This window comes from Gekko japonicus, unplaced genomic scaffold, assembly GCF_001447785.1.
Source record: "Gekko japonicus isolate JY-2015 unplaced genomic scaffold, Gekko_japonicus_V1.1 scaffold834, whole genome shotgun sequence".
NCBI classification, from domain to species: domain Eukaryota; kingdom Metazoa; phylum Chordata; class Lepidosauria; order Squamata; family Gekkonidae; genus Gekko; species Gekko japonicus.
This window is the reverse complement of record NW_015165855.1, coordinates 580,909-652,707: the sequence shown is the minus strand read 5'-3', so window position 1 is coordinate 652,707 and position 71,799 is coordinate 580,909. Positions and strand designations below refer to the sequence as shown.

The 71,799-nt window shown below is 42.7% G+C and overlaps 5 protein-coding genes and 4 pseudogenes across 5 annotated transcripts; all 9 read left to right on the top strand.

The window, feature by feature from the left end:
* Positions 1–2,619: 2,619 nt before the first annotated feature.
* Positions 2,620–5,063, top strand: LOC107110376 (protocadherin gamma-A12-like). Its single transcript, XM_015411152.1, is given in 2 exon segments — positions 2,620–3,433; positions 3,436–5,063. Coding segments are annotated over 2 exon segments (2,442 nt in total).
* Positions 5,064–12,993: 7,930 nt separating this feature from the next.
* Positions 12,994–16,048, top strand: LOC107110375 (annotated as a pseudogene).
* A 9,233-nt stretch (positions 16,049–25,281) lies between these two features.
* Positions 25,282–27,762, top strand: LOC107110374 (annotated as a pseudogene).
* Positions 27,763–30,365: 2,603 nt separating this feature from the next.
* On the top strand, positions 30,366–34,251 carry LOC107110372 (protocadherin gamma-B1-like). The gene is made up of 2 exons (XM_015411151.1): positions 30,366–32,777; positions 34,120–34,251. The coding sequence occupies exons 1-2, from the start codon at positions 30,366–30,368 to the stop codon at positions 34,249–34,251; spliced, it is 2,544 nt and encodes an 847-aa protein (XP_015266637.1).
* A 276-nt stretch (positions 34,252–34,527) lies between these two features.
* LOC107110371 (protocadherin gamma-B5-like) lies at positions 34,528–43,407 on the top strand. The gene is made up of 4 exons (XM_015411150.1): positions 34,528–36,948; positions 42,009–42,071; positions 42,348–42,447; positions 43,322–43,407. The coding sequence occupies exons 1-4, from the start codon at positions 34,528–34,530 to the stop codon at positions 43,405–43,407; spliced, it is 2,670 nt and encodes an 889-aa protein (XP_015266636.1).
* Positions 43,408–43,817: 410 nt separating this feature from the next.
* LOC107110370 lies at positions 43,818–47,687 on the top strand (annotated as a pseudogene).
* Positions 47,688–49,361: 1,674 nt separating this feature from the next.
* LOC107110369 lies at positions 49,362–54,603 on the top strand (annotated as a pseudogene).
* A 1,529-nt stretch (positions 54,604–56,132) lies between these two features.
* LOC107110368 (protocadherin gamma-B1-like) lies at positions 56,133–58,559 on the top strand. The gene has a single exon (XM_015411149.1). The coding sequence runs from the start codon at positions 56,133–56,135 to the stop codon at positions 58,557–58,559; it is 2,427 nt and encodes an 808-aa protein (XP_015266635.1).
* A 7,248-nt stretch (positions 58,560–65,807) lies between these two features.
* On the top strand, positions 65,808–68,273 carry LOC107110367 (protocadherin gamma-B4-like). Its single transcript, XM_015411148.1, has one exon. It carries the CDS (start codon positions 65,808–65,810, stop codon positions 68,271–68,273), a length of 2,466 nt encoding a protein of 821 aa, XP_015266634.1.
* The last annotated feature ends 3,526 nt before the right edge of the window (positions 68,274–71,799 follow it).

The window sequence follows — 71,799 nt, the reverse complement described above, 5'->3', positions numbered from 1 at the left end:
AGCGTGGCAAAACAGGATGCTCACGGATGAGGTACGTTTCCCAGATGTTGCTGTCTGGAAATTACATTTAAATCCACCAGGCACTCGTGCATGGTGCAGATCTAAAGAGCCGTCTGAATGCACCCACAGTAAACCAAAGCATATGATAGAATCGTGAAATCGGGAGTAGTCAAAATCATGCTGAAATCATGATTTATCATTACCACCTTCTGATCTAGTGGATCATTAAGAGGAAGGAATTCTAAATCTCTGGCAATTCTGACATAATTTACTGTTTGAAAAGTTCGCTGTTTGCTGGCCACTAATAAATCAACCTGATTTTGTTTAAATGCTGGTAGGAAAATATTTTAGTAATTGGTCAAGCATCTTACTATGCATTGAAATAAGTCAGTGGTAGGGTTCTTTGATTATGAATATTAATTTGGGTATTCTTGAACAACTGAATTTTGTGGTGTTGTGGTAGTGGGTCCCTATTGGGGAGAAAGGTGTGGTAGAAATGAAGTAAATAAATAAGTATAATGCCAAGCCTACTAGGGATAAAGTTTAATTTTTCAGTATGGCATATTGAGTTATTGTTTTCTTTTCCTATGCTTTTTTTTCCTTTGCTTGTTTTGTACATTTCTCATCCATTCATCCCTGTGGCTACATAAGCATCCTCTCCGCATACTGCTAGACATTTGGTTTTCTGCTTTGTTCACTGACTCATTTCTAATTCTTTATTAAAATTTGAAATGAAATAATTTTGGGTTTCTTCAGAACTACCTGATTTGTGTGTTTCTTGGAAGGTATAAAGAAGGACATGGTTCTTTATGTGCCCAAGAGTGTGTGATTTGATTTTAGCCTGCCAGGTGGTGAAAAAGTGAGAGGTATACTTTACTTTCTTGCTATATTTAATTTAGCATGTATGTTTTTGTTTTGTTTTCTCTGTGTAAGTTTTGTTACTTAACATTATGCATTTTGCCCTGATTTGTTCAAAACTTATGTACTACTAGTAAGTCCCTCCTGGGTACTACACTACATAACCTTGCCTGATTCACATGACAGCCTGTTTTCTGTGAGCAGATCCAGACAGGTGGGATAACATTTAAATGATGTAAGCATTTGCACCATATTCCATCTGTTTACAGGATCAGTGAAAAACGGTGCCTCTTCATTACACAGTTATTTTAGTACAACAATAATCAGAAATACTTATGACATAATTTTGACATGAATCAAGTGTTCATCCCAAAAAGACACAAGTATTTTATAATGGGAGGTATGAAACCAGAAAAATGTCTACTTCTGCTTCATTGACTATGCTAAAGCCTTTGACTGTGTGGATCACAACAAACTATGGCAGGTCCTTAAAGAGATGGGAGTACCAGACCACCTCACATGTCTCTTGAGAAACCTGTATAAGGGCCAAGAAGCGACAGTTAGAACCGGATATGGAACAACTGATTGGTTCAGCATAGGAAAAGGAGTACGACAAGGATGTATATTGTCACCTTGCTTATTTAATATATATGCAGAGTACATCATGCGAAATGCTGGCCTGGATGAATCACAGGCGGGAATTAAGATTGCTGTGGAAAAGATCAACAACCTCAGATATGCAGATGATACCACTCTAATGGCTGAAAGTGAAGAGGACCTAAAGAGCCTCTTGCTCAGAGTAAAAGAGGAGAGCGCAAAAGTGGGCTTGAAGCTCAACATCAAAAAAACTAAGATCATGGCATCCGGCCCCATCACTCCTTGGCAAATAGAAGGGGAAGTCGTGGAAGTAGTGACAGACTTCACGTTCCTGGGATCCCAGATCACCGCAGACTGTGACTGCAGCCATGAAATTAAAAGACGCCTGCTCCTTGGGAGGAAAGCGATGGCGAACCTAAACAGCATGATAAAAAGTAGAGATCACCCTGCCAACAAAAGTCCGCATGGTCAAAGCAATGGTATTCCCAGTAGTCATGTATGGCTGCGAGAGTTGGACTATAAGGAAGGCCGAGCGCCGAAGAATAGATTCTTTTGAACTATGGTGCTGGAGAAGACTCTTGAGAGTCCCTTGGACTGCAAAAAGATCAAATCAGTCAATCCTAAAAGAAATCAACCCTGACTGTTCCCTGGAAGGCCAGATAATGAAACTGAAGCTCAAATACTTTGGCCACCAAATGAGAAGGGAGCACTCCCTGGAGAAGACCCTGATGCTGGGAAAGATTGAAGGTCAAAGAAGATGGGGACGGCAAAGGATGAGATGGTTAGACAGTGTCATCGATGCAACGAATATAAAATTGAGCCAACTTCAGAGGACGGCGGAAGACAGGAGGGCCTGGCGGGAGATGATCCATGGGGTCGCGAAGAGTTGGACTCGACTGTGCGACTGAACAACAACAACAACAAATGAAACTAGAATTTTGATTAAAAGTGTCTGCAGTACTTGGTTTATCCTCTGGGTGCCGCTGTTCACCCATGTTCAGAGATGCATCCAGTCTTGCCTTGCTGTTCAAATACAAAAACAGACAGATCAGATTTTCACTGACTGATCCGGCATGAAACCAAAGAGAGACAATCTGCAGCAGAATATTTGCAGGCATTCTTGGTAACGTACGGCTGAAGATAAAATCCAAATGCCTTTGTGAAATGGGGAAGATGAGCACGGGAAAAAGATCCCAGCATTCAGCCAGAAGAGGCTTGATTTTCTTCATGATGATTACAATATTGGAGGTTTCTGGACAGATTCAGTACTCAATTCCTGAAGAAATGCAGAAAGAATCATTGGTGGGGGATATTGCAGTAGACCTGGGAATGGACATGAAGGAAACAGGCAACAAAGTCCGCATTGGTTGTGGAGGTAGGATCCAATATTTTGCTTGGAATTATGAAACTGGCCGTTTATACACTGCAGAAAGAATAGACAGAGAGGAGATCTGTGGCAGAACACAGAAGTGTCTGTTGAAGTGTGATGTGATTGTTGAAAATAAAATGAAAGTGTATGCAGTCGAAGTGGAAATTACAGATATAAATGATAATGCTCCCCACTTCCCACCCGGAGAACAAGAACTGACTATCAGTGAGACTTCTGCTCCAGGATCTCGATTCCCCCTGCCTGAAGCTCAAGATCCAGACCTAGGCATAAATTCTATACAGAACTACCAGCTCATTGGCAGTAGCCATTTTGCTTTGGCTGTTCAAATGGGAGAAAATGGTGCCAGACATGCAGAGCTGGTTTTGGAAAGCTCTCTGGACAGGGAGGAGCAGTCAGAGTATGAGCTAATCCTTATAGCATCTGATGGGGGCGATCCAATCCGATCTGGAACCGCTCAAATTCAAGTCAGTGTTCTAGATGCAAACGACAATGCTCCAATTTTCAGTCAATCTGTCTATCAAGTGAGTGTCAAAGAGAATTTCCAGACAGGATCCACAGTCTGCACAGTAACCGCCACTGATAAGGATGAAGAATTAACAAAGAGTTAAATTATTCCTTCAAAAAAATTGGAGAGACTGCTTCACAAATGTTCGTCCTAAATTCCACTACAGGTGAAATAACATTAGCAGGGATCCTTGACTATGAGGAATTGCCTCTTTATGAATTTGAGGTACAAGCAAAGGATGGAGGAGGGTTGTTTGACAGAGCCAAAGTACTGATAACAGTTACTGATGTGAATGACAACATACCCCAGATAGAAGTAACTTCACAAGTCAACTCAGTGTCTGAGGATTCACCAGCAGGGACAGTCATCGCCCTTTTAAAGATACACGATCAAGATTCTGGAACCAATGGGAAAGTCTCTTGTTCCATTGACACCAACCTGCCTTTTCAGCTGGAGAAAACTTACAATAATTACTACAGTCTGGTGACAGAGAGCGCTCTGGACAGGGAGCATATGCCGTTTTACAATATCATCATTGGCGTCACTGATCATGGGATGCCTCCACTTTCAACCAGCTGCACACTCTTACTCCAGATTTTAGACACAAATGACAATCCTCCCCTCTTTACAGAAACAACCTATGCCTGCTACCTGATGGAGAACAACCCAAGAGGATCGTCTGTTTTCTCACTCAAGGCAGATGATCCAGATTGGGAGGAGAACTCCAGAATAACTTATTCCATCATAGAAAGTCAGATGGATGACTCCTTCTCCTCCTCCTATCTCTCCATTAATTCTGAGACTGGGGTAGTCTATGCCCTGCATTCCTTCGATTATGAAGACTTGGTGGAGATACATTTCCAGGTCAAGGCTCGGGATGGAGGCTCCCCACCACTCAGCTCCAATATCTCAGTGACTCTCTTTATTTTAGATCAGAATGACAATGCCCCCCAGATCTTGTACCCTTCTGTCCCCATCGATGGCTCCACTGGAGTAGAGTTGGCCCCCCACTCTTCTGAGCCTGGCTACCTGGTCACTAAGGTGGTGGCAGTGGATGCAGACTCTGGCCAGAATGGATGGCTCTCCTATCAGCTACTCAAGGCCACAGAGCCAGGGCTCTTCTCCATAGGACTCCACACTGGGGAGATCAGGACGGCCCGTTTCCTTCTGGACAAGGATGCTCTCAAGCAAAGCCTGGTGGTTTTAGTGAAGGACAATGGGCAGCCCCCTCTGTCTGCCTCAGTCACAGTCACTGTGGTGCTGGCCGACAGCATCCCTGAAAGCCTCTCTGATATTAGCAGCATCCCAGCTCCTGCAGACCCCCAGTCGGACCTCACCTTCTACCTGGTGGTTGCTGTGGCTTTTGTCTCCTGCTTGTTTTTCACCTTCCTCCTTGTTTTACTGGCACTCAGACTTCACAAATGGAGGAATTCTCAGTTATGTGATTCTGCAAGCATGAATTTCAGTGGCGTCCCAGTTTCACAGTTTGTGGGTATTGATGGAGTCCGAGCATTTCTTCACTCTTATTGCCAAGAAATTTCACTCACCGCAGACTCTAGGAAAACCAAATGCACATTTCCCAATGCAGATAATTCCAATGCACTAACTGATCAACAGATAGAGGATCCCATCCTCATTGTGGAAGACATTGGTACTGGGAATCAGGCCTTTGTCCAGGTAAGCGAAGAATATGTGATTTATGTGTTGCATTAAGCTCTTAATTTCTTCATGTCCAGGCTGGTTTTTTTTTAATTTCTAGTATGTTTATCAGCAGATGTGCCAAAATATTTTTAAATAGATTCAGTTAACATACATTCAATGTTCTTTAATACTATATGGAAATAGCATCATTGTTATTGTAGAAAGTGCAACATCTAAGCGATCAGTGGTGAGGAAGCATAATGCAGGACCCCGAAGGTAGTTGGTACTGCGTTATGGCAGCTTCCCCAAGATGGGACTCCTTTCAGAGGCTGTGTTCAAACATATTGCCACTCCATCCCACCTTTCACTGAGTTGGGGGAAGGGGCAGGTTTTGGAGGTGTCCCCATGCATGGGGAGGTGTTTATCTGTTCCAATGCTGGGCATGTAGGAGTGTCACTACTGGGGGGCAGGGAGGGAGGGCTTAAATGGTCCACCAGGGCCACCCTCGATCTTTCATCATGCAGCAAAAGGTTATGTCAAGCATACTTGGCCCTTGGGCAGGGATTTAGAAGAAATATTCATTTGCTCATTTTTTTCTAGCTATTAGTTTTTTTTATTTATCATTTTTTGAAATTTTACAAATTATAATGCAAGTCAATATAGATGTTATGCAATAATTATTACACAGCAAAACTATTAAATAGATATAATAAAAATTGCAGAATAATATAAAACTACTTAAAACTATACTACACAAACTAACATAATCAACAATACCTAAACAATTGAAACTTTCCATTGTCAGTCACTACAATATACCACCCAATACACCAGCCATGAACTATACAGATCACCCACTGGGGAAACACAAAACAGAAATTAAGGATTTCAGCAAAGTCAGAGCCAGACAACATGCGATTCATATTTAGTCACCTCATTAGTGATTTTTTTCCATCAGGTATATATTGCATAACTTACGGTGCCACAAGCCCATCGTAGGCACCTCCACTCTTTTCCAAACTGTAGCTGTAGCTGTTTTTGCTGCTATTAAAAGCAAGGCAATCAGTTTTTACCAGACCTTTGGAATTGATTCTTCTGGCCACAAGTTTATAAACAATGTTTCCAGCGCCATAGGTACAGTTACTCCATTAATTATATACTCCTTTTTTGCCCATTTTTTAAACTGAAAACATAACCAATTAATATTGTATTTCTGTTTACTGTCTTTAACTTAAACAATTCTCCTTTACTCCATTTTATTGAAACAATAACACTGTCAGGTACTTTAGCCTGAGAAATTATGAGGACTAAAGTTACCTTGTGAACCATGATTTTGTGTGGATTTTAAACTGAATGTTGACCCAGACATAGCAAAGTCTATCGGATATCAGATAGAAGAACAGAATAAATGATAAATTAGAGTGATGACCAATAAGAACCACAGCCATCAGCCATAGGATCTGGGCACACACTGTGCTGAATAATAACCACTTCACTCCATTCTCCTTTCAAAGACTATGTCTAAGCGCATATCTCCAGATTACAAAAAAAAAAAAAGCCGCGCCTTACACCCGTGCATCCGGGCCAACGGTGTGAATGCTCCCTTGCGCCTCCTCCTGGTATGCTCCCGCATCAGTCGCTGCAGTGTGAACGGGAAAAACCGGAACAGTTTGTTCAGGCTCTTTTTTTGCCACTACTCCCTCCTGCTTCACACTGCCAGTCTGAACTCGGCCACAGTTACCCTTTACAATTATTTATTGTATTCAGATAAATGTTTTGTTCTAATGGTGGTTCATCTGATTAGCTTCTGTAAATTTTATCTGAACCCCCTCATGCACATAAGGTTGCAAAACTATTATGCTAAAAAAAACTTTAGGGTCCCCCCCCCCCCGCATTGTCATTGGATTGTGCTATTGCAGGCAAACCCAGGCCAAGCTTCCATTGTTCCTGGCTAAATGTTTCTCTTTCTCCCTCTCATGATAAGGTGGACAAGAGCTATGTCTTGGGGGTTGGACTAGATGATCCCAGAGGTCCTTTCCAACTCTATGATTCTAGGCCTTCTTCCTTCCCCAAAACTGAAACCGACTAGAAGTACATTTCATTTCCACTAGAATCCAGTCCAGTCCAAGCACCAGGTCATTGCTGGGAGTGGGAGGGATGGTGTAGGTAGGTATTATAGTCAGTTCAGGCAGAGAGGTGGAGGAAGAGGCCAGAGGACCGGGGATTTCAGCACACTGGGAATGAGACTGAAATAAGTAATAGCGATAATTTATTTTATTTTTTTATTTAAAGTTTTTCTTTTTATTTTGTCATAACATAAGTTACATAAGAATCATGTACAATAACAGTAACATCGATCCATTAATAAAGTGTGTAACATCAAAAGTCTGAAAAATTACAGTAATTTGTATCACAGTTAAAAAATATACATTCCACTCTGATCTCATAAGTACTACTCTTATTTCGCTATCCTTTTTTCCTATAGATATTTGCCTAGTGTTTTTATCACTAATTTGTACAAGATGTATAAAACAGAAAGTACAGTATAAGTTCGTTTTCAGTATCACAAAAACATTTACATCCATCTCTGAAAATGCTGCCAGGAAGAGGGCAAGAAATCTTCTGAGGCTAAGAATTCTAAACTAGGGTTCCATTTTTCCATTATAGGTTTGTCTACTGGTTTATGTGCTGTCTTATTTAATTTGTTAGTCATAGAGTCCATGAGGAATTGAGCCCACATCTTTTGATACCATAACCTTATTGTGGGGGGATTTGGATCTTTCCAACAAGTAGGAATCGCTGTGCGAGCTGCATAAATCATGGCATCCAAGGTCTGCTTGTGAATATGTTTTTCGATGTACAATGGCCAATGTTTAAGAAAGAGATTTTCAGGATTCAATGGAATTTCAATCCCTATGGTTTCACATACCAATTGTTGTATTTCATCCCAAAATTTTGCTATCTTTTCACATTCCCACCAACAGTGAGCAAATGTGCCTATCTTGTCAAAGTTTTTCCAGCATTTAAGAGAAATCGTTGGTTGTATGTGAGAGAGACGTTGAGGGGTCAGATACCATCTCGTTAAAATGTTAAAATCCTGTAATTCTAACGGAATAGAACATGGGTATGGATGTCTTGTCTCCCATACTTCCCTCCAAAAGTTCTGGTCTAGTTCATTCTTGCAGTCCTTTTGCCAAAGTTTTTGGTAGGGAAGTATTTTCGGAGCATTGGCAGTATTCAATAGATGGTATGTCGCAGATATCAGATAGCTATAATTTATGTAGAATTATTTCCTTCATTTTTTACATAAAATATTTTACAAAGCTATTTTTGTTTAGATTGTTTTAAATCTAATGAAGAGCCACTTCACTCAGTTTTCAAACTTCTGTTTTCAAGAACTACTCGACTTTTACTTATGGATTACGTAAGGACCAGCCTACCTGAGGGACCACCTTTCCCCGCATGTTCCCCAGAGAGCACTGCGATCAGGATCCCAAAACTGCCTGGACCTCCCTGGCCCAAAGGAAGTCAGGTTGATGGCAGCTAGGACCAGGGCTTTCTCGTTCGTAGCTCCGTCCTATTGGAACGAGCTTCCTGCCGAGATCGGGGTCCTGTGGGACCTTTCACAGTTCTGCAGGGCCGTGAAAACAGAGCTTTTTAGGCAGGCATTCCGTTAGGAGTGGCGTCTTACCAGCAGCGCCCTGAGTGAACTCAGACCCAGCATGACCTAGCGCGGTGGCACCGCTGAATGTGTCCTTAAACTGCACTTTATTTCTAGCGCCACCGAATTTATGTTTTAAATTGATTTGTCTGTGTTTTAAATGATTTACTGTATTTTATCATTTCTAAAATGTATATTGTTCATCAGTTTGTGGAAGCCGTCCTGAGCCGGCCTTGGCGGGGAGGGCGGGGTAAAGTTAAATTGATAAATAAATAAATACATCACCCAGTCTACATCTGATATTAGGATCTATGTCTCCTAGCAGGCCTATTTCCTAGTGTGATGTAAAGAACAGTTGCCTTTCTCCTGAGGGACTGAGGGAGAAAGGTGGTAGTGGGGGGAACATTGCAAGAAAACAGCTGCCAGGAATCATCATGTAGTTTGTAGAAGTTGAAGGAAAGAGATTGCCAGGAATGGTCTAGCAACCAGCAGGAGTCCTTGGGGTCAGAGACATATAGAATGGCAGATGGCATGACATGGCATTGCATCTGGCTAAAGAGAAAGCTCTGCGTAGTTGTGGTGCTTGTAGGGAGAATAAATATGAAGCCATCCTACCTACAGTGAGGGGTATCTCAAAGCTCAAAGGAGAGCAGGTTTTGTTGGCGAGACTATGTAACTCCTGACACTCAATATCCAACATCCTCTGTTTGATCAACTGGAATGTGCCTGCTAATGGGAGCATAGTCAGTGAATCCAAAAATATACCCATGGCCTTAATTTTTTTCTCGTGTTATCTGCAGTCACCTCTGGAAATAGAAGACAGATAATGAGGGAGCTGCGGTGGCTCAAGTGGTTAAGACGCTGAACTGCAGGCTGTGGAAGGTCAGTAGTTCAGCAGTTCGAGACCCAGGTTGCCGCATGACGGAGTGAGCTCCCGTCTCTAGTTCCAGCTCCTGCCAACCTAGCAGTTCAAAAGCAAGAAATTGCAAGTAGATAAATAGGTACCACTTCGGTGGGAAGGTAACAGCGTTCCGTGCGCCTTGGTGTTTAGCCATGCCGGCCACATGACCACGGAAACATCTTCGGACAGCGCTGGCTCTTCGGCTTTGAAACGGAGATGAGCACCGCAACCCTAGAGTCGGATTCGACTGGCTTTCGAGGAAGGGAACCTTTACCTTTAATGAGGTTCAAATACACGCTGAAGATATTTTTCATCCATCTTATCTGGTCATGGGTTGAATCCTGTCTTCATGCTAACAGTCTGGATTTCTATTGCACTTTTATTAAATTAATAAATTTATTAAACAATATATTTAATTTATTAAATAATATATTATTAATTATATAAATATAAATTATATAAATATAAAAATAAAGGTGATATTTATAGGTTTGCTCACAAATGTATAATGCTAGAGAATGGGCTACATTCCCACACAGGCCCCTATGAGCTTCCTCATATCTCTATTAATGTTCACAGTGTACTGGTGCAAAGGCTCCCTGCTTTATGTAAATCATTTCTTTAATCACATTGATGCAGTGCACTACCACTTCTGTTGCTTGCATGGTAACTTGTTATTGAGGTTTTCTAGAACCATTAAAATATTGCCAGAAGATGCTTGGGCTTTGAGGAAGAAAGAGTTCTATATCTGTGGTCTCTGTGTTCAAGCTTGTTTTTTGGAGATAGCAAAAATCAGAAGGAATCTTTGGATGATCTCTGATATAGTGAGATGGATTGGGAGGGAACGTAATCAGCATACTGATAAGGAAAACAAACTAAGGCTGCGGTCACACGGAGCATTAGCCACGCTACAGAGACGGAAGATAGGCGGATTTTCCGGGCGCGATCACAGCGCCACATCTGGGAAGCGTAGAGCTCCCGTGGCTCACCTGAGGCTTCCCGCCGAAGATGCGGGGTAAATAACTAGTACAAGATGGACAAAAGGCATGAAGGGGATTGTTGGATACTCAGAAGGCAAGTACTGCTTCTTTCACTATTGTCTTTGTGCTGCTGGGCTGCTTCAGAACAGATTTCCGGAAACCGTGGGGCAAGGGTGGGCGTCTGATCGCCCGCGCATATCCCCTCGCAAAAAGGTTCCCCCCCAAGTCTCCATGGGATGCGCACAAGCACCCAACGGAGCATGCCCACACTTCAGTTTAAAAAAAAACCACAACCCCGTTTGCCACCCCACCCCGCTTCCTTGCCTGTGGTGTGATCAGCACCTCCCCCCTAACCACGGGACCTCGAGGGACCTCAACCGGTCATCTGATTGTGCAGCCGCGCATTATTTTGCTCCGGGGCAAACAGCCATGCTTCCCCCCCGCATTTTCCAGCCCATGTGACCGGAGCCTAATAAGTGTATGTATAGATACAACAGCTTACTTGCATGTTAGTAGTAGTGTATCATACAGCAAAGCTAGAGGGTCAGAGCTTCCCCCCCCCCAAAAAAAAGTCTTCTTGTAACATCTTAAGGCTAATAAATTTATTGTGTGTTCAGGGCATGAACTTAACTAGGCCAAAAAGGCCTATTTTATCAAAGCCATAAAAGAGATAATGCACAGAATAGATATGTGTCTGAGTTTGTGCCCCTGTCCACTAGGCGATAGGGAGGGTATGTTTTTTAATTAACTTCTAAAATTAAAAAGACCCCCCCCCAAAAAAACAACAACCTTGAACTGACATGTACTAAAAGTTGGGATAGTACACTTGAGTCAACAAGTTCTTTAATAACTCTATCAGGGGAATTGGGAACATAATGGCAAGCTCCACCCCTAACATACACAAGTGTTTATTCATTGTAAGTTCTGAATACAGTCTACATGCGTACAAGTGTAGGTGTGTATATCATTCTCCATGCAACTGAGAAGCCTGTTTTTGCTGTCAGTTGAAAACATCTCATTTTTAGGAAGAGTAGCACTAGGTGTGATGGGTGCCCCCAAAGAAGAAGAAGAAGAAGAAACGATTGGATTTATACCCCGCCCTTCACTACCCAAGGGAGTCTCAGAGTGGCTTACAAACTCCTTTCCCTTCCCCTCCCCACAACAGACACCCTGTGAGGGAGGTGGGGCTGAGAGAGCTCTGACAGAAACTGCTCTTTTTCAAGAACAGCTGTGCCAGAACTATGGCTTGCCCAAGGTCATCCAGCAGATGCAAGTGGAGGAGTGGGGAATCAAACCCGGTTCTCCCAGATAAGAGTCCACACACTTAACCACTACACCAAACTGGCTCTCTTTAACAAAGCAATAGCCCCATCTCTTTTTCTCTTGTAATATGAGTAAAGCATAATCTGTGTTATCACATGTCTGAGTGTGCTCAGTCTTGCAAACAGCAGCCAATGGAATGGTGTATGCGTGTATCGGGGGTGGGACCTAAGAAGGAATGACATCACCTCACATATGTTATCTATGTTATTAGAGGAGGAAACCAGAACATAAACAGGGCTGTGCTTTTCAGTGACAGCCCTGCATATCCGAATGAAGTATAATAGCAGTGCTGTGTTATACTCTCTACATTTAGCTGGAAATCTTAAAAATTGTTAGTAAGTAATTTGGGATTGTTTCCCATTCTTTTACTCTTCAGTATGCATCATTTCACTGTGTAGTGTATAGTACTGGTATTTCCAGTATAAAATTAGAAAGTAAAAATGCAATAGAGTTTTTTAGTTTGGTGGAAAGGTTGATTTCTAAAAGAAAAGAAATAAAAATTATAGCAACTGTACAAAACTATAGGATTAAGCATCCCCCCCCAGCTCTATAAAGAAAGCCAGTGTTTATCTAAGCACCAATTCAGGTATCAGCAAAATATTGGTGGGAGATCTGAGATGGAGGTAGTCTTAACTATGTATTGCAGGCAGAAGGAAGTAGGAAAATACAAACAAAGTACGCAATATGGTAATGTAAGAAACACATACTTTTCTCATTTTACTGTTTCACTGTTCTAGCTCAATTTCTACACTTCCTCTGTTGAAAGGTTTAATGAAGGTGTGTAATCTCCATATTTTCATACTCACACTTTTAATACCTGTTTGTTTTTAACAAACCCACAAGCTCACATATCCACATAAAGTCTCCGTTTCAAACTTGCAGTTCTCTGTCTGAGCCTCATAGTGTCACTGTTGGTCAACCTAGGTGGATGTCCACAAGTACCTCCCTTAATGCTGTACAGCTACAGGGGAAAAAAAACAGACCACAAACAGTAGTCTTGCTGAAAAGGACGATATTCTTCCGGTTGTACAGATTAAGAAAAAGGAGACGCTTTTTCTTCCTTATTAAGATTCTTTTTGTTCTGGTGATAGTCCTCTTCAAAACATACAGAAGAAGAAACTGTTTTTACAGAGCAAGATGGACAAAAGGCATGAAGGGGATTGTTGGATACTCAGAAGGCAAGTACTGCTTCTTTCACTATTGTCTTTGTGCTGCTGGGCTGCTTCAGAACAGATTCGTTATTCAATCCCCGAAGAGATGCCAAAGGGATCAATTGTAGGGGATCTCGCCAAGGATTTGGGATTAGACGCCAGAGAACTAGCAAAGAGCAAACTGCATGCTGTAGCTATGTCTAAAGTACAATATTTCAGTATCAATGCAGAGAATGGAAACCTCTGTGTAAATGACAGAATAGACAGGGAGGGTATTTGTGGTAAAAACCCACTTTGTTTTGTGAATTTTGAAGCAGTAGTTGAAAATCCTTTGAATGTTTTCCATATAACTGTAGCCATTCAAGATATTAATGATAACACACCACATTTTTTAGAAAGCAAGATCAACTTAGAAATTATTGAATCCAGTTTGCCAGGGACCAGATTTCTACTTGGGAAAGCTGAAGATCCTGACATTGGGATGAATTCTGTCCAGAACTACCAGCTCAGTCCCAACCAGTATTTCACTTTGGAAGTTAAAGAGAGTCAAGATGGAAATAAATTTGCAGATTTGGTTCTGCAGAAACCACTGGATCGAGAAAGGGAACAGGCCTTCTGCTTGGTTCTTATATCTGTAGATGGGGGTGAGCCAAGAAAAACTGGTACTGCAGAAGTGTGCATCAGTATCACTGACGCCAATGACAACCCGCCCATCTTCACTCAAGAGGTCTACAGGGCCAGTGTGAGAGAAAATGCTCCCATTAACTCCCTTCTACTCAACGTTCTTGCTACTGACAGTGATGAAGGTTCCAATGCCCAGATCAAGTATCATTTCAACAATGTCCCGGTGAATGCTAACAAGAAATTCCGCCTGGATGCAACCAATGGCTCAATTATTCTTACAGGGGCATTGGATTTTGAGGAAACTGAAGAATACATCATGACAGTAGCAGCGAAAGATGGGGGCGGATTAGAGACACAGTGCAAAGTTGAAATAAGGGTTGTTGATGAGAATGATAACTCCCCAGAAGTGAATCTCGTCTCTCTGTTCAGTCCAGTTCCTGAAGATTCCTTGCCTGGAACCTTAATTGCTCTGATCAATGTACATGACAGAGATACAAGTGGAAATGGAGAAGTTACATGCACACTACAAAACGATTTGCCCTTTAACATTCTTCCATCTTCTAACAATTACTACAAGCTCCAGACAGATAGTCCTTTAGACCGAGAAAAAAATTCTGAATATAATATTACAGTCATAGCAGTTGACAAAGGGATCCCCTCTCTCTCCACACAAAAAATAATATCAGTAAAGATTTCTGATATCAATGACAATTCCCCCACTTTTGAGAAATCTTCCTATGCCATTTATGTGCTAGAAAACAACCCTTCTGGTACTTCCATTTTCACTGTCAAAGCCTTGGACCCAGACATGGACCAAAACTCACAAATCACTTATTCCATCCTCCACAGCAACATCAAGGAGCTCCCCATCTCTTCATATATCTCCATTAACTCTGAGACTGGAGCTCTCTATGCCCAGAGGTCCTTTGACTATGAACAGTTCAGAGAGATCGAGCTTCAAGTGAAGGCCCAAGATGGTGGTTCTCCCCCTCTCAGCAGCAATGTCACAGTGAGGGTGTTCATTTTGGATCGGAATGACAACACCCCACAGATACTATCCCCTTCACAAGAAGCCAGGGGCTCAGCCTTGTTTGAGATGGTACCTCGTTCTGCTGAGGCAGGATATCTGGTCACAAAGGTGGTGGCCGTGGATGCTGATTCTGGACACAACGCCTGGCTTTCCTACCATGTCATTCAAGCCACTGAACCAGGATTCTTCACTGTTGGTTCTCACACTGGAGAAATCAGGACAGCAAGGGCCTTTGTGGAAAAGGATGCTGCAAAACAGAAACTGGGCATTTTGGTGAGGGATAATGGGCAGCCATCTCTCTCAGCCACTGTGACACTGAACCTGGTGTTTGCTGAGAACTTTCAGGAGGCCCTTCCAGAAATGAAAAACCAGTCCAGCAGCCCTGACTATCAGTCTGACCTGCAGTTTTATTTGGTGCTGGCCTTGGCTTTGATGTCATTCTTGTTCCTCTTGACGGTGATTCTTGCCATTCTGATGAAGCTTAGAAAATCAGGAAATCCCAAATTCCTACAGTGCTTTGGTCCTATTACCCACTCAAATGCTGGTGCCATCTTTCCACCAAATTTTGAAGATGGGACTTTGCCATATTCCTACCAGCTATGTCTTTCCTCAGAATCCAGGAAGAATGAGTTTACTTTCCTGACACCTGGTGTTCAGATTGCAGACAACTTTCTTTGTTCCAACAGACCTGGTGCACCTTTGACAGGCAATGAACAAAACAATTTAAATTCTGAGGTGGAGAATGGTGGCAAGGTAAGCTGGAATTATTTGCATTGCAGATCCCATTATCTTTTACTACGCTTGAGATAAAAGCATGCATAGCCTGTCAGTGGTTTCTCAGTGTAGGTGAAGTCTGTTGGGGATTATATAGATTGTAGTTTATCTTGGATTTTGTATCTACTTCCAAGAAGCTTCAAAATATTTATTCCAGATACTTCCCCTGTACACCTTTTACTGTTACACGTTTTGCAGACCAAAGTTTTAATGTGAGAGAATTACTTTTAGAACTGTGGCAGTGCATTATATTGGACATTACTTTTAAACACGAAGAAAAAGCATGGAAATGGAAAATGTGTTAATGAGAAATTTTATACATGTTCCCATGTGATTGTTCAGTACTTAATTATTGCAAAGTTCCCATATTGCCTGCTTCACATGACTTCCATACATTGATAAGCCAGCTAAGATAGAACAGACAGACAAAGTGCTCTTAAGCAGAATAAGTCCACACATTCATCTTCAGGTGTTTAATAAGTATATTATTGTCATGATATGCATGCAAAACATGTATGTTCTTATGTATTTCTCATAGCTGTTGTACAAAGTTCAGCAGCCAATCAGGAAAAGTACAGGATTTTTATCTTTGACAACCAATTATTGTAGCTGATGGAAAAAATAGAACTATCATTTTTTAATTACTAGTAAAGTGCTAAATATAGCCTTGTTCACCTTGCTTGAGCAGATAACAAGCATCGGATATATCTTAGTTTGTCTGCAGAATCATCACATGATAAAGTTATAATAATTTGTCTAAGTTAGTGGCTGTCACTTATCTATAAAAAGCATCACACAGAGAATTGATCAGGCTTCTGCAATAGGATTATCATAAGAATGCAGGTGATATATCTCTCTCTTTCTCCCCCCCCCCCCGGTATACTGGGCTTACAGAGCTTTCTACAGCATTGTGAAATAATTATTTGAAATCTGATTTGCTCTTAAGCTCATACATTCAATTATGCTTGAGAAATGTTAGGAGATTTGATTTTCCTTGCATATGGGTTTTTTAAGTACTTTTAGGGTTAACTTGTACTTGCTTCTACTTTTTATCATCCTACTAATTAAAAGAGTTATTTATTTTTTCAATAAAAGATGGTTAGCTTTTTGAAAGTTTCTGTTTGGCTTCTTGGTGCTGTTGGATTATTTGGTTAGCAGAGTGGTCAGGGCCAGTGTTTCCTCTAAGATGAGTTAGCGTGAGCTAGCTCACAGTTTTTTAGCCGGAGGCTCACACATTTTTGTCTTAGCTCAAGAAGAATGACTCCAGAGCAAACTAATTTATGCAGCAGCCAAATCGCTTGCTCACAACTTTAATACCAGTTGCTCACAAAGTAGAATTTTTGCTCACAAGACTCCACAGCTTAGAGGGAACATTGGTCAGGGCTCATAAGCGCAGCAGAGCTCATCTGGATTGTGTGTGCTGCAGAAACAAAGTTACTACTGCAATAGCAATGTCTAATTAGTGTGCTAATGTAGAGAAGCTTACCTAGTGCTTCACAATATCTGTTGTTAGCAGGTAGTTCCTTGGTGTCATCATGTTGTTTTATGTAGCGTACTTCTGTGGGGGTTGGTGCAGGATGAGCATCTTCTATCCTCAGGTACTTTTTCAGTTCTTTGGTCTTTTGCTCTTGGTTGATGAGAACACTTCCATCGTCTCTCTGTATTTGAATGCCTAGGTAGTGTGTGATGTTTCCTAGTTGCTTGATTTCTATTTATCTGTCCAGGCGATTCAGTATTTCTTTGCTGTCATCTGAATTTATTTGCTATAATCAAGTCACCAATGTAAGTAAACATGTAAGTCCATTTGCCATCTTTGTACAGGCAAGGATCAGATTCACTTCTCTTGAAGTTTGCTTGAAGTAGCATCTCATTTAGTTTTGTGTTCCAAGCTCTAGCAGCTTGCTTGAGCCTATGTATGCTTTTGTGAAGTTTGGATATAAGCCTTTCTTTGCTTTGCTCTATAAATCCTGGAAGTTGTTGCATGTAAATGTCCTCTTCTAGATCTCCAGGCAAGAATGCAGTCTTCATGTCTAGGCTGGTGCAAAAGTTTCATCATAGTCCTGTCCATATTCTGTGACTATCCTATAGCTACTAGTCTGGCTTTGTAGTACTGGATCCCACCTTCTGCATCGTGTTTTAGTTTGAAAACCCATTGCATCCTATAGGTTGCCTCTTCAGAGGTAGATCTGTAAGCATCCATTTGTTGTTCTTGTGTAGGAATTTCCTTTCAGGCAGCTGAATAGCCTACCATGATCCCCTGTGGCCCTATCATCTAGCTTGGACCTTTTCTCTTTTGGGAGGTACACATAAGCCTTGCTTCCAAATACATGTAGGCACTGCATACTAGGCTTATACCCATGCTAGAGTTCTATGGATGTATTGTCTATAGCATTTGTGGGCAGCCTTTGTATGTATGTGGCTGTCATGATGCATTCTCCTCAGAACGTGCACCTTACCATATCCAATTGGCTTCTATTCTTCCTCTCTGCCTTCTCTTAAGATGTATAAGACACTGTGGTCTGGTGCTCAGTGCTCAGGGTGGCTTACAGAAGGATTAAAACACTTAAATAACAGTTAAAACTATCCTAAAACCTTCTAAAATAGCGTACCGGATTTGCTTCAAAGTGCTGGTTCTTACCTTTAAAGCCCTCTATGGCCAGGGTCCGGCATACCTGAAGGACCGCCTTTCCCCATATGTTCCCCCAAGGGCACTACGGTCGGGGGCCCAACATCTTTTGGTTACCCCAGGCCCCAGGGACATCAAACTTGCGGTGACCAGGGCCAGGGCCTTTTCGGTGGTGGCTCCTACCTGGTGGAATGAGCTCCCAGAGGAGATCCAGGCCCTGCGGGACCTTGTGCAGTTCCACAGGACCTGCAAGACGGAGCTCTTCTGCTAGGCTTTTCAATAGGAGCTGCCACTGCCATTGTACCACCACTGCACCGCTACCACAAAGTGCGGGCTGCCATCAGGGTGCATGATGGCCTTGGGCCGAAGATCGGAGGGCAGTGTTGTCCTGGAACTTTCTTCGTTGTTCTAGGTCCATCTTCTAGAACCCATCTTGGAACTATGATCTTTCAGAGCACCAGCACTGTATCGTAATTTTGTATTGTTTTATTCTGCTTTTAACTGTTTTATTATGGCTTCGTGCCCTTATTGTTAGCCGCCCTGAGCCCGTTGGGGAGGGTGGGATATAAATCTGAATAATAAATAATAATAAATAAATAATAAAACAACCAAATATCAGAGGTGCTAATGCATAATAAATCTGTTAATAGTAATGATGTTGCTTAGAGATGGCAGCAGCAATCTGATGGCCTTTCCTGTTGATCTGCTCCTTGTTCTATTTCTTATGTGGCAGGCACAGGTTGTTGCTGGTGCCTCCAAGACAGGGCTTGCAATTATTGGGGGCGGCTCTCTAGTTGAAGGCCTGGTGGAAGAGCTCCATTTTACAGGCCCTGCAGATGTAAAGTTCACTTCTTCTGGCATCTCTTCACATGACTCAGTTAGATGGATTTGTTCAGGCATTATCACAGTGTCTTATTCTAGACTTTAAAGACCTTTGCATTTTGTGTCCATTATATAAACGTCTCCATTTACAATCATCTTAGCCCATGGCAGGTTCTACTATACATTACAGCTGTTATGAACATTGAAAATCTTCTTTGATGATTGTGAAACGTCACCAGAGGATATGAATTACTGAGAGACAGTTTTTGTCCTACATCTTTGTTCAGAAGAAGATCTTCCTTCGAAACGGCAAGACATTCCGGAGATCACCGTCAATATATTTTTCTATGACTTTGGCTGCGGTCACACAGAGCATTAGCCACGCTACAGAGACGGAAGATAGGCGGATTTTCTGGGTGCGATCAAACCGCAACATCTGGGAAGCGTAGAGCTCCCATGGCGAACCCGAGGCTTCCCGCTGAAGATACGCCGTAAAAAACTAGTACCTCCGCGAATGCATTTTAAAAAAAACAAAAGTTTCGACATGCACATAGGCATGATATTGCGTCTTTGGTTATTCACGCATGCGCAGAATCAAGATTTTTTTAAAAAAAATGGCACCTGTTTGGGATGGTCTGACGTCAGACCATCCAAAACGGGCGCCATTTTTAATTGCGCACTGGAACGATCAGACAGGGGAAAGTCTGCGAGTGGCCCATCGGAACCAAAAACTCTAGATTTAAAGTAGTATCTTTTTAGTACAGCTCCAAAGCACGGCAAAATGGGATGCTCACGAAAGACGGACGTTTCCCAGATGTTGATGTCTAGACATTACATTTAAATCCATGAGGCACCTGTGCCTCGCGTGGATAAAAAGCCATCTGAATGCACCCTAAGAGTAGCAATCTACACATCAAAAGGATAGCATCAGAGCGCTAGAAACGAAAGGATGTTCAGTGTCCTGCTGTCTATCTGAAAGAGTCCTTCACTAACAACAAGTGCAAGGTTAAACACAAAACTTACTTATAAATATTGTACTTTTGCAGAAAAATGTTGCACTCTTAGTGAGTCTTGTCTGTGTGGATCCAGCAGCTGCTTAGCTAAGCAAAAATAATTTTCATACAAGTTAAGTGGTACAGGCTTAATAGGATGCAAGATAATTATCTCATTATATTATAATAAATCCATTCATTCTATTATTATGTTCCTCTGGCCAAAGGTCTTGAGAAAAGTCAAAAACAAGTACAAAATAAAAGACAAACAGTAAACATTAAAATACAGCATGACATAGAGAAACCATAAGTGCTAGAAATTTGGCAACAGAACACGTTATTTCTGGATTGGCCAACAAAAAACGATTGTGTGGGATTTGACAGGCAGCTGATATTTACTCAAGATAGGTGTAATCCAGAGTTCTCTGAGTGGCATCCGTTGACCACAGAATAAGATTAGGTATTACTCCAGATGCACAGCAGCAGTAGCAGTCCAAATATGAAGTTTTGGTGAAGCTATCCCTGAGCTCTGCAGTTGGCATGACATTCAGTCTTACCAGGGCTCTTTTTGTAGAAAAAGCCCAGCAGGAACTCATTAGCATAATAGGCCACACCCAACAGCAGAAACTCATTAGCCTATTAGGCCACACCCGTGACAGCACAGCTCATTAGCACATTAGGCTGCACCCCCATGTTACCAGAAGTGTGGTCATCCAGCCACACCCACCTTTTGTTTCTTATTCTGTTTACCTTGTTTGTTGTCAAAACCCAGGCCTTTTTTTGTAGCAGGAACTCCTTTGCATGTTAGGCCACACACCCCTAATGTAGGCAATCCTAATGAGTTTCTGCTGTTGGGTGTGGCCTATTATGCTAATGAGTTCGTGCTGGGCGTGGCCAACTCGGGAGCCAGCCAGAACTCCGTTTCTGTGCGTTCCTGCCCAAAAATAGCCCTGGTCTTACCTAATATAACAGGGCACCTGCAGCCATTTGTAAGGAGGCTTCGATAGAGAGAGTGTCAATGAGGCGGGAATCCCCACTACAAAAGTAGAGCCTACACACCTTGCAGGGACCTGATAAATCTAAGCACTTACGGACATGCGACTCTCAGATCATGATTTACCATAATGTTTATTGAATATAATCCAGTTTGAACTCAGTATATTCTTCTTGATTTGGAACAAGCCTAAAAGTTGAAGGGGTATGTGAAAATGAAGGACTTTTCAAAATGGTAATCTCTCCCTTCTCCAACTATAAGGATGGGGCGGGGCTGTGGCTCAGTGGTAGAGCATCTGCCGGGCATGCAGAAGGTCCCAGGTTCACTTCCCAGCACCTCCAGTTAAAAGGACCAGGCAGTAGGTTATAGAGAGCGGCTGCCAGTCTGAGTAGCCAGTACTGCCCATGACAGACCAAGGGTCTGATTCAGTATAAGGCAAATTCATGATAGAGAAACTGCTGTAGAAACAGACTCACAAGACCTTATAGGTACAATACATAGATTCTACCACCAATCTGAAGTGCATGTTCTCAGCCTATCTGTACATTCAGAAAAGCGCATGAATTCCCCTGGGATTGTACTACGGCAAGGGGTAACTGCACATTTAATCATTCTCCTTCCCTCCATACGAAAAACTTGTACCAAGGTGTTTTAGCTTGTGATCCTCCCCCACATCCTAGTACTGGGACATTTTTATTCTTGGGGGCATTTTAATATAAGACTTAAAGGTAAAGGTAAAGGTTCCCTTGCTCGAAAGCCAGTCGAATCTGACTCTAGGGTTGCGGTGCTCATCTCCGTTTCAAAGCCGAAGAGCCAGTGCTGTCCGAAGACATTTCCGTGGTCATGTGGCCGGCATGACTATTTTTTAAATATATATATTTACATTTATATCCCGCCCTCCCCGCCATTCAGCAGGCTCAGGGTGGCTAACAACATATATAAAAATACATTAAAATTCCATTAAAACTATCAATCAATATAAAATCATACAACTTATATTAAAAGATGGCGAATCGTCAGATCTCAACTGTCAACTGAACACTGTCTTAGTGTAACAACTCCACCCCCTACAGATGGATAACTCCAGAAGGACTTATCTTCAACTACAAAGAAAAGAAGCAAAAGATTGACCCTGTTACAAAAGCAAAGGCATTTTTGGAACAGCACCAAACAACAGCGAAGGATGGAAGAGCAGAGGACAACAGCGTAACAGAAGAAAACATTGAACATACATCGAGAAGCAGTGAAAGTTCTTCAGGCAGTTCTCTAGAAGATTCAGACTCCAATAAGGGAATGGCAGCTTTCAAATTATTGAAAACCTGATTAACCTGTTTTTATAACTGGAGCACAGGCACCATCCTTTTCTTCAAAGCCCTCTGTGCAGACACATTTGAAGCCACCAGGAGTATTAACACGGTCTTCATTTTCTCTCACACACACTTTTTCAGGCAGGGCACATTCATTCACATCACATTGCCTGTTCCTGGTATTTTCCATTTTGCAACTTGACTGCACTGTTTATCTTAACCCCCGCTCTAACTAAACACCAAGGCGCACAGAACGCTGTTACCTTCCCACCGAAGTGGTACCTATTTATCTACTTGCAATTTCTTGCTTTCGAACTGCTAGGTTGGCAGGAAATATAAGACTTACCCACCCGTGTTTTGATGTGATACAGTCACAGGAGAGCTGTGCCACATACTTTTTCTGAAGGTGTAGCCTTGCTCCATATGAAGTGTTATAATAGCAACAGATCATGATTTGAAAAGTACTACTTTCAGTATTCCGCAAAACTAAATTGACAGATTTTCAGTGGATAAGTACCTTAACAAGGGACTGAGGATTAATTATTTTGTCTGTAACAAAATTTCTGGTATATTTTAGTTCAATTCTGATCTTCCTGTCTGTATGCCTAATGATGGGAAAGTTTTTTGTAAGGTGATTGATAGAATAATATCGATTGCCCATGAAATTGGCATTTGAAGGATTTGCTAAAGTATTTAATATTATGGTCTTGTATTCCTTCAGTAAAAAAATAGGTGCATTAATTTGTAATCTATGTAAGAGCTTAGACAAGCATGGCTGTTCTGGAAAAAAACAACCCACTGCATTTATTCTCATGAACAATCCTGCAAGGTATGATAGGCTAAATGAGAGAGGGAGATGGGATCTATTGATGATGAAGATTGGGAAAAGTTATTCTGTATAAAGTGAGTTGGAATTATATTTGCACTCCTGAGATAGTTAGTATTTAGTCAGTTAAAGGTTAGTCTGAGTCTTGGGAAACTGCAGGTTGGTGTGGGTGGAATCCTGTATGTGTGCGAGGATCCAACCTAGTGACTAGTCAATAAAAGCCTGTTTGTGCCTGAAAGCATTGAAGAAAATTTAAACCATACTCTGAAGGCATAACTAGCTTAAGTTTATGTGCCTCAGCCAGGTTTCTTCTCTGACTATCTGGAGACCTGTGATGCTGAGCCATTTGTTGAAATCAACCTGTAAAAAATCCAAAAAACTTCTGTGTTATTGATATACAATTTCTGCCTCATTGATTCTGCTGGTGCACCACAAAACTTATCTAATGACAGTGAACCCATTCCTAGGCTGCGGTCACACGGAGCATTAGCCACGCTACAGAGACAGAAGAAAGGCGGATTTTCCGGGTGCGATCACAGCGCCACATCTGGGAAGCGTAGAGCTCCTGTGCCGAACCCGAGGCTTCCCGCTGAAGATGCGGGGTAAAAACTAGTACCTCCGAGGTACTAGTTTCCTGAAACCGCGGGGCAAGGGCGGGCGCCTGATCGCGTTTCCGGTGGAATCCCGTGGCATCCAGCACCCGCCCATGTCCTGTCGCGAACAGGTTTTTTCCCCCAAGTCTCCACAGGATGCGCACAAGCGCCCAACGGCGCATGCACACAAAGAGGCCCCCTCCCACTGCAGCCAGGCTTGCTGCCTCTGGAGGGTCGCTATGGCCACTGTCGCGCAGGTGGTTAGAGCGGCTGTGACGAGGGGGCCCACCTCCCCCTCCATTGCCTATGCCTCGGAGCTCTGTTGGGGTCCGGAAGCATCTGTCGCCCTCTCCGGTCAGCCCACCACCCGCCTTCAGATGTGCAGATACGATTGCTCAGTCATGCATATGCACAAACTTCAGTTTAAAAAAAATCCATCCCGTTTGCCACAGAAGCGGCGCCTAGCGATTGCTGGTGTGATTGCGCCGCACCGCTTCTTTGCCGTGCTGCAGGATCATCGTGTGATCGGCACCTGCCCCCTAACCACGGGACCTCCACGGGACCTCGAAGGGACGTCTGATCGTGCAACCGTGTGTTATTTTCCTCTGGGGCAAACAGCCACACTCCCCCCCCCCACATTTTCTGGCCCGTATGACCGGGGCCCTATACACCTACTGCCTTAAGAACATGTGGTAACTGAGAGGAAGGTTTATAGTTTAAAACAAACCTTGTTCCTCAAAAATTATAGGAGGCTATGTGAGTCCCCTCAGTTGGTAGAAAAGGCCTGTCACAGAGTTCCACCTCTGTCAACATGTTATCATCTAAAGTAGCTATCGGTTTGAGAAAATTGATAGGCAACTTTTGGGTCCAATTAGAATATATGCATAAATTAGGTTTGGGTCACCAAGGGAGGGTTTTATGCCTTCCAGAGTAGTTTACAAAGCCTCATCGGAAATTGTTTCTGAGAGAGAGAGAGATAATTTTTTTTTTTTAAGAGAGCATAGAATCTCAGAGTGTGGGAAATGGACCAATATAGTTCTTCTCCACTGCTAATATGATTTCAATGGAATAGAATTGTTTGGCTTTGATGATAATAAAACAAACACACGAGTGCATGGAGATATGGTCTTTACAAGTCAAAGTTCCCCATATTGAATCTGAAAATGCCGCCTACTTTTTTTTTAAAGATTTTATTTAAAGTTTAACATACAACTGTTCATTGTACAGTATTACATATATTTTCAGAGTCCACTCTTTTTCTCCAACCATTTATACAATCCTACCCATCTCTCTAGAAAGTCTTCATCATTTTTCCCTTGTAAATACATGTTCAGTTTGCCGCCTACTTTTTAGACTTCAGAGTGAGGGAATAAATCCTTCCATTACTAGAAAGAGAAGATACCAATTGCAGTACTCCATTTGAGACTCAGAGTGGCACTGTTGGCCAATGTACTTCTTATGATGGCGCTAAACTCCACTGAATGAATTCCCTATGCTTGCTCATTTGTGGATTACAGAACAGGAGAACAGCAGAAAGCAGAAGCTTGCCCTCACTCTTTTCTGAAAAACAGAAATAATTTCAAGAAATATGAACTAAGGAGAAACTAGTCACTCTGTACAGCATTCTGATGAGGATCTGAAACATCTCAGTTGACCAAAATAAACAAGGGAAGGACAGAAATTGGGATGGAAGGAAGACACAAAGAGAGCAATTGGTTAATAAGAAGGCAAGTACCTCTCCTCTTATTATTGTCTTTGTTCTGCAAGAGTGCCTCAGAACAAATTCAGTATTCAATCCCTGAGGAAATGGAAAAGGGTTCTGTTGTGGGAAATCTTGCCAAAGATTTGGGACTGAATACTGGAGAAATAGCAGATCGCAATCTTCATATACTTTCTCTAGGTAAAAAGCGATATTTTACTGTCAGTGCCCAAAATGGAAACCTATATGTGAATGAGAGGATAGATAGAGAGGCAATCTGTGGGAAAACTGCACTCTGCCTAATTAATTTTGAAGTCATGGTTGAAAATCCCATGAATATTTTCCATGTAAATGTAGTAATCCAGGATATTAATGATAACACACCATGTTTCTTAAATGGGGATATTAGGCTAGAACCAAGTGAATTCACTTTGTCAGGAGCCAAGTTTGTTCTTGGGTATGCTGCAGATCCAGATGTTGGAATGAATTCTCTCCAGAGTTACCAGCTCTCACCCAATCAATATTTCACACTGGAAACTAGAGAGAGAGAAGATGGAAATAAATATGCAGAATTAGTACTGAGTAAACAGTTGGATCGGGAAAGTGAAGGCAGTTTCCATTTAACTCTTCTTGCTGTGGATGGAGGCAAACCTGCCAAAACTGGGACAGCCAAAATATCGATTGATGTCATTGATGCCAATGACAACACCCCTGTTTTTGCACAAGAAATATACAAGGTCAGTTTGAAGGAAAATGCCCCCAAAGGATCTTCAGTGGTACAGGTGAAAGCCACTGACAAAGATGAAGGTTCCAATGGCCAGATCAGCTATAGGTTTAGCAGCATCGCTGAAAGTGCTCGCAAAATGTTTTTGCTAGATCCGCAAAATGGGACGATTACAGTTATTGCAACACTGGACTTTGAGGAAACAGATGCATACACTATGACAATAGAAGCAAAAGATGGAGGTGGATTAGTTGCACACTGCAATGTTGAAGTAAAGATATCAGATGAGAATGATAATGCCCCCGATATTATCCTTGTCTCCTTATCCAGCCCAATACCTGAAGATTCTACATCTGGAGTATTAATTGCTGTCTTCAATGTAAATGATAGAGATTTTGGAGAAAATGGAAAAGTCATGTGCCAATTACAAAATGATTTGCCTTTTAAAATAATATCAACATCTAGTAACTACTATAAACTTCTTACAGAGGGTACCCTAGATAGAGAAAACACACCTGAATATAATATCACAATTACAGCTGCAGACAAAGGCATTCCCTCTCTCTCTATGCAAAAAACTATCACAGTAAAGATTTCTGATGTTAACGACAACCCACCCATCTTTGAGAAATCTTCCTACACAGCTTATGTGCAAGAAAACAACCCCTCTGGAGTTTCCATTTTCAATATCAAAGCCTCAGATCTGGATCAGGACCACAACTCAGAAATCATTTACTCTATCCTTAACAGCAACATTGAGGACCTGCCTCTCTCCTCTTATGTCTCCATTAACTCTGAGACGGGGATTGTTTATGCACAGCGCTCCTTTGACTACGAACAATTCAGGGAGTTCCAACTTCAGGTGAAAGCCCAAGATGGAGGTTCTCCTCCCCTGAGCAGCAATGTCACAGTGAAAGTGTTTATTGTGGACCAGAATGACAACAGCCCTCAGATCCTCTACCCTTCCAAAGGTGTGGAAGGTTCAGGTTTGTTTGAGATGATACCCCGTTCAGCTGATGCAGATTATCTGGTGACCAAGGTGGTAGCGGTGGATGCTGACTCTGGACACAATGCCTGGCTCTCCTACCACCTGCTTCAGGCCACAGAGCCAGGGCTCTTCACAATTGGACACCATACTGGTGAAATCAGGACATCACGAACATTTTTGGAAAGAGATGTTGTGAAACAGAGGCTAATTGTCCTGGTGAAAGATAATGGACACCCATCATTATCTGCTACAGTGACACTGAACTTGGTGTTTGCAGAGAACTTCCAGGAGGCCCTTCCAGAAATGAAGACCCAGTCCATCAGTCCTGACTATCAGTCTGATCTGCAGTTCTATCTGGTGCTGGCCCTGGCTTTGATCTCCTTCTTGTTCCTCTTGACAGTGATTCTGGCCATTCTGATGAAGCTTCGGCAATCAGGGAATCCCAAGTTCCTTCAGTGCTTTGGTCCAGTTCCTTCAAAGACAGGTACCATCTTTCCACCAAACTATGAAGATGGGACCTTACCTTATTCCTACCAGGTTTGTCTGTCCTCAGAATCCAGGAAGAATGAGTTTACATTTCTGACACCCAGTGTCCAAATTGCAGACATTGTTCTTTGTGGTGACAAATCTGGTGTGCCTTCTATAGGTAATGAAGGAAACGCTTCAAATTCTGAGACGGAGCATGGTGACCAGGTAAGTTTTCTTTTCAGAAACAGTTTATGTGGTATATCCGTAATCCTTTTTAGAAAACCATAATGGAGAGTATAGTTTTTTACAACTGTCTTCCAATGGCCAAGATGAATTTTCTTTTAAATATAATTTTCATAACACGCTGCAAAATATGTTGTACTTTAGAATGAGAAATAATGGTGCAGTGAGTGAAAGTCTGTCAGTTTTCTATGGATAGTTAGTATACAATTTGTGATCTCCTGAAATTTTTTTATTTTTATTGAAAACCATTGCTATAAAGGGACAACTCATTGCTTGCCATCACATCTCAGTTTCCCAGCCAAATGTGCAAAATGTCTGCAGTGGGAAGTAATGTGCTTGTGCTGAGTTTGGGGAATATGAAACCTTCATCTGTGGCAACTGATCCATGATAGTTCATTCTCATGTACAAATCTAAAAGTAGCTGTCCTCTGAGAAGATTTTTTCCCCCTGTTATCCTGGTGTTCCGTCAATTGTAGTGGCTTTAGAAGCATTTCAGGTGACTGAGATAATAACAGATGGGAAGGAATGGATGAAAGCACGCAAATGATAATTTGAATGGGCTTTGACTGAAGTAACTCTGTTTAGGATTGCACTGCTAGTGTGTGGATTAAAGTGAATTGAATATATTCAAAAGAGTTTCTTGGACTAGATCAAACAAGTTCATATATTCATGTTTCTTCACATTTTCGATGTTGAAATTACTATAATTTTTTAACATGAGCTATGTTTGCTACAGCAAAAACAATATAGAATATTCTGGGAACTTCTGTCTCATGTACTCTCCAGCATCTACATGATGTGGTTACTATCATAAAATAAAACCATAAAAATAAAATCAAAAATATAATGAAGTAACTCCAGAAACACAATGTGAACAATAAAACCCATTCTCAGTGTTTTAAAAGAGCAAGCAGCAATTGCCAATTGGTCACTATATAAATGTTAATTTATAACAATATGCATATACTTAATTATTTTAAATGTTTTTAACACACCTGTGACAGTGAATACTTAATGCTTTAACCTGGTCTGAGAACCCTGATTGACAGGATGTTCAAATGGATTTCTACAGTTGAGAGTGGCAGTTAAGAATGGCAGTTGAGAGTGACAGAACTGTGAGAATTTAGTTAGAGTTCAGTTAAGCAGAGTGAAAGGATTGACGAAGATCCTGAAGTAGGGAAATGGGACCTTGGCTCCTTCTAGGGTTGCCAAGTGAGAATTGAGCTGCAGCGGGGGACTCCTGGCTTGCGGCTGGAGCGCGAGCACGCACCACATCCACGTCACCTGGAAGTGACATGGGCACACCGGGGCCACAACCATCCGAGGGGAAACCATAGAGTTTTCCCTCGGATGACTGTGGCCCTGCCCCCAGCATGCCCGGCATGGTCACGTCACTTCCGGGTGACGTGCACGTCGAGGTGGAGTTCCCCCCAGGGCCCGATCCACCGGTGGCGGGGAACGGACCTCTGGGGCCTGGGTTTCCCCGCCCCCCCGGGGGGACTTGGCAAGCCTAGCTCCTTCCCTGAGGGAAATAGCATCTAGTAAAAGGGAGAAATCCCTATTAAGTGTTTAAGAAGGAAAAATGGAATTTGTGTGTATGTTCCTGCCTTCACAAACAAAGTATTTTTGAGACAATAAGCTTTTGCCTGTTTATTTAAGCAGTGACTACCAAGAGATCACTCTCCACAGTTTTTAAGACCTGTCCATAGAACCAAACAGCTACTTTATTGTGACAAACTATCTGTTGTATATAGGCATTCTTATTGCCTGTTCACCTGCCAAATTTAAAACCTAAAACTTGCCTGACGTCTGACTTGACCCTTTCCCCTCAAAAGTGAAATAAGCAGTTTGCTTGTTTTGAATTACTAATAGCCTCTCTTCTGCCGTAATCTGATTTATACGAACAAAGGATTTTTGTGGTTCCTCGGTTTTCACCCAATACTTACAATAAAAGCCTAGGTTAAAAGATTGTTAAATGAAGTACATTAAAATACATGGATGCATATAGCTGCCTTGTACTGAATCAGACCATCATTCTATCAAGGTTAATGTTGTCTATTCAGACCCACCAAAGCTCTCCATGGTCTCAGATGGAGGTCTTTCTCATCACATACTACCTGGTCCTTTTAACTAGAGATGCCATGGATTGAACCTGGGACCTTCTGCATGCCACAGATGCTCTACCACTGAACCATGCCCCCTCCCAGGACTGCTTCTCAAATAGTGCTTTTTCTTCATGCATGAGGAAAATAACTCCTGTGGGAAAACATGCTTTCACATTGATTATATTCATAACTCAACAAAATATGATCACATTCATGTCAAGGTTGCTTTTCTATTTTATACTGAATGAGAAGGAAACCCTTGCAGTTCTCTGTCTCAGCCTCACAGTGTCACTGTTGACCAATACACTAGCAAGATAGGGGGTGGCCATCCACGATGCTCTCTCCAGTGTGATTATTTCATTGGCACCGTACGGATGGGGGAAAAGGAAGCACCAAGACAGAGCAATCTTGCTGCAAAAAGAAAAACGTCTGTGGAATTTAAACAGAAAGACAGTTTCTGAAATCTCCTCTGTTCTGTGGAGAATTTTATCTCAACCAAACGAGCTGAAGAAAAAGAAAGCAGCCAATTTCTCTGGTATCTAGATGGAGAGAAGGCTCGGAGACAATGGCCAGGCACTTGAATGGCAAGTACTGCTTCTCTTACTATTATCTTTCTCCTGCTGGGCTGCTTCAGATCAGTTTCATTACTCAATCCCCGAGGAGTTGCCAAAGGGTTCTATTGTGGGGAATCTTGCCAAAGATTTGGGACTGAATACCAGAGAACTAGAAGATCGCAATGTGCATGCAGTGTCTTTGACTAACATGCAATATTTCAGTGTCAGTGCAGAAAACGGAAACCTCTATATAAATGACAGAGTAGACAGGGAGGGAATTTGTGATGCAACTTCACTTTGCCTTATACATTTTGAGCTAGTGATTGAAAATCCCTTAAACATTTACCATGTAACTATAATGATACAGGACATTAATGATAATGCACCACATTTCCTCAGTGACAATATCAACTTGGAAATCATTGAATCTACTTCACCTGGTACCAGGTTTCTCCTTGAGAAAGCTGAAGATCCTGACATTGGGACCAATTCTGTCCAAAATTATCAACTTAGTCAAAATCAGTACTTCACTTTGGATGTTAAAGAAAGTCAGGATGGAAATAAATTTGCAGATTTAGTACTGCAGAAACCACTAGATCGAGAAAGTGAACACGCCCTCCACTTGATCCTAACAGCTATGGATGGGGCAGAACCTAGAAAAACTGGGACCACCCATATATGGATTAATGTCACTGATGCCAATGATAATGCACCAGTTTTCACCCAAGATGTTTATAAGGTCAGCCTGAAGGAAAATGCTCCTGTTGGGTCTTGTGTACTTCAGGTTGTGGCCTCTGATAATGATGAAGGTTCATATGCCCGAATCAGGTACAACATACAAGGGAACGACCACCAGAAATTCAGCCTGGATTCAGCCAGTGGCACAATTACACTTATAGGACCACTGGATTTTGAGGAGATTAAAGAGTATACCATGACAGTAGCGGCAAAAGATGGAGGTGGCTCAGTGACACATTGCAAAGTTGAAATACAAATTCTTGATGAAAATGACAACTCCCCAGAAGTAACTCTGGTTTCTTTGTACAGCCCAATTCCTGAAGATTCCCTGACTGAAACCTTAATTGCTCTGATCAATATACATGACAAAGATACTGGTGATAATGGAAAGGTTACTTGCCACCTATCAGAACATCAGCACTTCAAGATTCTTCCTTCATCTAATCATTATTACAAACTCTTTTTAGACCATCTACTAGACAGAGAAAGAACTCCAGAGTACAATATTACAGTCATTGCCATAGACAAAGGGAATCCCTCTCTGTCAACACACAAAACCATCTCAGTACAGATCTCTGATATCAATGACAATTCCCCTACTTTTGAGAAGTCTTCCTATGCCATCTATGTGCTAGAAAACAACCCTTCTGGTGCTTCCATTTTCACTGTCAAAGCCTCAGACCCAGACATGGACCAAAACTCACAAATCACATATTCCATCCTCCACAGCAACATCAAGGAGCTCCCCATCTCTTCATATATCTCCATAAACTCTGAGACTGGAGCTCTCTATGCCCAGAGGTCCTTTGACTATGAACAGTTCAGAGAGATCGAGCTTCAAGTGAAGGCCCAAGATGGTGGTTCTCCCCCTCTCAGCAGCAATGTCACAGTGAGGGTGCTCATTTTGGATCGGAATGACAACACCCCACAGATACTATCCCCTTCACAAGAAGCCAGGGGCTCAGCCTTGTTTGAGATGGTACCTCGTTCGGCTGAGGCAGGATATCTGGTCACAAAGGTGGTGGCCGTGGATGCTGATTCTGGACACAATGCCTGGCTTTCCTACCATGTCATTCAAGCCACTGAACCAGGATTCTTCACTGTTGGTTCTCACACTGGAGAAATCAGGACAGCAAGGGCCTTTGTGGAGAAAGATGCTGCAAAACAGAAACTGGGAATTTTGGTGAGGGATAATGGGCAGCCATCTCTCTCAGCCACTGTGACACTGAACCTGGTGTTTGCTGAGAACTTTCAGGAGGCCCTTCCAGAAATGAAAAACCAGTCCAGCAGCCCTGACTATCAGTCCGACCTGCAGTTCTATCTGGTGCTGGCCTTGGCTTTGATGTCATTCTTGTTCCTCTTGACGGTGATTCTGGCCATTCTGATGAAGCTTCGAAAATCAGGGAATCCCAAATTCCTGCAATGTTTTGGTCCTATTCCCCATTCAAGTGCTGGTGCCATCTTCCCACCAAATTTTGAAGATGGGACTTTGCCTTATTCCTATCAGGTTTGTCTGTCCTCAGAATCCAGGAAAAATCAGTTTACTTTCCTAACACCTCATGCTCAGATTGCAGACAATTTTATTTCTGGTGACAAATCTGGTGTGTCTATCCTAAACAACGGAGGAGAAAATATGAATTCTGAAATGCAGAGTTGTGAGAAGGTAAGTTCCCTGTTGTGATTTTTTTTCCTCCTGTAACATGCTCAATAACCCCTTTACCACGTCTGGAGTACTATAATACATTAATGTGCCGATGTAGTTTATTAAAACCTACTGAGATTTAAACAGATGAAATAATTTAGTAGATTATGAACATTAAATTAAACCAGTTGGACTTTAATTTCTATCCTGCCTATGAATGTATTAAGGTTTGAGAGGTTTTGCTTGTTTTAAACTGCATCATTGAAACCAGGACTGATTTCACACAAGAGCTGCGCCATGGTCGCACCTCCCTTTGCCCCACTTCTATTGGTCAATTTGCCACTCAAAGCAGCGTGGCGGCATTTTGACCCGCAACTTTGTCGATTTCCCCTGCGGTTTTGTGGTCCTGTTTTTTGATGATCACGAAACCATGGGGAAAATTGGGCGAAGCCGCGGGTCAAAATGTGGCCGTGCGGCTTCGAGTGGGAAATTGACCAATAGAAGCGGGGCAGAGGGAGGTGCGGCCGCTGCACAGCTCTTGTGTGAAATCAGTCCAGGAGAATGAAAGTACTTATTCTTTGTTGAGTTGTTTTAGCTACTATATATGATTTGAGGACTGATGCTTAAAATTACTTGTTATTAAAGAAAATATAGTATATGGAAGAAATAAACTCCAATAAGAGTTTATTTAAGCAAAATATGGTGATAACTTTTATATACTCCCATTTCCCTAGTTGTCTGTTTACACTGTTGGTTGGATGGCCCATGTGCATTCATAAAAGTACTTTCTCCCCCACCCATACTTGCCAAGAACAATAGTTCAAGCAAAACAAACAAAAAGGATTCACTGTTATAGTTTTTTAAACAACAGTGTCACAATATTTACTTCTGGGCGTGGAACAGCGGTCACTGCAGGTGTGGAGGGGGAGGTATTTGTGAATTTCCTGCATTGTGCAGGGGGTTAGACTAGGTGACCCTGGAGGTACCCTCCAACTCTATGATTCTATGGTTCTGTGAACGTGTCTGGGTTCTGGGATTTTTTTAAAGCCAAATCCTACCTGAAACATTTGGGGAGATGTGGTGGGGAGAAGTTAAGCGTGTCAGCAGATAATCCCATTCCTTTTTTTTCCTGCTCAGGGAAAGAAAGATGCCTAAATACACCTGAAGTTACATTTACTGATCTGGAAACAGTTGGTAGTTTTGGAAATCCCTTGCATCAGTTACCGCCTATATTGCTGTTAAAGTAAAGCTAAAGTAGGGAAATGGAACTGTGTGCAATCTGTTCTCTACTGGAAGCATTATTGTAAGAGTTATTGTTCATACAACTGAAAATGTAAACACACAATCATGTTTTTTTATAAAGCTAGAAAATAGTTTACATTTTGCATCTGAAAACTGTGTATATAAGCATGAAAACTGTGTATATAAGCATGAAAAAGGCAAGGCAGATTTTCCATGTCATTCAGAAATGAAGACATCCCTTGCAGTTCGCTGATTGATGCTCAGAGTGTCGCTGTTGACCAATGTACTTCGCACGGAAGAGCTGGGAATCTTCTGAAGGATGCTTCCTGCACTGAGTTTGCTTAGTTTTATACTGCAGATCAGGGGGAACGGCATGACAGAACCATCCAAATAGTTTTCCTGAAAGGGAAAAGCAATAACAACCCTGATACCAGGAACAGGTTTTATACTTCCTTACTCTGTATTTTCACTGGAGAGTTGAAATTCATCAGCTGAACACAAAGAACCAAAAGAAAAGAAAGCAAGTGGAATGGATAACAGACACCAAGATGACACCAGATTGGTAAAAAGGCAAGTACACTTCCTCTTATTAATTTCTTTGTTCTGCAAGGCTACTTCAGAGCACGTTCGGTATTCCATTCCAGAGGAAATGGAAAAGGGTTCTGTTGTGGGGAATCTTGCCAAAGATTTGGGACTGAACACTGGAGAAATAGCAGATCGCAATCTGCATGTCCTAGCTCTAGGCAAAAAGCAGTATTTTGCTATTAGTGAAGAAAATTGGAATCTGCATGTAAACAGCAGGATTGATAGAGAGGAAATATGTGGGGGGAATGCACTCTGCCATATCAGTTTTGAAGCTGTGGTTGAAGACCCTATGAATATTTTCCACATAAATGTGGAGATTCAGGACATTAATGATAATACACCACATTTATTAAATGGAGATATCAAAATAGAGGCAAGTGAATCAACCTTACCAGGTACCATATTTCTCCTTGGGAAAGCTGAAGATCCTGATATTGGAATGAACTCTGTCCAGAATTATCAGCTCAGCCAAAACCACTATTTTGTTCTAGAAGTTAGAGAGGGAGAAGATGGAAGTAAATATGCTGAACTGGTGCTGAATAAACAGTTGGATCGGGAAAGTGAAAGTAGTTTCCATTTAACCCTTTTGGCTGTAGATGGAGGGAAGCCTGCCAAAACTGGGACAGCCAAAATTTTGATAAATGTAATTGATGCCAATGACAACCCACCTGTGTTCACTCAAAAAGTATACAAGGTCAGCTTGAAAGAAAATACCCCCAAAGGATCTTCGGTGGTGCAGGTGAAAGCCACTGACAGAGATGAAGGGTCCAATGCCCAGATCACTTACAGTTTCAGCAACATTGCTAAAAGTACTCATCAGAAATTTTCTTTGGATCCACAAGTTGGGACAATTACAGTTATGGAGACTTTAAACTTTGAGGAAACCGAAAAATATTCTGTAGCAGTAGAAGCCAAAGATGGAGGTGGATTAGTGGCTCAGTGTAATGTTGAAATAAAAATAATAGATGAGAATGATAATGCTCCAGAAATTCTTCTTGCCTCTTTGTCCAACCCAGTATCAGAAGATTCGGTATCAGGAACTTTGGTAGCACTTATCAATGTAAATGACAGGGACTCTGGAGAAAATGGAAAAATTACTTGCCATTTACAAGAGAATTTGCCATTTCAAATAGTTCCGACATCTAACAACTACTATAAGTTATTTACAGATGGTTCATTGGACAGAGAAAGCACCCCAGAATATAATATCACAATCACAGCCACAGACAAAGGCACTCCCTCTCTCAGTACACACAAAACCATCTCACTAAGCATTTCAGACATCAATGACAATCCTCCAGCTTTTGAGAAAACTTACTACATAACATATGTGCCAGAGAACAATCCTTCAGGCTCCTCCATTTTCAGGGTCAAAGCCTCTGACCCAGATCTGGATCGCAATGCACGAATCCTTTACTCCATCCAAAAGAGTAACATTGAGGACCTGCCTCTCTCCTCTTATGTCTCCATTAACTCTGAGACTGGAGTCATTTATGCACAGCGTTCCTTTGACTACGAACAATTCAGGGAGTTCCAACTTCAAGTGAAGGCCCAAGATGGAGGCTCTCCTCCCCTCAGCAGCAATGTCACAGTGAAAGTGTTTATTATGGACCAGAATGACAACACCCCTCAGATCCTCTACCCTTCCAAAGGAGTGGAAGGCTCAGCCTTGTTTGAGATGATCCCTCGTTCAGCTGATGCAGATTATCTGGTGACCAAGGTGGTAGCGGTGGATGCTGACTCTGGACACAATGCCTGGCTTTCTTACCACCTGCTTCAGGCCACTGAGCCAGGGCTCTTCACAATTGGACACCATACAGGTGAGATCAGGACATCCCGAACATTTTTAGAAAGGGATGCTGTGAAGCAGAGGGCAGTCATCTTAGTGAAGGATAATGGGCACCCATCGTTATCTGCTACAGTGACGCTGAACCTGGTGTTTGCAGAGAACTTCCAAGAGGCCCTTCCTGAAATGAAGACCCAGTCCTTCAGTCCTGACTATCAGTCTGATCTGCAGTTCTATCTGGTGCTGGCCTTGGCTTTGATCTCATTCCTGTTCCTCTTGACGGTGATTCTGGCCATTCTGATGAAGCTTCGACGATCAGGAAATCCCAAATTCCTTCAGTGTTTTGGTCCCATCCCCCACTCAAACAATGGCGTCGTATTTCCACCCAACTATGAAGAGGGGACACTGCCTTATTCTTATCAACTTTGCTTATCATCTGAATCCCGGATACAGGAATATGCCTTTCCACCAAGCAGTGTTCTAACTGCAGAGAACATTTCTTCTATGAATAAACCTGAGGCACTTTTGACAGCCAATGAGGTAAATATCCTCAGTTCTGAGACAGATAAAGCTGATAAGGTGAGTTTTATTTTGAGCAGTACTTGCTCCACTTTTTATGTTGTCATTGGAATTGAAAAAAATATATATATAATGATGTTGAGTACGGTTACCAACCTCTTGGTGGGGCCTAGAGTTTACCCAGAATTACAGTTGAGCTCCAAACTACAGTAAATTAGTTTCCATGATGAAAATGGCAGCTTTGGAGAGCAGACTCTATGGCAGTGCATCTCCACTTAGCTTCTTCCCTTCTCCAAACTCCACTCACCCCAGATTCCACTCCCAAATCTCCAGGAATTTCCTGACCCAGCACTGGTAACTTTAAGGTTGAATCTGAAATCTCCATATAGGCAATTTATGTATTTTAATTTCAGCTTCCCTGAATTGATCTTAGCTGTGTCTAATCTATATCTTTGTCTCAGCTTTGCTAAATATTTATTACAATTTTAATGGCTCAGAGTAATTCTATTGTAATCAGTGAAGATTTTGGATCAAAGGTATATGTGAAGATAAGAGAGAGTTGTGGTGGTCAGAGAGAAAGATCCCACTAGGGAACTGAGACAATCAGAAAAGTTATTTTGCTTTGGCCTGCTTCTGGACAATAATAGTGAGAGGTCGAGGAGGGTACTATATAGTTTAATATAAATGGTATATAAAAGTGAGCACATCTTGACTGCTTAGAGATGCCAAACAACAACAACAAAAACCCAATGTGAATGTTAAAGCAGCACCAATATGAAGAATTAATTTGATATCTTGTCATATTATTGTTTTGTGGTTATTCTTTATATTTATATAGTACAAAACAAATATTCAATGTGGTTCACATACATTTATCTTTGGCCCCTGCCACACGGCAGGGAAAACACTGGCCAAAGTGTGGCTTTTAAAAGCCACACCAAAAAAGAGACACCGCGGCGGGATCCCATGATCCCCTGAGCCGCGGCGCCGTTGCTCCCCGGCACGATCAGATGCCGGGGAGGAAGAGACGATTGGGAGAGGGAGGCTGCCGAACTGCGCATGCTCGAGCATGCGCAGTATGGCCGGGGATGTGCCGGCGGAAGGATGCGCCGGCGATCCCACGGCCAGCAGTGATGCGGCCTTTCAGAAAGAACCACTTAGGTAGGTGGTTCTTTTTTGCTGCGGGGTTTGGCCAGGAGGGGCGGATTGGGAACGGGCTGGGAATGAGCGCAGCACAATTCCCAGATGTTGCTGTGGGATCGCGCCCGTTTGCTGCGGCCCCGATCCGTCCCTCTCCCGGCCCAAAACGTCTCGTGTGAACAGGGCCTTAGTAACCCAAATTCTGAGTTGCTGTGAAGAAGAGCGGGGTAAAAAAATTACAAGTTTACTTCTAACTTTTGTATCTAACCTTTTGGGCAGTGAACTGCTGTGCCAGGGTGGGTCCTCCTGTGATTCCCATTATAGGCTAAGGACTGAGACACGATGCTTGTCTGAGGCCACCAGTGAATTTGTGGTTGTGATTAGATTTGATCAAGGAATTTCATCGTTCAAACTTTAGCCACTACTTGAAAGAATGCCTTTTTATGCATTACCCCATAGGGATTTACAAAGTACAGAAAGGAAACAACAAGAAAAATTTAAATATGCAATCTACATATCCTATGTCCACAGAGAAAATAATAAATAAATCAGGCTATTTCAAGGAGACTTACAGTGTAAGAGCTGTACTTTTCCTAAGAAGTACATTGACTTCAATGGATATAGTCAGGGGTAACTCTGCTTTGGATGGCACCGCTAAATTACATGAAACAGATTAAGACATGAAAATCAGTCATGCAAACATCCTGACTATGGCTGAAGAACATTAAAACAGTTTCTGTCCAGCAGACCAGTGTAATCATTCCCCTTGTCTAATCAATGGCTTCATTTGCCTGCAAGTAGCTTGTGTCTGATATTCTCCATAAGTGCTATAAAACAAAGAACTTTGAAACTTCAGGATCCCCCCCCCAAAGAAGTAAGACATGATCATGTGTCAAAATCAACCTTTCTGTGATACCAGATTGATTTTCGCAACTGTTGGGCAAATAGAGAGTCAAATGCTTAATTGCTTTCCCTATCATGGTTATGACTGGTTCTTAGGCAATGTCTTCTTAGAACTATCGAGGGCATTGTGTGAAATTTATAAGGTACAAGTGCACACCTATGAAGAATATTAGATAAATTCACAGAGACAGGTCTATCAGTCACTCCTAGTGATAACTGAATGGAACCAACATGTTCAGAAGCAGCATGTTTTTGAATGCCAGTTCCCAGGGTTAAAATTTGTTATGGTCTCTTTTGTTACATAACATAAAAAACCCAAAGAATGTGCATTTTTAATTTTTTTCAATCATAAAGTAAATTTGGAGGAATTAATCTCACCAAATAGCATTGAAGCCTATTTGGGGGTAAATAATGCCTGATCTGGACAGAGATGGTAATAGGTCTTGGTTCTTTAAAATTTAGTTTGACACTTTTCTGCATAGGAAATTGTTTCTCAAAGGCCCAAATAGTTTCTATCAAGATATACATGGTGAGAAGGGTAAGACACTGGATAAAAGGAAGAAGAAGATTAGTAAAGATTTAACGCTGTTTGTTACGACATTCAGTTATAGTTTGTGTGATGGTTCCCTGGCAGGTATTGGGAGAAGGGAAAGTTTTCCTTTACCAGCAAGCATTGGAAGGCAGCAGTGGATGCGGTGGGCAGATTAGACTGGATAGTGAGTGGAGCAATTTAGGGTGCAGGATTTCAGTCGGAATCTAATGTAGGTTAATGGTTCTGCTGCATTATAGGAATGTTGATTCAAATGCTCAACTTGCATGTTTGTAAATAAAGCAAGTACTACAAAAATGCTTACATTTCCAGTGCTCTCTGATCTGGAGGAAGCCAAACATGGGCCCCGGTCACACGGGCAGGAAACTGCGGAGGAGAAGTGTGGCTGTTTGCCCCGAGGCAAACTAACATGCAGTAAAGCGATCAGACCTACTGTGGAGGTTCTGTGGAGGTACTGTGGAGCTTCCGTGGATAGGGAGAGGTGCCGATCACAACACACGCCTGCACGCAATGAAGAAGCGCGCGGCGCGGCGAACTGGTTTTCCTTTTTTGTGTACACTACGAATGCACATGCTCCGTTGGGTGCGTGTGCGCATCCACGGAGACTTGGGGAAAAAAAACCCTTTTCCACAAGGGGACATGGGCGGGCACCGGATGCCACCGGAAACGCGATCAGACGCCCGCCCTTGCCCCGCAGTTTCCGGAAACTAGTACCTCCGAGGTACTAGTTTTTTGCTGCGCAGCTTCGACGGGAAGCCTCGGTTGTGCCGCGGAAGCACTACGCTTCCCAGATGTGCCGGTGAGATCGCGCCTGGAAACTCCGCCGGTCTTCCATCTCTCTTGCGTGGCTACTGCTCCGTGTGACCGCAGCCATGGTAGCTCTTTGAAGCCAAACATTGGCTGCGGTCACACGCAACATTAGCCACGCAAGAGATACAGAAGACAAGCGGAGTTTCCGGTCGCGATCTCACCAGCACATCTGGGAAGCGTAGCGCTTCCGTGGCACAACTGAGGCTTCCTGCCGAAAAAGCGCAGCAAAAAACTAGTACCTTGGAGGTACTAGTTTCCAGAAACTGCGGGGCAAGGGCGGGCGTCTGATCGCGTTTCCGGTGGTATCCGGCGCCCGCCCATGTCCCCTTGCGGAAAAGGGTTTTTTTTTTCCCACGTCTCCGTGGATGCGCACACGCACCCAACGGAGCATGCGCATTCGTAGTGTACACAAAAAAAGAAAACCAGTTCGCCGCGCCGCGCGCTTCTTCATTGCGCGCAGGCGTGTGTTGTGATCGGCACCTCTCCCTTGCCATGGAACCTCCACAGTACCTCCACAGAACCTCCACAGTAGGTCTGATCGCTTTACTGCATGTTAGTTTGCCCCGGGGCAAACAGCCACACTTCTCCTCTGCAGTTTCCTGCCCGTGTGGCAGGGGCCATTGTGGCTCTTCCCTTGGAAGAGCTCACTCAGGAAGGTAGGGAGGAGGTTACACAAAACACCTGCTTTTAGGATGCCATTTCATTGGAAAGAAACTGAGCAGGAGTGATTGAAGCTGGAGTGGAGGCTGTAGAAGTGAAGCTTCTAGCACAAATTGAGGTTTTGAAGCATGTGGCAGTATTAACACCATGTTACAAAATATCGATGAAACTACTTTGGGTTCGATCACATGAGCAGTTTGGCCTGACATAGCCACTCCTCCCCTCTGGATCAAATGAGTGTGATCAGATGCACACATCTGGCTCCCGTGCCCCAGTTGTCTATACCTCACACTAAAATGACCCTTTGGGAATGCTGTGCAGAAACATGGCTGATCAATGATGTTCGATGAATTAATTTAGGGTGGAACATGTACAAACATGTGGGCAAAAGACTGGCCTTTTCGGCTTGGAAAGGAAGATTAGGAGCCTGTAATGACACTTTGAGGCTCCAGTCTAGATCTCCATATGAACTCCAGTACCTGCGTGTTGCAGTCTTATCTTCTGTTAAATTATATGGCAAGCTCTTCTGGCACAAAAGGATGCACATGGCTGTTTACTGAACTGATTTGAGGCAAGAGACTTTGAGGTCTGCGGGAGGTCTATGTTAGACATCAAAATATGGTGGAGGAGGTAACATGTATATAATATCTCTTTCCATGAGTCTTGCTGCTCTATACCACTCTCAAATGTTTAATAGTCTCCATTTGACTTCCCAACAACTCCACCCATTTCTCCTTGGATAATGCCCCTTGCACCTAGAAATCCATCCCAGAATCTCTCCCTCTCTTTTCCTTCAAGTCCTTCAAGACTCATGGTGCTATATAATAATTATTGATATTAATAAAAATAGAGACAATGTTAGAGGAAGGAGAGGTTAAGGAAGGCTTAACCAGATATGTACAGATTGTATACCTGACTGTTGGTTAGAAAATAGAATAAGGGCTTGGAACTATTAGATACATTAAAATGTTGTAATAAATTTCCTCAACGAATTTTCAGTTCAGGGCTGAGCTGGCTACATTACCAAAGGACATCTTTCAGTTTCTGTTTTTTTTAGACTTTTGTATTCAAGGATTCCACCCTGGAGCGCCTCAGAGATTACCAGAGAGCTAATTTGATAGTAAGTTGCTCCTAGTGTCTACAATGCAATAGAGTTCAGCACACTTAAGCCCATTGAAATCTACAGACTGAAACATGCTTAACACTGTGTTGAATTGTAGCTACTATATTTTGTTGGGAATGATTATGTAGGTAGGTTTAAATTTTGGCCAATAACTAATTCATTTCTGTTGTTGGAAAGGGGATTTTTTATCCCAATTCATGAGAAATTTGCCTTTCATTGGAATACGGAGCTTGTTTCTTTGGCTTGATGTTTCTGGAATAATTTTCTTTTCAGGTACCTTTCCACAGGTCATCCTTTTTCCACTTGGTGATCTTTGGTTGCAAGGATAATGAAGGCTTGGTGAAGGGATTGTCTCGCCTTGTGGTTTATTGTGGTAGATTGGACTAAGTAAATTTTGAAGCACATTGGACTAAATAAATATTGAAGCCTTCCATCTTAGTGATTTTTTAATTCAGTATTGTGCTGGGGTTTCTTTGGTGGTGGTGTGTTTGCCATATACTTATACATGTACCTCTCCCATTGCGGACATGTAGTCCAGCATTTCCCTAAGAACTCGTACCTTCTGAGATCTCATATCTAAAGCACATCTTTGTATAACCCTTTTCTTCTAAACTTCGAAGAAAGGAGGTTTGTGGAAGATGATAAATGGAAGATTCTACCACTTGAGAATGAGAATATTTCTCTGGTCTACATCTTTGCAGTTTACTATTGTTGTTGTTATTCAGTCGCACAGTCGAGTCCGACTCTTCGCAACCCCATGGACCACATAATGCCAGGCTCTCCTGTTGTTGGGATTCTTTGGATACATCAGCAGAGTATTAAGAGACCATGATGTGTATTAAAATATAAAAGTTTACTATAAACCTAACATGGGAAAAGGTACACAGGATAGAAAATAAGAAAGAGCTAGTATGTCTACAGCCTTGCAGCTAAAGGGTAAAACGGGAAGAGCCGAATGGCATCTCCTTCTCTAGTCAGAACAAAGAACGAGGAGGAGAAACAAGTATGCTAAAAACTTGACACCTTGGTTTCCAATCAGAGTAGCAAATTAGCTCCAAAGTTCCCGGGCATCCTGTTGTCTAAGCAGATTGGTTACAAACAAACATGTGACTTAACAAACATCATTAACCCTGTGAATACTGAAGTGTTTTTACTTGTAACACCCAACACCTGTCTTCCGTCATGCTCCGGAATTTGCTTAATTTTATGTTTCATGTACTATACTTTACTGTATATTTCACCCTCAGAAGCTGCAGTGAATAAAATGGTGAATATTCTCCTTGCCATTGCAGAAATGGACAATATGTCTCCAGTGCCTTCTCGCCCATCTTAAAGCTTGGCCACAGTGCCATCACCTTCCAGGAGCACTACTCAGATGCACAGAGTCATTTGCACAAGAATCAGCAGTCACTCTGCACAGAGTCACTTCGGGAACCACAAAAACAAATGTTCCATTAGTCATTTTTGTTTTTCATTTGCACAACAAGAGTCATCATACATCTGGTCTCATCATGTGGGAGCTCACATGATCAAATTCTCCTGCATAACTCTTCCCAAAAATCTTCCAGATAGAAAACCATATATCAGAAAGTCTTCCATACTGAGGCTCTGTTTATTCTGCTTCACTATAATTTACTTTGTTTCATTAGGAAAGCTATTTGTGCACTATATGAGTTGAGGAGGGACAGGAGAACTAGGATCAGTTAAGAAGTCTGGTACGCTGTGAGCTCCTCTGAAATCAACATGGAAGTAACAGGTGCAATACCCCATGCCAGTAGAATTAGAACAAAAAATAATAATGGGATAAAAGTGGGGTATCAGAGAATATCACAATCATTGCATTTAAAAAAAACCCTGATGTAGACAGAGGGAATGAATCGTTAAAACAACAGAAGCTTTCCAACGATTCCCCCCCTAAGATCAAATCCAGTTGTTTTTTCTTTAAGTGGACAAGAAAGCAACTCTTGCAGTTCTCTGTTTGAACCTCAGTGTGTCACTGTTGGCCAACATGGCAGCCCAAAAGTGTCTGATGCATCCTTAGCATATGATTGCTTCAAACAATGCTGTATCTATTGGAGAAACTGCAGAGAACAGGGACGCAACAATCCTGCTGAGAAGCGAAAACAAAACCAGGGATGGCCTGTGAAAATTGAGCTTCAAGGCAAGATTCTTCCATCCTGTGATTGACTGCACCCAGAAGAGAATTTGATCTGATCTGGAGAGGAAAAGGAGACTGCTCGTTTATTGAAAGCTGTATGGAGAGAAGGCAGAGAGAAAATGGCCAGGCACACCGAAGGCAAGTACTGCTTCTCTCCTTATTGTCTTTGTGCTGCTGGGCTGCTTCAGAGCCGGTTCGGTATTCAGTGCCTGAAGAGATACCGAAGGGTTCTGTTGTGGGGAATCTGGCCAAGGATTTGGGACTGAATGCTAGAGAACTAACTAAACACAATCTGCATGCTGTCTCTGTGACTAAAATGCAGTATTTCAGTATCAATGCAGAGAATGGAAACCTCTATGTGAATGACAGAATAGACAGGGAGGGAATTTGTGGCAAGAATCCACTTTGCCTTGTAAATTTTGAGGCAGTGATAGAAAACCCTCTCAATGTTTTTCACATAACTGTGGCAATTCAGGACATTAATGATCATGCACCACAGTTCCTCAGAGGCAATATCTACTTGGAGACGAGTGAACTAACATTACCAGGCACCAGATTTCTTCTTGGGAAAGCCGAAGATCCTGACATTGGAAGGAACTCTGTGCAGAATTACCAGCTGAGTCTCAATCAGTATTTTAGCTTGGAAATTAAAGACAGTCAGGATGGAAATAAATTTGCAGATTTAATACTACAGAAACCACTGGATCGGGAAAATGAACATACCATCCACTTGATCCTAACAGCCATGGATGGGGGTGAACCTATAAAAACTGGCACCACTCAAATATGGGTGAATGTCACTGATGTCAATGACAACCCACCCATCTTTAGTCAAGAGTCCTATAAAGTCAGCTTACAAGAGAAAGCACCTCTTGGGTCTTCTGTTCTCCAAGTTGCAGCTTCTGATAATGATGAAGGTACAAATGCCCAAATCAGATACCATTTTAGCAATTTAGAAGCAGATGGCCAAGAGAAATTCAGCCTGGATCCAATCAGTGGCACAATTCTTCTTGTGGGGCTTTTGGACTTTGAAGAAACAAATGAATATACTATGACAGTTGCAGCAAAAGATGGTGGAGGACTGGTAACTCATTGCAAAGTTGACATAAGCATTCTTGATGAGAATGATAATTCACCGGAAGTGAGCTTAGCCTCTCTGTTCAGCCCAATACCTGAAGATTCCCTTTCTGGAACTCTTATTGCTCTGATCAATGTAAATGACAAAGATACTGGAGATAATGGTAAGGTTACTTGCAGCATACAAAACGATTTGCCCTTTAAAATTCTATCGTCATCTAATAATTTCTATAAACTCGTTTTGGACAGACCTCTGGACAGAGAAAGAACACCAGGTTACAATATCACAATCACTGCTACTGACCAAGGGACACCTCCACTCTCTACACAGAAAACCATCTCACTACTTATTTCGGATATCAATGACAATGCCCCTACTTTTGAGAAATCTTCCTATACTATCTATATTCCAGAAAACAATCCCTCTGGTGCTTCTGTTTTCACAGTCAAAGCCTTAGACCCAGATGTAGATAAAAATTCACGAATCACATATTCCATTCTCCACAGTAACATTGAGGAGCTCCCCATCTCTTCGTATATCTCCATTAACTCTCAGACTGGTGCTCTCCATGCCCAGAGGTCCTTTGACTACGAACAGTTCAGAGAGTTCCAGCTTCAAGTGAGGGCCCAAGATGGTGGTTCTCCCCCTCTCAGCAGCAATGTCACAGTGAGGGTGTTCATTCTGGATCGGAATGACAACAGCCCATGGATCTTGTCCCCTTCACAAGAAGCCAAGGGCTCAGCCTTATTTGAGATGGTACCTCGTTCTGCTGAGGCAGGATATCTGGTCACAAAGGTGGTGGCCGTGGATGCTGATTCTGGACACAACGCCTGGCTTTCCTACCATGTCATTCAAGCCACTGAACCAGGATTCTTCACTGTTGGTTCTCACACTGGAGAAATCAGGACAGCAAGGGCCTTTGTGGAGTAAGATGCTGCAAAACAGAAACTGGTCGTCTTGGTGAAGGATAATGGCCAGCCGTCTCTCTCAGCCACCGTGACTCTGAACTTGGTGTTTGCTGAGAACTTTCAGGAGGCCCTTCCAGAAATGAAGACCCAGTCCATCAGTCCTGACTATCAGTCAGACCTGCAGTTCTACCTGGTGCTGGCCCTGGCTTTGATGTCATTCTTGTTCCTCTTGACGGTGATCCTGGCCATTCTGATGAAGCTTCGACGATCAGGGAATCCCAAGTTCCTTCAGTGCTTTGCTCCTGTTCCTCATTCAAATGCTGGAGCCATCTTCCCACCCAACTTTGAAGATGGGACTTTGCCTTATTCCTACCAGCTGTGCCTGTCCTCAGAATCCAGGAAGAATGAGTTCACTTTCTTAGCTCCCAACGTTCAGATTGCAGAGAATGTTCTCTGCAGTAATAAGTCTGGTGTACCTTTCACGGGTGATGGAGGAAACTATTTAAATTCTAACTTGGAAGACAGTGACAAGGTAAGCTTCCTTTTCAATTTTTTTGGGGGTGGTGGTGCATTTTCACATCACCCAGAGCCCGGTGTAAGCTGTGATAGGGCAATTAAATGATGATGATGATGATGATGATGATGATGATGATGATGATGATGATAAGTCACTTAGTAACAGCTGGTCAATGTAAATAGCTCTCAAATTGCGGTCAACTTATGGTAACTCCAGAAAGGGGCTTTCAAGTCAAGTAAGAAGCAGAGGCGATTTACTAGTGTCTTCCTCTACAGACTCTTCCTTGGAGGTCTCCCTTCCACGTAGATCTGATGAGATCAGGCTATAACAGCCTAGTAACTCCTTACCACAACTGAAATGGAAATATTTGCTTTTAGTAGTATGGTTCTCATTTTGGGAAGTTTTCTTCAGAAAAAACATTGGTTTAGCCTTCATGTTTCATCACATTCATAAAATATCCTCTGTTTTTGTTCCACTTGAGGCATTTGCTCCGTGAATGAGGCCAGGAAATCGGAGCCATTATTCTTGTGTGGCTCTGCAGTTGCAAGACTTCTGGCAGGGTGTGGTGAAGCTGGGTTGCATTGACATTAAAGGACTATGACAACCTCTCTTTCAACATGAGCTGCTTAAGGGGAAATATGAATACAATGCACACATTGTCCGAGTCTCCTATGCCTAGTTCAGCATCTATATCCAATATTTGATAACTGCTCCATTTCTTTCTACACCTTGTACCTAAGTAATGACTTCCGTATGCAGATAAGCCATTACAGAGCTCATATCAAAAGCAGAACTTTTATACTGCCTTGCACATTATTCTTTTCAGATGAGAGCTCACAAATCAATCATTGTGTTATCAAATGCTGAGAAAATAAAAGCTCAAAAGATGTTCATACAAGTTCCCATAAGGCCTACAGTTAACAGAACATTTATGGCACCTACTGTAGTGTAACCTTTTAAAATGGAGATGCCAATCACTGACCCTGGATGTTTATACATACGGGGCTGTATCGGAACTTAAGACCCTCCTGTATACTCAGAAAAATGCACATGGATCTTAACTGTACCATTGCAGATAGTGGGGTGGGATTGCATACTGAAGTGGTCTCCTTCCCTCCACATGTAAAGCTATCATATTAAAGTGTACTAGTTTACAATCCTCCCTCACACATTCTAAGTGCAGGACATTTTTTTTCTTGAGGACATTTAGATTTGCCCACCTGTATTTTGATATGGTATAGTCATGGGAGAGCTGTGCCACATACTCTTTCTGAATGTGTAGATTGTGTAGTAATACTAATGCATGATGACTTGAGAAGTGCTCCTTCTTCTACTTTCAGTATTCCACAACATTAATCTAGGATCCCAGTGTTTACAATTTGGACTTCTGTGAATTTGACAGACATTTGTAGGGTCAGTATCTTAACAAGGAAGTGAGGATCATTTTAATTGTTTTTTTTTTCAGTAACAAATTTGGGTATATTTATTTATTCCTGGCCTTTCTTTTCTAAACGGTTGATGATGGAAAAGCTTTGTGTGAAAGAAAATATTTTTCAGCATCCATGAGATACTCATTATATAGATATTACAAGCCTTTTTTAAAAGATTCCAAACAGGGTGTGGGGTTCTGTTTACTAATAATACCGTTTAAACAGAGTGAGAATTCTACATTTATTGTTTGTGAGTTTTCATCTGGAGTGATTTTTCACTGCATGTCGAGAAAAGAGTTGAACACTGCTTACTTTATTACAGACCTATGCTACTTAACTGACTCTAGCAATTTCCATAAAATATGTTGTCTTCGGCTTTCCATAAAGGTTATCCTTATTTCCACTAGGGTTATCAAGACTCATTTAAGTGCACAGACTTTTATGTATAGGCCTCAGATGACATATGTATCCAAGTTTTCAATGCCCGCCTCCAAACCCATTGGCATACATGTATTTGCAGAGGTGAGCTTATCACTGAATGTACCCTTGGCTTCAAAGCTACTGTGCAATGTATGAAATTACCATTGAAGTATGTAAAGAACTGCATTAATTTACTACAAAAAGTTGCAAGTATTGGAGGTCTCTTACATCAGTTCCTCAGACACTGGGTAGAACAGGACAGAAATGAACTGTTGCTTGTTCTCTATTGCTAATAATATTCTAATGAACTTGCGTTGATGCTTCTCCTGTCAATAAAAAGTGCTTAAAAAATTATACAGCTATAGTATTAGTCAAATAAAAAAATGTATAGGATACTCTTCCTGAAATGCTTGCCAGGTAAGCATGAACAAAGTAAAATAGACTTTCCATGTTTTTCACTTGATAAAGAGAACAGTTGCAATTCTCCCTCTGAGACTCAGAGTGGCGCTGTTGGCCAAAGTAGAAATCATACTGGCTAATCTTTGGTGCTCTGTTCAGTCACAGACTGCAGATCCGGGGAGGTAGCAGAACAAAGAGACATCCAGACGCTTTTGCTGAGAAACGGTAGATACTGCAAGCTAGACAGAATAGGCAGGAACCAGTATCAAGGTTTATACTTCCTTACTGTGGATGTCTGTATTCTGAAGGGAGACTGGAAATCTTCAGTTTATTGGAGTATGCAAAACAGGAATAAAGCCCATTTCTCACTAAGTCAGATGGACAGCAGGCACAAAGATTACAGCAGGACTGTAAGAAGGCAAGTACGTCTCCTCTTACTATTGTCTTTGATTAGCAAGACTGCCTCAGAGCAGGTTCGGTATTCCATTCCAGAGGAAATGGAAAAGGGTTCCATTGTGGGGAATCTTGCCAAAGATTTGGGGCTGAACACTGGAGAAATAGAAAATCGCAATTTGCATGCCCTTGCTCTAGATAAAAAGCAATATTTTGCTGTCAATGTGAAAAATGGAAATCTAAATATAAATAGCAGGATTGATAGAGAGGAAATATGTGGGGGAAATGCACTCTGCCATATCAATTTTGACATTATGACTGAAAATCCTATGAATATTTTCCATGTAACTGTAACAGTCCAGGACATTAATGATAATGCTCCACAATTCTTAAATGGAGATATCAAGATAGAGGCAAGTGAACTCTCTATACCAGGTGCCACATTTCATCTTGGGAAAGCTGCAGATCCTGATATTGGGATGAACTCTGTCCAGAATTATCAGCTCAGCCAAAACCACTATTTTGTTCTAGAAGTTAGAGAGGGAGAAGATGGAAGTAAATATGCTGAACTGGTGCTGAATAAACAGTTGGATCGGGAAAGTGAAAGTAGTTTCCATTTAACCCTTTTGGCTGTAGATGGAGGGAAGCCTGCCAAAACTGGGACAGCCAAAATTTTGATAAATGTAATTGATGTCAACGACAACCCACCTGTCTTCACTCAAAAAGTATACAAGGTCAACCTGAAAGAAAATGCTCCAAAAGGATCTTCATTGGTACAGGTAAAAGCCACTGACAGAGATGAAGGGTCCAATGCCCAGATCATCTATAGCTTTAGCAGTATTGATAAAAGTGATCACCAGAAATTCCATTTGAATCCACAGGATGGGGCAATCACAGTTATGGAAACACTGGACTTTGAGGAAGCGGAGAAATATTCTGTAGTTGTAGAAGCCAAGGATGGAGGGGGATTAGTGGCTCACTGCAATGTTGAAATAAAGATAGTAGATGAGAATGACAATGCCCCAGAAATCCTTCTGGTCTCATCCTCCAGCCCAATACCTGAAGATTCTACATCTGGGACTCTGGTAGCTCTCATCCATGTAAAAGACAGAGATTCAGGAGAAAATGGAAACGTAGTTTGTCATTTAGTAAGTAATTTGCCATTTCAAATTATCTCAACATCCAATAACTACTATAAGGTGCTTACAGATGGTGTGCTGGACAGGGAAAATACTCCTGAGTATAATATCACAATCACAGCCACAGACCAAGGCAAACCTCCTCTTTCTACACTGAAGACCATTGCAACATTGAGGACCTGCCTCTCTCCTCTTATGTCTCCATTAACTCTGAGACTGGGATTGTTTATGCACAGCGCTCCTTTGACTACGAACAATTCAGGGAGTTCCAACTTCAAGTGAAGGCCCAAGATGGAGGTTCTCCTCCCCTCAGCAGCAATGTCACAGTGGAAGTGTTTATTGTGGACCAGAATGACAACAGCCCTCAGATCCTCTACCCTTCCAAAGGAGTGGAAGGTTCAGGTTTGTTTGAGATTATACCCCGTTCAGCCGATGCAGATTATCTGGTGACCAAGGTGGTAGCGGTGGATGCTGACTCTGGACACAATGCCTGGCTCTCCTACCACCTGCTTCAGGCCACTGAGCCAGGGCTCTTCATAGTTGGACACCATACAGGTGAGATCAGGACATCCCGAACATTTTTGGAAAGGGATGCTGTGAAGCAGAGGGTGGTCATTTTAGTGAAGGATAATGGGCACCCATCACTATCTGCTACAGTGACTCTGAACATGGTGTTTGCAGAGAACTTCCAAGAGGCCCTTCCAGAAATGAAGACCCAGTCCATCAGTCCTGACTATCAGTCTGATCTGCAGTTCTATCTGGTGCTGGCCTTGGCTTTGATCTCCTTCTTGTTCCTCTTGACGGTGATTCTGGCCATTCTGATGAAGCTTCGACGATCAGGAAATCCCAAATTCCTACAGTGCTTTGGTCCCGTCCCCCACTCAAACAACGGTATTATATTTCCACCCAACTATGAAGAGGGGACACTGCCTTATTCTTATCAACTTTGCTTATCATCTGAATCCCGGATACAGGAATATGCCTTTCCAGCAAGCAGTGTTCTAACTGCAGAGAACATTTCTTCTAAGAATAAGTCTGAGGCCCTTTTGACAGCCAGTGAGGGAAATGTCCTTAATTGTGAGATGGATAAATCTGATACGGTAAGTTTATTTTCACTATAGACATTTTGACTGTTAATGTAAATGGCCACTTGTATAGTCATATGTAGATGAGTTCCCCCTACAAGCAATATAGTTTAATCTCTTAGCTTCTAATTGATCCTTACTAGATTTGGCGATTTTCATTGCTTCAGCTTTACTGAAGGATACTTAATGTTTGAATACCTCAGAGCAATGCTCTTTAATAAGAAAGTAGATAATGCTGTATTTATTTTATTTATTAAATTAGTTGTTTGTTTTCTGATGCCCTTTCCCGAGAGCGTGGGGCTCAGGGCAGTTCACAACATTTTGGTTCAATGCAGTGTAAAATAAGTTGAAACAATAAAAACACAATATTTAAAACATTCAGAACATTTAAATAGTCATGCTGGCATTCAGTCATGGGGGGATGGTGCCAGGCAAATGTAAGAAACTGTCACTAGCCTCAATTAAAGGCCTGGCGGAACATCTCTGCCTTACCTGCCCTGCAAAACTTTAATAGATCAGACAGGCCACAAATGTCACTCGACACAGAGTTCCACCAGGCTGGGGTCAGGGCAGAGAAGGCCCTGTCCCTGGTCGAGGCTATCCGGATATCTTTTGGGCTGGGACCACCAGAGGGTTCTTATCCGCTGATCAGGGGTCGTTTCGTAGAAAAAGAGCTAGGGGAACTCATTAGCATAACTCATTAGCATATGCCACACCCCCTGACACGAGGGGCCCGGCGGTGGACCTGCAAGGCCGGCGGGAGTGCGAGGAAGCCCCGCCAAAGCCCTCCCTGGCCCCAGGCAGGCAGGGGTGGGGAGAGGCGGGGAGGAAGCAACTTACCCTCCCTCTTCTCCTGCCTCCTCCTGGCTGAATGAGGGCCGGAAGCGGGGTGGCCGGAAGCAGGGAGTGGGGCTTCGTTGTGTGCCCCGCCCCCCGCACCTCACCAGGGGGAACTGTGATCCCCCGCGATCCCCCCCGAATCGACCTCTGCCACTGATCATAACGCCATTTGGGAGATGACCTGGGAGAGGAGTTCCCAAAGGTATGTAGGTCCCTGAACATTAAGGGCTTTAAAGGTAAGCCCCAAAACATTGAATCTGATCTGGTATTCAACCGGCAGCCAATGCAGTTCGCGCAGCACTGGATGTATGTACGCCCTCCATGGGGTCCCTGTAAGAACCTGCGCTGCCACTTTTTGTACCAGTTGGAGCTTCCAGGTCAATTTCAAGGGTAGCCCTACATAAAGCGAGTTACAGTAATCCAGCCTGGAGGTGACCATTGCATGGATTTCTATGGCAAGGTCAGGTCGAGACAGATAGGGGGCCAGATGTCTGACTTGGTGCAGTTGGAAAAATGCCCCCTGGACAACATTAGCAATCTGGGCCTCCATAGATATAGTGCGGTTCAAGATCACCCCCAGATTCCTGATGGTAGGTGCTGGTGTCAAAGGCACCCTGTCAAGGGCTGGGAGTTGACTCCCCAATCCTGAGTCACACACACACACCCCAGCCACAGAACCTCCATCTTAGTTGGATTCAGCTTCAGCCGGCTTTGCCTCAAGCATCCCACTACAGCCTCCAAACCCTTGGCCAGATTTTTGGGGGCAAGTCTGGACGGCCGTCCATCAGCAGATATTGCTAGGTGTCATCATCATAATATTGGTGATGCCCAAGCCCAAAACTCTGAACCAGCTGGGCATGTAGATATTAAACAGCATTAGGGATAGGATCTCCCCCTGAGGCACTCCACATTCTAGTTGACATCTCCCACCCAGCACCACCCTCTGTCCCCACCCTTGGAGAAATGAGATCAGCCACTTCAAGACTGTCCCACGGACTCCTACGTCAGCAAGGTGGTGGATCAAGAGATCCTGACTGACCATGTCAAACACTGCTGTAAGATCTAACAATATCAGCAGCACTGACCCACTTCAGTCCAGCTGCCTACGAAGGTCCTCCGTAAGGGTGACCAATGCTGTCTCTGTCTCATGGCCAGAGCGGAAACCAGACTGGAATGGGCCCATTGTTTTATATCCATTGTTTTATATATGTTTTTCTTGTTTTTTTAATCATTCTTGAACACTACAATTACTACTACTAATGATAATAATAATCTCAGTAAGACCAGTCCGGTAAATCAGGCCAGTATGTATTTATTTTTTTTACCATTTAGGGATGTATGGGCACACCTTTTTCTTTTGCGTGCTATCTTTATGCTCCTTTTCATCTTGCTCGTTTTCATGCCTGGTGTCCTCAATCTGAATGTGGTGGTTTGACATTTGTATGCCATTCATATGCAATTTATCTTGAACTGATACAAACATGACATTAAAAATGGCATAAATTTAATGGGAAAGGGGGCTGTGAGGAAGGTAGCAATGCTACAAAAGTAGAGCGACAGGGGCAGAGTTGCCAGCTGGCAGGATACTGGGTCATCAGGGGTTAGGGGGTGCCATCATGATGGCAGTCTGGCATCATTTCTGGGGCAATCCCAGAACTCTATCATAGACTTTCTGGTGAATCCTAGAGTGCTGCGCCAACAGTGATTTTCATCTTATTTTTTCCCCTGACACCCTACCAAGCAGCAGTGGGGGTCAAAGTCTGCTGCCAGGAGGTCTCCCACCATAGCAAAAACCTGGCCGGCCTACCTAAGGGTTTTGACTCGCACAAGGAGAAATGAAAACAAAGCAGGGATTTTTCAGCCAGAATAGTAAGGCAGTAACATTCAATAGAATCCCTAATTTTTACGTGGCCGCACAAGTGACCCCACAATGGATGCTAGTGAATTCTGGATGATCTGAAATGAGAATGTAAGAGAAATGTAGAAGTAACGTAGGACATCTGTATAAACTGCACCCATTCCGTATTGAAATAGGGAATAATAGTGCCTTTTCGGTTTAAAATTTCGGTCAGGTAATGAGGAAATGGTTACTCAACCTGGAACAAATGCATTTACCCATTCCGGTGGCAGCCAAAAACATGGAAAAACATGAAGTGTGGTGACTGAGTGGCATTTTTCATTTCAGATGCGGGGATAGTTTGGCATGGGTTGCTGTTATTGGTGGCATGGGCTGCTGTGCTTTGGTTAACATGTAGTTCTACCTCCACTGTTGACTATCAGGGACTAGCAGTGCAATCCTAAACAGGTCTTCTTAGAATCCTACTCAGTTCTATTTAGTCAGGCCCAATCCTTGAAAAGTGCTCTTAGAATGGCAGCCTAAGTGTACATAAACTTCCAAACATGAGAATCCCATTATTTACCATAGTGGGGCTTACGATTTACTCTGATATCTTAAAGAAACTATCTGTGCACCACCCAGAAAAGAGATAGGAGGTCTGTGTATTCTAGGTGTTCAAAGTTTTGGATTGCTGTTGAAATCCTTGAAAAGATTAGATGATTACTTGAACTCTATTTTATTGAACTACTCAATCCCCGATGACTTATTGGTAAATGAAAACCAAAAGTCTAAATTGAAGGAATGGGTATTTAATAAGGATGGGCTTTTGAACCGACATGTGGTGGTAAGTTGCCGTACAGCCCCCTTGTATAAGATCTTTAAAAGAGATCATTGTAGGACTGTATATCTTGAGAAACTAACTACTCTGGAGCTGAGAAGGGCTTTTACTGCCCTAAGGTTCCACGTCATACCCTCAATGGTTTGTATTGGCTGCTTTCTGGGTGCCCCTGCCGCCTCTAGAATATGCCTATGTGGTATGGGTGAAGTGGATGATGTCGAGCATTACATTCTGAGATGTTCATGGCACGAATTATCCTATTGTACCTCTGTATAATAGAATTTCAGAGCAGGATTTGACCGTTTTCTTGCTCTCTGATATTGATGCACATGTTACTAGCAGAATGGCTTTGTTTCCACTGGCAGCAAAAAAGATAAGACTGGATCTAGGACTTACTGCACATTATTGATGTATAATGTTTGTTGTGCTTAGATTTATTTTGTGTTGTTATGGCCAATGGCTAAGACAATAAACTAAACTTGAACATGAACTATTAGGAGGTCTGTGGCTAAGTAGCAATTGGCTGACTTGTGAGATTACAGGTAGGGATCGAGTGAACCGTTTTGGAATGACAGTGGAAACAACAGATATAAATAGCAGCATTCCATATTCCAGGCAGAGAAAACAGCTGGATGACAATGCAGAGATTTCCTTCAGTGTTTGTTTGTAATTCACCAAAATATCAATTGCCTTCTTGGTTACATTTTTATTCAAATGAACAAGCATCCATTGCAGTTCTCCTGGTGAGCCTCAGAGTGTCGCTGTTGACCAATATCATCCCTAAATGGAAGCTGGAAAGCCACAGATATTTGCTATAGCTTTATCAGTGCTGTGCAGACCGGGGAACTCCAACACAAAGGCAGAACAGCATTCCTGAGCCCCCCCCCCAAAAAAAGTCTTGTGGCTTGTACAAATTAAGAAGAAAGACAGATTATTCTTCCTAAGCTTCCCTGCATCTTGAAGAGGATCTGATCTGACCGGAGGGAAAAGAGACAGCTAATTTGTCTGGGATCCAGATGGACAGGAAGCACAAAGGGAATGGCCGGGCTCTGGGAAGGCAAGTACTGCTTCTCTCATTATTGTCTTTCTGCAGCTGGGCTGCTTCAGAGCAGATTCAGTATTCCATACCCGAAGAGATGCCAAAGGGTTCTATTGTGGGTAGCCTTGCCAAGGACTTGGGTCTGAATGCCAGAGAACTAGCACAGCGTAACCTACATGCTGTCTCTGTGGATGATATGCAATATTTCACGATCAGTGCAGAGAATGGAAAACTCTATGTGAACGACAGAATAGACAGGGAAGGGATTTGTGACACAACTATACCTTGTCTTGTTAATTTTGAGGTAGTGGTTGAAAACCCTCTGAATATTTTTCATATCACTGTAGTGATTCAAGACATTAATGATAATGCACCATATTTTGCAAATGAGAACATCAAGTTGGAAGTCAGTGAATCCAGTGCCCTAGGTACAAGATTTCTTCTTGGGAGAGCTGAAGATCCAGACATTGGTATGAATTCTCTTCAGAATTACCAGATCAACCCCAACCAATATTTCAGTGTAGAAGCTAGAGAGAGTAAGGATGGGAAGAAATTTGCAGAGTTAGTACTGCAGAAAACGTTGGATCGTGAAAGGGAACAGTCCTTCCAGTGGACTCTTTTTGCCATTGATGGTGGAGAACCTAGAAAAACTGGAACCATGCAGATACAGATTAATGTCACTGACACTAATGACAATTTTCCTGTTTTCTCAAAAGAACTTTATAGGGCAACTTTGAGGGAAAATATGTCTACTGGATCGTTTCTGCTCCAAATTGTGGCCTCTGATGATGATGTAGGTACAAATGCCCAGATCACATACCATTTCATCAATGTACCAATGAATGGCCAGGAGAAATTCAGCCTGGATCCAATCAATGGCACAATAACTCTAAAAAGCCCATTGGACTTTGAAGAAACCAGAGAATATACGATGACAGCAGCAGCAAAAGATGGAGGAGGATTAGTGACCCACTGCAACATCGAAATAACAGTTCTTGATGAGAATGACAACTCCCCAGAGGTGAATATTGTTTCCCTGTTTAGTCCAGTACCTGAAGATTCCCTTCCTGGAACATTAATTGCCTTGATCAATGTAAAAGACAAAGATACAGGGGACAATGGGAAAGTTACATGCAACCTAGAAAAGCATTTACCTTTCAAGATTATTCCCTCTTCTAATAATTACTATAAGCTGCAGACAGACAGCCCTTTAGACCGAGAAAAGCATTCTGAATACAATATTACAATCACAGCTACTGACCAAGGGACACCTGCACTCTCCACACATAAAACCATCTCATTACTTATTTCAGATATCAATGACAATGCCCCTTCTTTTGAGAAACCATCCTACACCATCTTTGTGCCAGAAAACAATCCTTCTGGTGCTTCCATATTCAGTGTGAAATCCTTGGACCCAGACGTGGACCAAAACTCACGAATCACATATTCCATCCTCCACAGCAACATCAAGGAGCTCCCCATCTCTTCATACATCTCCATTAACTCTGAGACTGGAGCTCTCTATGCCCAGAGGTCCTTTGACTATGAACAGTTCAGAGAGTTCCAGCTTCAAGTGAAAGCTCAAGATGGTGGTTCTCCCCCTCTCAGCAGCAATGTCACAGTGAGGGTGTTCATCATGGATCGGAATGACAACAGCCCATGGATCTTGTCCCCTTCACAAGAAGCCAAGGGCTCAGCCTTATTTGAGATGGTACCTCGTTCTGCTGAGGCAGGATATCTGGTCACAAAGGTGGTGGCCGTGGATGCTGATTCTGGACACAACGCCTGGCTTTCCTACCATGTCATTCAAGCCACTGAACCAGGATTCTTCACTGTTGGTTCTCACACTGGTGAGATCAGGACCGCAAGGGCCTTTGTGGAGAAAGAGGCTGCGAAACAGAAACTGGTCATCTTGGTGAAGGATAATGGGCAGCCGTCTCTCTCAGCCACTGTGACGCTGAACTTGGTGTTTGCTGAGAACTTTCAGGAGGCCCTTCCAGAAATGAAGAACCAGTCCAGTAGCCCAGACTATCAGTCTGACCTGCAGTTCTACCTGGTGTTGTCCTTGGCTGTGATGTCGTTCTTGTTCCTCTTGACGGTGATCCTGGCCATTCTGATGAAGCTTCGAAGATCAGGGAATCCCAAATTCCTGCAGTGCTTTGCTCCTGTTCCCCATTCAAAGGCTGGAGCCATCTTCCCACCCAACTTTGAAGATGGGACTTTGCCTTATTCCTACCAGCTGTGCCTGTCCTCAGAATCCAGGAAGAATGAGTTCACTTTCCTGACTCCCAATGTTCAGATTGCAGACAATATTCTGTGCAACAACACATCTAGTGTGCCTATCCTTAATAATAGAGAAAAAAGTTTAAATTCTGAGATGGAGAGCACGGACAAGGTATAGATTATTATTTTCCTTTCATGACATATTACGTATGGGGTTGGTAAAACTGCTTTGTTTGTTTGACTTTTGCTTGTCTATCACACAGGAAACCAGTGAATATGGGGGATGGTTGTTTTACAGTAGAAAACACGCACACATCACTTCCCAAAGTTTTCTGTGCTTCTTATTAACTTTGTGCACTTTGGTATATATCCTTGCCAACATGCTTCACCTTGTCCTTCTGTGGTTTGGAATGTGCTTTTTAATTAAAATAGCAGGATGGCAGGATATATATATATTGAGGTATTTCAAAAGGAGCCATAAAATGCATTTCGAGCATGTGTTTCAATGGGAATACATTTTCTCGTTTTGAGCATGTATTTCAATGGGTATACATTTTTTTTCAATGATCTACTTTTTATCTTCATGTTCATAAGAAGTAAAATATACATTTTACTCAGATTAATATTCATATCTCAAGGTTGTAAAATATTGACTCTATTTTATGCCCAAGAATTGTTGCAGTACTAACAGTCTGGCACCAGTCTGAACAAATGAGGTATCTTGCAGTGGCCACACACATTCGTCATTCTATTGTAAGGTTTGTGAGTGTCAGATACATCTAGAGCTCACGTCTTCATAGGACGGCCATGAGATCTTCCTTCGCTTATTACACAAATAGTCTTAAGCAGGGGTCATTTCGTAGAAAAAGAGGTACAGGAGCTCATTAGCATAACTTATTAGCATAACTTATTTGCATATGCCGGGGGGGGGGGCTCTGCAACTTACCTGGCTGCTTCTTGCTCCTCGTGGTCCGACTGAGGGCTGCTAGGAACAGGGGGCATGGCTTGTCATGTGCCTGCCCCCTTGGCTCCTTGCTGCCAGAGCTCCGCTCCTGTGCGCTCCCGCAGGAAATGACCCCTGGTCTTAAGAAAGACACTTGTACTTCCTTTCTTGCTGCTAGTACACAGGGTACGACACCAATTTGCCAGCTTGTTCGCCCCCTTCCTTCTGAAGTCATAGCCTCTTCCAGTAGGCCCTTTACCCTCTGCTTTTCTTTATCCATGGCATTCTGATTGATTCCATCAATGCCTATCATTGGGCAGTGATGGTATACTACAACACTATTTTTGGCTGAACATTAGCAGCATGTTAGTCTTAATGTTTCAGTTATTTATTATAGAGCTATCGGTGTACAGGATTCTATAGAATTTCATAAGCAGGTATAGGCAGGTCCCTGGCTTCAAGGTGATTCCGGTCTGAGATCAACAATGGGGAAGATAACAGGGGAATAAAGGACAACTGTGAGTAAATGCAGTTATACATATTTAAACTGGATTACCATTGCAGATATGGTCATGATGCTTGCACTCAGAGCATATGCAGGATCCAGCCAGAGCTTAGAGCAAAGAGCTAATAAATGATGGGGAGCACTCATACACATCAAAATCTATGGGGCTGCAGGAATGAAAGGAAGACACCAAATAGCTCCTGGGTCTTGTTAACAGGTACTGCGCCCAAACCATGTGTATCACTTCAGCCATCCTCTTTTTGGTCCATTCACCCAACTTCTTGGGCCTCAACCTGAAGAACAGGATACTGGACACTGGATCGATCCTAGGGAGCTTCTTCCATGCAGAAGAGTGGCATATTTGTACACTTACAATTTGTTCTTGTTCAGTCACACAGTCGAGTCCGACTCTTCGCGACCCCATGGACCAGATCACGACAGGTCTTCCTGTCTTCCACCGTCCTCTGAGGTTTGCTCAATTTCATGTTCGTTGCATCTATGACACTGTCTAACCATCTCATCCTTTGCCGTCCCCGTCTTCTTTGACCTTCAATCTTTCCCAGCATCAGGGTCTTCTCCAGTGAGTACTCCCTTCTCATTTGGTGGCCAAAGTATTTGAGCTTGTACCTCTGGTAGTTCTCTATCCACGTACTGTTGAAGCCTAGCTTGTAGGATCTTGAGCATGACCTTGCTAGCATGTGATATGAGTGCAATTGTGCGATAGTTTGAACATTCCTTGGCATTGCCCTTCTTTGGGATTGGGATGTATACTGACCTTTTCCAATCCTGTGGCCACGGTTGCGTTTTCCAAATTTGCTGGCAAATGGAGTGCAGCACTTTAACAGCATCATCTTTTAAGACTTTGAATAGCTCAGCTGGGATACCATCACCTCCACTAGCTTTGTTGTTAGTAATGCTTTCTAAGGCCCATTTAACTTCACATTCCAGGATGTCTGGCTCGAGGTCAGTGATTATACCGTCGTGGTTGTCAAGGACATCGAGGTCTTTCTTATATAGTTCTTCTGTGTATTCTTGCCATCTATTCCTAATCTCTTCTGCTTCTGTTAGGTCCCTACCATTTTTGTTCTTTATCATGGCCAGCTTTGCATGGAACTCTCCCTTGATTTCTCCAATTTTCTTGAAGAGTTCTCTAGTCCTTCCCATTCTATTGTTTTCCTTTATTACTTTGCACTGTTCATTCAGGAAGGTCTTCTTATCTCTCCTTGCTGTTCTCTGGAAATCTGCATTCAGTTGGGTAAATCTTTCCTTTTTGCCTTTGCCTTTCACTTTCCTTTTTTCCTTCGCTATTTGTAAAGCCTCATCAGACAGCCACTTTGCTTTCTTGCATTTCTTTTTCTTTGGGATGGTGGTGATTGCTGCCTCCTGTACAATGTCATGGACCTCCGTACATAGTTCTTCAGGCACTCTATCTATCAAATCTAGTCCCTTGAAGCTATTCTTCACCTCTAGGGATGTGATCTAGGTCAAACCTGAATGGCCTAGTGGTTTTCCCAATTTTCTTCAGTTTAAGTCTGAATTTTGCAATGAGTAGCCCAGCCCTAAACATAAGGTCAGGATTCTGCCCTTGATTTATATGCTTGTTTTATAACCTTATATTAGCACTTTATGTAATTGTTCTTATTCTAATTTTATTGCATTTATTGGTTTTACTGCATTTTAACGTGTAAGCTGCCTTGAGCTAGTTTGCACCGGCAAGGCAGGATATAAATTGAAAATAAATAGATAAATTTTCAGGTGAGTTGGAATGGGAGATTAGATTCTCATTTATACTTGCTCAGTTAACATCTATGAACAGGGGGAAATGCAAAAGATTTCTGTTGAATTTCTACATTTTGCAAACTCTCCCTGTTAACTGGCCTAGAGCATGTTCTAGCTTTTTCTTTAGTTGGTTTGTTCTCAGACTTTTGGCTTTAGTCATCTGCAGCAAGAACTAAGGCATCCCAAAACTTATTAGGGATGCTTTGGATGCCCTCCAATTTTGTGTATGTGTTATTATTGTTTTCTTCATGTTCGTATATAGGGAGCTGTCACACCAAAAAAAAAAGGTCCATTGATCCATCATGTCCAACATTGTTATCACCCTTTAATAATGGCAGCTTAAGGTCTGATGCCGAAGTACTTCTCTACCATTCTACCTGCACTCATTTAAATGGAGAGTTTGAACTATACCCCTATCACTACTCTTATACATATGCAGTGTATCTATTAGAACCCCTAGTAGTGCCATAGTATGTCATAGTAGTATCACAGAAGGTTTTGAAAAGGGCTTTATCATACTTGTGGCATTTCAAGCAGTAGTAGCCTATTGTTTAGCATTCATGCCCTTATGTACACCTAGGCCTGTGTTTCAGTGATAAAAGAAGACAACTAATATATTTATTGCAATTTAGTTTAGTCCAATAGAAATGTTTTCTGTAATGTAGATCAATGGAAATAATTTCATCATTTGAGAGACGTTCGATGTATGGCATAGTTCAGACTGGCAGTTTGCATGTTTCAGAAAAGTTCCACAACCGGATTAAAGGGGCCATTCATACAGGCACATCTGTCCGGCATTCCCCAGCCGTACTCAACCCATCTTGTAACGCTTCACTCCCGAGTTTAAAGGATACCTGGTGAAAATGGTATCAAACCCTGGAAAGCGCAATTATCCCGCATCCATCCTGCACCAACAAAGTGTGAACAGCAAAAGCCACGGTTTTTCTTGTGCACTTATGCGCTTATGCCCATAAACGCTTATGCACATAAGCACATATCTCCAGATTAGCAAAAAAAAAAAAAGCTGCACCTTACAGCTGCACCTCTGGGTCAACAGTGTGAATGTTCCCTTGCGCCTCCTCCCGGTATGCTCCTGCATCAGTCGGTGCAGTGTGACCAAGAAAACCCGGAACAGTTTGTTCCGCTCTTTTTTTGCCACAACTCCCTCCTGCTTCAAACTGCGAGTCTGAATTCAGCCTATGAATATTTAAAGGGTTTTCTATAATGCAGAACTTTTAAGCTGCTGTATTCTGTAATGGAACTGGCTGTGGGTTTTTCACTTATGCTTATTTTACTTTGATGGTAACTGCTGTTTAGCCCACCAGCCTTGAGCAATGTCACACTAGATACAGCAAAAAAAGAGAAGAATTAAATAAGCAACCAGTTATCACACTTGAAGTCCTTTAGATTTAATTACATGAGAAAAAAATTGGCTACTGACAATATAACTCCTGAATCCACACCTGCCAAGAGTGTATTAACCTTATCTGATGTTATCAACCCCTCATTATCGCAAAAAAGAGGAGTTATCCACAAAACCCCTAATGTCGCAAAAAGTACCACTTTCCAGTAAGCACTGCTCCAAAGTTTCAATCTGTCCAGAAGCTCAGTGTTTTTTTTCACTTATAATAGTGTTTGAACAGTAGAAATGTCTTCATATGCATGGGTGGATTTCTTTCCAGTAGATCACTACTTTAAGTTCACGTTTTTAATCTTCTTTTCTGTTCAGTCTGTTAGCCAGTTTCCTCACTCTTTTAGTCGCAGGCTAGAAAGCATTCTGTGATTTGGCTAAGTGAAAATACGGTATTAAATCTAAACAAGTATGAGATGAAGGAAAAGATATGGTAATGCTGTTCCACAGACATTGGCAGAAGAGTCCCTGAAGCACTGTAATAGTTAGGTTCCGTCAGAAGGCTCTGTGTTTCTGCTTGTGCACGCTCTTATGAAAGCAGAGAAACATCCTGTATTTAGCTTCACTTTTTTCATGCAGTACTTAAGAGCAAGGTGTAAAACAGTTCTTGTTTGAGCAGAAGACACCTTCTGCAGATAGATGGTTATCTTTTGATCTAACCCACTTGAGGTAGAACGGGTAAGTGAAAAGAGTGCCCTAGGGCTTGTGAAAAATGGACTCCAAAGAAGAAGGCAAAACTAGTAAAACATCAGCCTCTCCACTTACTCACAGAAATCCCATCCACTCTGAGCAGTCTTTTGGTTTCTTCTCAGATCAATGAATTCAGGGAGGGGCTGTGGCTCAGTGGCAGAGCATGTGCTTTGTATGTGTAAGTTCCTGGGTTCAGTCCCTAGAACCCATAGTTAAAAGGACCAGATATTAGATGATGCGAAAGACCTCTACTTGATATCCTGGAGAGCTGCTGCCATCCAAAGCAGAGAAGACTAACCTTGAGAAACCAGCAGTCTGACTCAGTGGGAGCAGCTTCGTGTGTCCATGTGCTCCGTCAAGATGCTAAAACTCGACTGAGATACCTGAAGAAGTAAATTCTGTGTTACATAGCAATTGCCAAGGTATCCTTAGGGGTTCCAGTTGCACATTCCCAGAAGCATTTGTTCTTCAGTCGCACAGTCGAGTCCGACTCTTCGCGACCCCATGGACAAGATCTCTCCAGGCCCTCCTGTCTTCCGCCGTCCTCTGAAGTTGGCTCAATTTCATGTTCGTTGCATCGATGACACTGTCTAACCATCTCATCCTTTGCCGTCCCCGTCTTCTTTGACCTTCAGTCTTTCCCAGCATCAGGGTCTTCTCCAGTGAGTGCTCCCTTCTCATTTGGTGGCAAAAGTATTTGAGCTTCAGTTTCATTATCTGGCCTTCCAGGGAACAGTCAGGGTTGATTTCTTTTAGGATTGACTGATTTGATCTTCTTGCAGTCCAAGGGACTCTCAAGAGTCTTCTCCAGCACCATAGTTCAAAAGAATCTATTCTTCGGCACTCGGCCTTCCTTATAGTCCAACTCTCGCAGCCATACATGACTACTGGGAATACCATTGCTTTGACCATGCGGACTTTTGTTGGCAGGGTGATGTCTCTACTTTTTATCATGAGCCTTTAAAATAGTATATGGAATCTGACACAGCATACAGAGAACCCATTGATTTCGTTATATAGTTTCAGGTGGGTTGTCGTGTGTGCCTGAAGCAGCTGAACAAAGTTTGAATCCAGTGGCTCCTTTGAGAGCAACGACATTTGATTCAAGGTATATCTTTTGTGTATCTGAAGAAGGGTGCATGCACACGAAAGCTTATACCTTGAATAAAACTTATTTTGTCTTAAAGGTGGCACTGCCCTCTGTTTTTATGTAGTTTGTTTTTCATTTCTTATAAACAGTGACATGTCTCATAAAATTCCACGATACTCAAGAAAAACGGCGTTGAAAAGTTGCATTACCATTCCCCCTCCCCCCAATTTTTTTCATATTAGACATCCATGGACGGCTTCAAGAGGGAATTAGATAAGCATATGGAGCAGAGGTCCATCAGTGGCTATTAGCCACAAGGTATAGATAGGGGCTATGGGGCAAGTGATGCTCTGTCATCTTGGTGCTTGGGGGGGTCAACAGTGGGAGGGCTTCTAATGTCCTGGCCCCACTGGTGGACCTCCTGATGGCACTGGTATTTCTGGCCACTGTGTGATACAGAGTGTTGGACTGGATGGGCCTTTGGCCTGATCCAACATTGGCGTCTCTTATGTTCTTATGTTCATTCTATCTCACTGTTGTCAGTAACACATGGGAGGTAGAAAAGGAGAGTAGTTGGTGTTGTTTCACTAAAGCCATTTTGGATGAAGTTGGTGACTCTACTAGCAAAGCAAACACGTAAGATAATGTAGACAAAGCCAGAAAACTTTCTTCTTCCCCACCTGAAAACAGACTGTTCTTCTCTACATATAAGCTTCAGGAAGAGACAAAAGCAATTCTTGCAGTTCCCTGCCTGAGACGCAGGGTGTCGCTGTTGGCCAAGGTAGCTCTCATGTAGGAGCTGAGAATCCACTGAACGATGCTTCCAGCAGTGTGGCTGCTCATTCTCTGAATGCAGATCAGGAAAACAGCAGACAACGGAGACGTGGAAGCCTTGGGGAAAGGAAACCATTACAACGTATATAAATTCAGCAGTATCCAGTGACATTGTTATGCTTCTTTACTGTGGATCTTGTATTGGGAATTGGAAACACCTCAGCTGATCAAGATATGCAAGCAGAAAAAGCAAGATTTCCAGCCAGAAGGATGAACTGCAGACACCAAGAGAAGAGTAGATCAGTAAGGTTATTGTTCCTCTTATTATTGTCTTTGTTCTGCAAGACGGCCTCAGAGCAGATTCAGTATTCAGTCCCTGAGGAAATGGAGAAAGGGTCCGTTGTAGGGAATCTAGCCAAAGATCTAGGACTTAGCCCTGGAGAAATAGCAAATCGCAATCTGCATGTCCTTTCTCTAGATAAAAAGCAGTATTTCACTGTCAGTGCAGAAAATGGAAAACTGTATGTAAATGATAGGATAGATAGAGAGGGGATATGTGGGGAAACTATTTTCTGTCCTATCAATTTTGAAGTCATGGCTGAAAACCCCATGAATATTTTCCATGTAACTGTAGCAATCCAGGACATTAATGATAACACACCACATTTCTTAAATGAGGATATCAGGCTAGAACCAAGTGAATTAACTTTACCAGGAGACCGATTTGTTCTTGGGTATGCTGAAGATTCAGATGTTGGAATGAATTCTCTCCAGAGTTACCAGCTCATGCCCAATCAATATTTCACACTGGAAACTAGAGAGAGAGAACATGGAAATAAATATGCAGAATTAGTGTTGAGAAAACAGTTGGATCGAGAAAATGAAAGCAGTTTCCATTTAACCCTTCTGGCTGTGGATGGAGGAAAGCCTGCCAAAACAGGGACAGCCAAAATATGGGTTAATGTCATTGATGCCAATGACAACCTTCCTGTTTTTGCACAAGATATATACAAGGTCAGCCTGAAAGAAAATGCACCAAAAGGGTTTTCAGTGGTACAGGTGAAAGCCACTGACAGAGATGAGGGATCCTATGGCCAGATCAGCTATAGTTTTAGCAACACTGTTAAAAGTGATCGCCAGAAATTTCATTTAGATCCACAGGATGGGACAATCACAATTATGGAGACACTGGACTTTGAGGAAGCAGAGAAATATTCTGTAGCAGTGGAAGCAAAGGATGGGGGTGGGTTAGTGGCTCACTGCAATGTTGAAATAAAGATAGTAGACGAGAATGACAATGCCCCAGAAATCATTCTTGTCTCATCATCCAGCCCAATACCTGAAGATTCTGCATCTGGGACTCTGGTAGCTCTTATCCATGTAAAAGACAAAGATTCAGGTGAAAATGGAAACATAGTTTGTCAGGTACTAAGCAATTTGCCATTCCAAATTGTTTCCACATCCAATAAATACTATAAGGTGCTTACAGATGGTGTGCTGGACAGGGAAAATACTCCTGAGTACAATATCACAATCACAGCCACAGACAATGGCAGTCCTCCTCTTTCTACACTCAAGACCATTTCCGTGCAGATCTCCGACATCAATGATAACCCTCCAGCCTTTGAAAAACCTTCCTATACTGCCTATGTGCCAGAAAACAACCCCTCTGGAGCCTCCATTTTCAGGGTCAAAGCCTCAGACCCAGATCTGGATCGCAATGCACGAATCCTTTACTCCATCCAAAAGAGCAACATTGAGGACCTGCCTCTCTCCTCTTATGTCTCCATTAACTCTGAGACTGGAGTTATTTATGCACAGCGCTCCTTTGACTACGAACAATTCAGGGAATTCCAACTTCAAGTGAAAGCCCAGGATGGAGGTTCTCCTCCCCTGAGCAGCAATGTCACAGTGAAAGTGTATATTGTGGACCAGAATGACAACAGCCCTCAGATCCTCTACCCTTCTAAAGGAGTGGAAAGTTCAGCCTTGTTTGAGATGATCCCTCGTTCAGCTGATGCAGATTATCTGGTGACCAAGGTGGTAGCGGTGGATGCTGACTCTGGACACAATGCCTGGCTCTCCTACCACTTGCTTCAGGCCACTGAGCCGGGGCTCTTCACAATTGGACACCATACAGGTGAGATCAGGACCTCCCGAACGTTTTTGGAAAGGGATGCTGTGAAGCAGAGGGCGGTCATCTTAGTGAAAGATAATGGGCACCCTTCACTATCTGCTACAGTGACGCTGAACCTGGTGTTTGCAGAGAACTTCCAAGAGGCCCTTCCAGAAATGAAGACCCAATCCATCAGTCCTGACTATCAGTCTGATCTGCAGTTCTATCTGGTGCTGGCCCTGGCTTTGATCTCCTTCTTGTTCCTCTTGACGGTGATTCTGGCCATTCTGATGAAGTTTCGACGATCAGGGAAACCGAAATTCCTTCAGTGCTTTGGTCCCTTCCCCCATTCAAACAATGCTGTCATATTTCCACCGAACTATGAAGAGGGGACATTACCTTATTCTTACCAACTTTGCTTATCATCTGAATCCCGGATACAGGAATATGCTTTTCCAGCAAGCAGTGTTCAAATTGCGGAGAACATTTCTTCTAAGAATAAGTCTGAGGCACTTTTGACAGCCAGTGAGGGAAATATCCTTAATTATGAGATGGATAAATCTGATATGGTGAGTTTATTTTGAGCAGTACCTCATTTACAAGGTAGGTGTTTTGACTGTGATTGTAAATTGCCACCCATATTTTCATAATTAAAGGAGTCGTTCCTACAGCCTGCTAGTATACTTTAATGTCTGATTAGATCTGGCTTTTCTCATTGTCTCAACTTTACTGATTGATACTTAAGGTTTAATACCTCATAGCAGTGCTTTTTAATCAGAGAGTTTATTTGGGAAGAAAATGTTTCCAAAAATAATATTTAAAGATTGTCTGATGTAGTAATTTCAAAATATATATTTGTAAAGTGTGTGTGTCTATATTCAGTTCAATTCAATTCTGACCTTTAATGGCATAACACACAGTCAAGTATATTTATTTATATTTATTTATAATTTCAATTTATAGCCCGCCCTCCCCGCAACGCGGGCTCAGGACGGATCACAGATAGGTGTAAGCCAACACATAAAAACAGGTTAAAACCATATAAAACCATCACTACAATGTTACGACATATTAAGTGCTCTAGATGTTCCAGAATAATCTTCCATAAAAGATGACGTCTCAAAGATGGTACACCCAATCAGTGCTGTCAGTTCCATGTGACACTGTCGTTCTCTCTTCCCAGGGCCAGTTGGTAATGATGGTAAAATAGTGATGGTATGGTAGTGGCAGCTCCTACTCAAAAGCCTGGTGGAAGACCTCCATCTTGCAGGCCCTGCAGAACTGCACAAGGTCCCGCAGGGCCCGGATCTCCTCCGGGAACTCGTTCCATCAGGTAGGAGCCGCCACCGAAAAAGCTGTTGCCCTGGTAACAGTCAACCTGGCCTCCATGGGGCCTGGAATCATCAGGAGATGTTGCGTCTCCAACCCGCAGGGGAACATATTGGGAAAGGCAGTCCCTTAGGTATGTTGGACCCCGGCCATATAGGGCTTTAAAGGTAAGAACCAGCACTTTGAAGCGAATCTGGTACGCTATTGGCAGCCAGTGCAGTGCTTTCAGCACAGGCCTGATGTGGTCCGGGCTAGGGAGACCCATCAACAGCCTGGCCGCAGCATTCTGCACCAGCTGCAGCTTCCAGATTTGTGACAGAGGCAGCCCCATGTAGAGAGCGTTACAGTAGTCCAACCTGGAGGTGACCGTTGCATGGATCACTGTGGCCAAGTCATCACGGTCGAGGAAGGGAACCAACTGCCGAGCTAGCCGAAGATGGTAAAAAGCTGACTTAGCAGTGGCTGCCACCTAGGCCTCCATAGTTAACAAGGAGTCCAGGAGCACTCCTAAACTCCAATACCTCCAGCGCTGGCACCAAAGGCACCCCATCAAAGGTCGGGAGAGGGAGCCCCAACCCCAGACCACCCTGACTCAGGCCCAGGACCTCTGTCTTCGCCGGGTTTAGCTTCAGCCGACTCAGTCAGAGCCAACCCGCCACAGCCTGCAACACCCGGTGCAGATCTTCTGGACTGGAGCCCGACCGGCCGCCCAACATCAGATAAAGCTGGGTGTCATCTGCATATTGATGACGCCCAAGCCCATACCTACGGGCAATCTGGGCAAGGGGGCGCATGTAGATGTTAAACAACATTGGGGTAAGCACTGCCCCTTGAGGCACCCCACATTCGAGAGGATGTCTCCGGGACTGCTGTTCCCCTATCACCACCCTTTGTCACTGACCTTGGAGAAAAGAGGCAAGCCATTGAAGGGTGAGCCCCTGAATCCCCACGTCGGCGAGGTGGTGGGTCAGCAACTGGTGGTTGACCATATCGAATGCGGCCGACAGATCTAACAACAACAGTGCCGCCACACCGCCTCGATCCAGATGCCTTTGGAGGTCGTCAGTAAGAGCGACCAGTACTGTCTTGGTCCCATGCCCCAGGCAGAAGCCGGACTGGAAGGGATCTAGAATGATATATAGAATGAAAAGAAGGATTCAACGTATGTAAATAGTTACACATACAGTCATACTTGATCTGGTTCCGATTTAAGAATATCCTCCAAAAAGTGGCTGCCACCTCAGTAATCTCCCACTTAGTATCTCTCAATAAATGCTGACAAAAAGAAAGATTAGTCGAATAATCAGGGGGTAAGGAGAGCTTTTGAAATAGTTCCTTACGGAGATTATCATACCGAGAGCAGTGGAGTAATATATGCTGAACTGAGTCGGTATTTGCTCCGCAGGAGCAAAGTCTTTCACTCAGAGGTACACGATGTTATCTCCCCTGTAAGACTTTAGAGGGGAATGCATTAATCTGGGCAGCATAAATGCTCTACAGTGGTTCAGAGTCATTAAATCTGCTAAATAATGGGGCATCTTATCGCAGAGAATATTGAGATCCAATGAGGCTGGGGAGCAAATATAAGGCTTAATAGTATGTGTCTATATGTAAAAGCGGGCCACTCGAGTTAGGAGAGAATATGGAATACAGAACTTTGATCTTGTTTTGTGATGCTTATGGTAAGGGTGAAAATGAAAGGGTGGTTGATGCTATGTGGTTTGATTTCAGTAGCTTATATTGCCTAGACGGGGAGGGGGGGATTTTTAAAAATAATATTAAACAAAATAGTAAATTGGGTGTGAAGGAGTCGAGTTTATTCAAGGTTGGTCATTGTTTTAAATCCTTCTTGAATAATACAATTACTGCTAGCAATTTAAATAATCTCAGTAAAACCAATCCAGTTAATCAGGCCAGTAAATATGTATTTATTAACATTTAGGGGTGCATGGGTATTCCCTTTTTCGTCTGTATGCTATCTTCATGAGCCTTTTCACCTTGCCCAATTTTCATTCCTGGTGATCTCAGTCTGAATGTGGGGGTTTGAAATTTTTATGACTTTGATATGCCATTTATATCCAAATGCTAAAAGCATAAAATTTAAAATGGTGTAAATTTAATGTGAAAATGCGCTATAAGGAAAGAGAAAATGACGCACAGATAAAGCCCCAGGGGTAGGGTTGCCAGCTGGCAGAAAACTGGGTGTGGGGGAGGGCACCATCATATTGACAGCATGACATCAGTTCCAGGTTCCGGGTACCATAGAGTTTCTGGTGAATCCTAGAATGCCACAGTGATTTTCAACCCTTCAACTCTACCAAGCAGCAATGGGGGCCAAAGGCTGCCACCAGAGCCGATTCTGCATCTAGCATTTGTTCCACATTTTCTCAACTGGGAAGAAAAAGTGCAGCTCAAAACCACATTCAAATACCTCCGGGCAACGCCGCACTGACTGCAAAGTCACCCCTGAACGGCCATAAAATGGTTATAAATCTATGTATAGAAGGTTCAAAAATACCCAACCATCAAAGAGCTTGAAAGAAGTATGCCGTCTGGAGGGTACCATAAAACCCGATAATCAAAGGAAGTGAAACCAGCGTGCAACGCAGAGGGCAATTTTTCTTCCAACGTGAGTTTTATAAAACAACGGAGGGAAAAGCCAATGCAGAATCAACCCAGGAGGTCTCCCACCATAGCAGAAACCCGGCAGGACTACCCAGGAGTTTTCACAAGAAAAAACTGGAAACAAAGAAGGGATACTAAGGCAGAACAGTAAGGCAG

Bases quoted from the DNA above. Each gene is read 5' to 3' on its own strand.
- LOC107110372 (XM_015411151.1), top strand. From the start codon at position 30,366: ATGGAGAGAAGGCTCGGAGACAATGGCCAGGCACTTGAATGGCAAGTA. The intron at 32,778-34,119 runs GTAAGTTCCCTG...TTTTTTATAAAG, and splicing joins AAATGCAGAGTTGTGAGAAG to CTAGAAAATAGTTTACATTT.
- LOC107110367 (XM_015411148.1), top strand. From the start codon at position 65,808: ATGCAAGCAGAAAAAGCAAGATTTCCAGCCAGAAGGATGAACTGCAGA.
- LOC107110371 (XM_015411150.1), top strand. From the start codon at position 34,528: ATGGATAACAGACACCAAGATGACACCAGATTGGTAAAAAGGCAAGTA. The intron at 42,072-42,347 runs GTAAGTTGCTCC...TTTTCTTTTCAG, and splicing joins ACCAGAGAGCTAATTTGATA to GTACCTTTCCACAGGTCATC. The intron at 42,448-43,321 runs GTAGATTGGACT...TTTCACCCTCAG, and splicing joins TCGCCTTGTGGTTTATTGTG to AAGCTGCAGTGAATAAAATG.
- LOC107110368 (XM_015411149.1), top strand. From the start codon at position 56,133: ATGGACAGGAAGCACAAAGGGAATGGCCGGGCTCTGGGAAGGCAAGTA.